Source organism: Symphalangus syndactylus, chromosome 24, assembly GCF_028878055.3.
Source record: "Symphalangus syndactylus isolate Jambi chromosome 24, NHGRI_mSymSyn1-v2.1_pri, whole genome shotgun sequence".
Lineage (NCBI taxonomy): Eukaryota > Metazoa > Chordata > Mammalia > Primates > Hylobatidae > Symphalangus > Symphalangus syndactylus.
In genome coordinates this window covers 35003245-35064192 of record NC_072446.2, presented here as the reverse complement: position 1 = coordinate 35064192, position 60948 = coordinate 35003245, and the positions used below count along the sequence as shown (strand labels likewise).

Sequence of the window (60948 nt, the reverse complement as noted above, 5' to 3'; positions counted from 1 at the left end):
TTATAGAAGCCAATTAAGTGCCTTCTGTGCCTGAGCTGGTTTGAGTTGAGCTTCTTTCACTGGCAAAGAAAAAAAACTTAACTAAATGAAAGTGATCACACCTGTCTCCCTGCTTAAGAACAGCCACGGCCGGGCATGGTGGCTCACGCCTGTGATCCCAGCGCTTTGAGAGGCCACGACGGGCAGATCACCTGAGGTCAGGAGTTTGGGACCATCCTGGCCAACATGGTGAAATCCTGTCTGTACTAAAAATATAAAAATTAACTGGGCTTGGTGGCACATGCCTGTAATCCCATCTACTCGGGAGGCTGAGGCAGAAGAATCGCTGACCTGGGAGGCAGACATTGCAGTGAGCCGAGATCACGCCACTGCACTCCAGCCTGGGCAACAGAGTGAGACTCTGTCCATTAGAAAACAAAACAAAACAAAAACAGCCACTGGTTCCTCATTACCCTTGGATAGAAGCTCACTTCTTGTCATGACACAGCAGCACTGCAGGTGCAGCCAGCCTGATCTGTCACCGCTCTCCCTCCTGCCACACCCATGCCCCCAATCCTGTGTGTCTCAAATCGGCTGGACTCCCTGCAGTTCCCTTAAGAACCCAGGAAGGTTGCTGGCCCTCCAGGATCAGGTGAGGTGAGATCCACCCATAGCTTGCTCCTCATCCCCAGCTGTAACGCCCCTTGAATCCATCTAGGATTTCACCCGGGCAGTCTCACCAGCTGTGGGCCTTTCCTTTTCTGGAGTCAAAACTTAACTTCTCTTATGTGTCAGCTCCTAAGAACATTTGACATCTTAGAAAATTGCAAAGTGTCCAAATGTACCCAGAGGCAACCACTGTTCACATCTTGACACGCTTTTTATCAGAATTGTTTGTTTATAGGGACAGTGCCTGGTTCTGTTGACCAGGCTGGAATGCAGTGGCTATTCACAGGCACAATCATAGTGCACTGCAGCCTTGAGCTCCTGGGCTCAAGCGATCCTCCTGCCTCAGCCTCCCAGGTAGGTGGGAATACAGGTGCACGATGTGCCTGGCTTATCAGAATTTTTTTTTTTTAATCCAAGAGAATAGAAGGGCTTTTGATGAAGAGCAGCAAGTTCGGGATGGACCCTATCCCAACCCCAAACTCTTACCCGAGAGTGTGTGATCTCTGCTCCTGGAGGTTGCCTCCTAGCTGTAAGTTCTCAGCTTGTATTAGGAAGAATGCTTTCACCAGAACACAATATATCACCTAAAAGTGGCTAAACAACAAGAACATTTATTTCAAGTAATGAAAAGTTCAAAAGTCAGTGGTTCCAGGTATCTGAGATCTGAGTGAACAGAGAACCACAAGTCTCCTGGCCTTCCCCTCCTGGTCAGAAGATAGATAGCTGTCAGGGCTCCAAGCATTATGTTTTCACTCAACAGCACCTAGGCCGAAAGAAAGGGGGTAGCCAAGAAACCTCTCCAAGTGCATCCCTCTTTTTCTTTTTTTCTTTTTTCGAGACACGGTCTCACTCTGCCACCCAGGCTGGAGTAGAATGGCATGGTAGTAGCTCACTGAAGCCTCAAACTCCCAAGCTGAAGCAATCTCCTCACCTCAGCCTCTTGAGCAGCTGGGACCACAGGTGCATGCCACCACGCCTGGTTCACTTTTGTATTTTTCGTAGAGATGGGGCTTCACAATGTTGCCCAGGCTAGTCTCGAACTCCTAAGCTCAAGCAGTCTGCCCGCCTCAACTTCCCAAAGTGCTGGGACTACAGGCGAGAGCCACTGTGACTGGCCCCACATGCATCTCTTTAATTAGGGAGGAAAGTGTTTCCCTGAAGCTGCCTGAAGATATCCCCTTACAAGTCCCAAGTCAAAATTGGGTCATGGGAGCCCTCTAGACAGCATCTGCTACACCCCATTTCTAGTTCATAAGATCCACTGATGTCCCAGTGGATTAGGCATTGGGTCACTTGGAAACCACTCCCTTCTATCCCTACTTCTCCCAACGCAGTCTTTAAGTACCTCTGTTGGTTATCTTTTTAATTTTAGGAAACCTACTTGCCCCTTCCTTCCTCATTCTACCACATGTCCACAGAAGCTCTTGCCCCCCCACTATTGTCCCTGTCAGCCTTCCTACCCTTTTCCCTTCACTGCTACCTCCCAACTTTTATATTTTTACTTTCACATTGTGACAGATGATAATGTTGACATTCTATTCTGCAACCATAATAAAATTCAGGTCAATACAGAAGTTGAATATTAATGAAAACTAGAAAGATAACATTTTCATTATTTGAGATAAGTATACCATATATTTCCTCTGGGTATCTATATATGTAAGTTTTTAGAAATGTCTAGAAAAGTACACATTAAGCCCATTACTGTGGTTACCTCTGGAGAGGAGGAAGGGAATAGGGTGGCAGTGGGTGGCCAAAAGGGACTCTAGCTTCATCTGCAATGTTCTCTTTTTAAAAAAAAGGGAACGTATTCATGTTTTGCTTGTGTCATTCGACTTCAATTTTTAAAAAAATTACTATTCATTTTCAGCCAATTATGTGGGCTCCGTGTGTTTGGATGTGCTTGCGTGTTTGTGCCCAGGGAGGGGAATATTTACTTTGTGTGTGCCTGTGAATGAAGTAGAGTGATTAGTAAGTAGATGAAAAAGAAATGTAGGAAGCAAAAGCAAAACAAAAAAGGGGGCTGGAGAGAACTAATTCACAACAATAATAAAAACTATAGGAATAAACCCATTAGGAAATGGAAAAGTTCTTTATGGGGAGAACAATAGTGCATGAGTGAAGGACACACAAGATAATAAGAATAAACGTAGAGCTCTACTGTATTCATGAATTCAAAGGCTCGGTATTGTATTGATGTCAATTTCTCCAACTTGACAAGCCGGCTTTACAATTCATGTGGAGGAGTTAGTGTGCGGTACTAGTTAGCTAAGAGAGCTGAGAAGGAAGCACAACGAAACATGACATTTGACTTCACAGATACCAAAAGGTGGGACAGTAAAGAAAATAGTCTTGTACTGAAAGGAATAAATGGATTGTTGGGAAAAACAGGGGCTTCAGACCCACCTGACTCAGAATATCAGGGAGTTTTACTTCAGGTCAGAGGAGAAAGGAAGAACTAGTCAACCCCTCATACTGCAATAATTGGCTGCCCGTTTGGAGAAAGGTTAGATCATACATCAATATGATAATCCAAATATATTCCAGATGCATTAAAGAACCAAATAAAAACAAAATTATGGAATTATTAGAAAAGAACAAATAACATATTTAAATCTTAGGAGTAGGGAAGGACTAAACATGGTATCTGTATAAAAAACGATCAAAGGAAAAGATTGATAAATTGGATTATGTCAAAACTGATAACTTCTAACAAAAGATTCTACAAAGATTTAAAGGCAATGACAAGCTGGAAGAAAATATTTGTCACATATCTACAAAAGATCAATATCCAGATTATATTACAAAACTCCACAAGCCAGTGAGATAAAGACAACCTAATGCTTAAAATGAGAAAAAATAACAGGCAATTCAGAAAAGAGAAAATACAAATGCTCAATATACATATGAAAATCTCACAAGCAAACAGGAAAATACAAATTTTAAAAAGGATTCAATTTTTCACCCATGAGACTGGCAAATATTTAAAACAACCGCCTATGGGTGTGGGGATTACAGCTCTCTCATACCCTCTGGGTGGAAGCTTAAATGGTACAGAAATCATGGAGGGCACTGGTAGTATCTGCTAAAACTAAAACTGTGGACATCTTGAGATCCAAGATTCCATTTACCAATCACTCCCAGAGATATCCCACCAGAGAGGAACATGCAATGTAGTTTCCGCAGCACTGCTCATGATGGAGGAAAGAAAAAGAAGCAATTAAATATCCATGGAGCTTACAGAAGATAAAATGTGGTACATTCATGGAAATGAATACAACATAGCTATTAAAGGCGAAAGCAAGCTATGTGTAGCAATAGGAGTATATTGTAAAAATGTAACACTGAGTAAAAAAACCTGCAGCTTAGAGTAAAATCGCTATAATGTGGTATGACTCATTGAAAATACATCAGGACTATGTGTTACTATGGATGGAGACACATAAAACTGTGGAGGGGGTGGGAAATGAGGACTCCAGAGGGTGGCCAAAGGGGACTACAGTTATATTGTCCTACTTTTAAAAAGGAGAATGTATGCACACTTTACCTGTTTAATTAAAGTATAATTTGAAAAGATTCTAATTTGTTTTCAGCCAATTATGCTGCCTCTGTGCGTCTGGCTGTGCTCAAATGTTTGCGCCCAGGGAGGGAGAACGTTTACTTTGTGTGTGTCTGTGAATCAAGTGCAGTGATTAGTAAACAGGTTGAAATGGGATATGAAAAAACAAGGGCCAAACAAATAAGAGCAGAGGGCAACCTATTCACAGTTAATAGCAAAACCTATAATATACCTAGGAATGAATTCAGCAAGAAATATGTCAGACTTTAACCAGAGAAAACCATAAAACTGACCTGAAAGATGTAAAAGATGACCTGAATTGAGAGTAGAGCAATGTGCCGTGGTAGGAAGACTCTATATGATAAAGATGTCAGTTTTCCTTAAATTTATCCATAAGCTCAGGCCAGGTGCAGTGGCTCACGCCTGTAATCCCAGCACTTTGGGAGGCCGAGGCGAGTGAATCACGAGGTCAGGAGTTCAAGACCAGCCTGGCTAGCATGGTGAAACCCTGTCTCTACTAAGAATACAAAAATTAGCCAGGCATGGTGGCGCACGCCTGTAGTCCCAGCTACTTGGGAGGCTGAGGCAGGAGAATCGCTTGAACTGGGGAAGTGGAGGTCTCAATAAGCTGAGATAATGCCACTGCACTCCAGCCTGGGGAACAGAGCGTGACTCCATCTAAAAACAAACAAACAAAAAAAATTTTCCATAAACTCAATGTAACCCCAATAAAATCCCAGCAGAAATTTTCCCGAAACTTGAAAGGCTTATTTTAAAATTCATGTGGTAGGACTAATATGCAAGAATGACCAAGGTAATTTTGTAAAAACAACAAAGAGGGTGAGATTTGTCCTGCCAGTTAGCAAAGCATATTATCAAGCTCAGGAGCAGACAAATAGATCAGTGGACCAGATATCCTACTGGGATTTAGTATTGGACAAAGGTAGCAATTTTAAATTAGTGGGGAAATGATATAGAATTCCACAAGTAGTATTGGGACAATTATTTAACCATTGTTGGGGGATGAGGGGGAACTAAAGTTAGATCCTAAGATTCATGCATGCATATGGAATTTATTTTTTGCATGTGGTAAAAAGGCATATATATGTATATATGTATATATATATATACACACACACACACACACACATATGTAAATGATAAATGTTAGAGAAGAAATACAGGAAAAATGCTTATGACCTCAATACAGGAAAGGCTTTCTTAAATAAAATTGCAAAAAAGACATAAAATTAAAATAGATCAATTTGACTGTATCAAAATTTAAGATTTCTCAAGAGACACAATACAAGAATCACAATACAGAAAATATCTGCAATACACATAAAGTATACAAAATACATAAAGAACTTCTAAAAAATCAATAAGGAAAAGACAACATACCCTAAAAAAAAGAAATGGGCAAAAGATTTGGACAAGTAATGCAGAGAAGGAAATAGAAATGGATAGGAAACACACACAGACTTCAGCCATCCTGGTAATTCAGAAAAATGCAAACTAAAACAAGATATTATTTTTCACCCACCGGATTGGTTAAAATGTAAAACTTGGAGATGGTCTGGAGAAATGGACACACATACTGCTGGCATGAAATTAAATCAGAAAAGTACTTTGAAGAACATTTCAGCAGTTACTATTAGAATTTAAGATGTGTAGACTCTATGACCCATCAATTCCGTTTCTAAGTATCTGCCCCAGAAAAACACTTGTACATGAGCAAAAGTGGCATATACAAGGATGCTGTTTCAGGTTTGCCTTATTGAAACAAGACTGGAAGCCTTTTAATAGTCAATCAATAAGCAGCAATTAAATAAATCATAACACAATCAGTTCTGGTTGCCAGCAGCCAGCTGAAAGGGGCAGTGGAGCCAGCTGCGGCAGGTGACACGCGACATGAGGAGAGTCCTGTAAGGCGCCCTGAGCTCAGGAGCAACACCTCCAGTGTGTACACCACCACATCTACGCAAGCAAACAAAAACAACAATAGAACACAGGACGTGTTTCAATGCGCATAGGAAAACATTTTGGATCAACAGCAAATGCCTAACAGCAGCTACCTCTAAAGTGGGGAAGGGGCCTGAGGTCAGGTTGGGGAGGCCAGTAGAGACTTCTTTACCTGAAATGCTCTAATTTTATTTAAAGGAAAATGTATTCATGTATTACTTGTATAATTAAAATTTAATTCAAAAATTCTAATTCATTTTCAGCCAATTAGCTCTGATTTACATGTGTGCTGTGTTTTCATTTGTGTGCCCAGGGACAAAGCACATTTGCTGTGTGTGTGTCTCTGAATGAAGCACAGTGATTAGTAAACTGATTAAAATTTGGAAAGCAAAATGAAAAAAGGGACAGTTTTTCCACTCACAAAAGCAACAAAACTAATAAGGTACTCAGGAATAAACCTATTAAGAACTGTGAAAAATCTTTATGACAAAAGCAACCAACCTTTATTAAAAGGCATTAAAAACAAAACAAAACAAAACAAATACAATTCTGATTAAAAGGAGACAGACACCATGTCCACAGATGGGAAGAACTGATATTCTAAAGATGTCAATTTCCCCTTCAATGCAATTCTTCTCAAACTTCCAACAGGTATTTTGTTCACAGAACTTTGACAAGCTGATTATAAAATGTACCTGAAAAAGTAAATGTGCAATATGACCAAGACAATTTTATTTTATTTTATTTTTTTCAATTAATAATCAACGTAAAATTTATTGAGAGATCGTATTTTTTTTTGTACTAAGTTTTCAAAATCTGGTATACTTAAAACACATCTGAATTTGGGTGCTACATTTTCTTTTTTTTTTATTATTATTATACTTTAGGTTTTAGGGTACATGTGCACAATGTGCAGGTTTGTTACATATGTATCCATGTGCCATGTTGATTTCCTGTACCCATTAACTCGTCATTTAGCATTAGGTATATCTATTAATGCTGTCCCTCCCCCCTCCCCCAACCCCACAACAGTCCCCGGAGTGTGATGTTCCCCTTCCTGTGTCCATGAGTTCTCATTGTTCAATTCCCACCTATGAGTGAGAACATGCGGTGTTGACCAAGACAATTTAAAAAAAGAATAAGGGGCTGGGCACAGCGGCTCATGCCTATAATTCCAGCACCTTAGGAGGCCAAGATGGGTGGATCACTTGAGGTCAGGAGTTCGAGACTAGCCTGGCCAACATGGTGAAACCATATCTCTACCAAAAAATACAAAAATTAGCCGGGCATGGTGGCATGTGCCTGTAGTCCCAGCTACTCAGGAGGCTGAGGCAGGAGAATCACTTGAACCTGGGAGGCGGAGGTTGCAGTGAGCGGAGACTGCACCACCGAACCCCAGCCTGGGTGGCAGAGCAAGACTCCGTCTCAAAAAGAAAAAAAAGAATAAAGGCCTTGGGGAAAGGGTGGAGTGCTTATCTTATCAAGCGATAAGACACTTTATTAAGCTTTCCTCATTAATATGTACTATTGGCTCAGAAATAGACAAATAGATCAACAGAACTGGAGTCTAGACAGGGAACTGAGAGAAAAGATGGTGTTGGAACTATAAATGGTGCTTAGCAAACTGGATATTTGGAAAAAGAGCAAATTAGAGCTCTGTGTCACACCACACATGAAAATACATCTCAGATGGGTTAAAGATTTAAGCATTTCAAACAACTATAGACATTTTAGATGCAAACACACTATGTATATACGCTGTGGTGGGGACCTGCTTTCATCAGCAGTGTGGCAGGACAGTTTAGCATCCAGTAGGGTTCCAGGCCGACCTCACCTCCCACCTTTGGAAAGGGCCTGCCAAGCATCTCCATCTGGACCTCACAGACTCCTCTTCCTCTTTCTCTCCAGCTCCACCTGGTCCTGGGAAGAGGGACTGCCACACCGGATGGACTGAGGTCTGAAGCTAGCTCCTGCCACTTGTGCTCTGTGTCAATAAGGCATCTCCCTCTCTGGCTTCCAGTTCCTCCTCTATGAGTAGGTAATGGGGTAATGCTCCATTTCTTGTGGGGAAATGTGAAACTTGTATGAGATAATGAATGTGAGCATGGATAAATGGCATGGAGCTTACAAGGACGAGGGGAGCAGATACCTCTACTTTGTCTTGATCCACTCCCCATAACCCCTGCTACGCAAGACTTAACATCCAATTCTTCTTCTTTGCATTGTAACTTCTGAATAATTGTCGTAGAATCTTTTTGGTCAAAAGAAGTTTGAGTGTTGACTTCTGACATTTGATTCCAAGGCAGAAAATACTGATTCAGCACCCAAGGAGCTTACTACCTGTTGCTAGGTGCTGAGAAACACACAAAATAATAAGACATAATCCCAGCCAAAAGACAGGATAAAACTGGTGCTAATTAGAACTATAGTCGGTACACAGGTCAGATAAAAGCTCCCAAAAGAACAAGGAGATCAAGTTACTCTCTAAAAGGTACATAATTTAATTTTGCCCCATTCAGTCAAATATACATTATTGCCCCAAACTAATTTATCCACCTCCACAGTTGATCCCAACCCCTTTGGGAGCTCATCTCACTAATTGTCTCCATCACTAATCGCTCAATTACTCAGGCTCCTTATCCTCAGAATGCTCATCGGCCAGCATTGCTCTCTCTTTTAAGATTAAAAGTCCTGGATCTTGCTTCTTCTTCTTTCCTTGATTGACTTCCACCCATACTGCTCTGGCAGAGATTCTCAGAGGTCCTCCAATGGCCCCTTGGGGTGCTCATCAGCAGGGCCACCATGCTACCCAATTCTAGAGGCACCACGGAGGTTGTGCAGGTGCGCACTGGAGGAGTTCAGGGATCGCCCTGGTCCTCCTGACCTCTCTGCACACACCCACTGCTGACCACCCCGTCTTTCTGCTGAGAAACCTCCCGGCTCTTTCTTTTCAGTGCTCTCAGAGGATTCTTCTTCTCTTTTCTCATCTCCAAGTGTTGGTGCTCCTTGGGCTTGATTTCTTTGTCCTCAGCCATCCCCTGGCCTAAAAATGCCCCAGAAGCCTGTCAACATCTGGATCCATATTTCCATTTGGGAGCCCCCTGGAGCCCTGGACTGGTCTCCATAATTTCTCACCTTGTGCTCTGGAGCTGTGCCTTCAGCTGTTTCTTCTCCATCTGCATTGGGACGTCTCAGCTGTTACCACTGGACTTGGGGTCTACCTTACAGACCTGGCCCCTTTCCAGGGCTCCCCAGCTCTGAAAATGGCATTGCCATCTCACCAGTAAGGCAAACCAGAAGCTCCGGGGTCATCCTGAACGCTGCCCTCTTCCAGCCCCTCTTCATTCCATCCAGCACCAAGACTAACCAGAATATGCAGATCGTGTCCAAATCCTGTCCACTACAACAAAGCTTCCGAACTTGCCTCCTTGTCTACCTATGCTGCTCTAATGATTTCTCCACAGAACAGCCAGAGTCTCAGGCAGATTACAGCAACATACCAGGGCAGGTCACATCCCCTGCTTCCCTCGCTCTCAGGATGTTGGCAGGAGCTCAGCCTTGGTCTCCAAAGCTCTGCATAGCCAGAACTGCTTGCCTCTCTGGTCTCACCTCTCCTTCCTCCCTAGTCAGGCCCTTTGCTCAGAATGCTTTCCAATTTGCTCTGTCGTTAACTTTGTTCTCTTCTTCCTACTTTGGTTTGGAGGATCACCTCCTCAGGGAAGCCTCCAAGAGTCAGATGAGGGCAGGTCCCCTGGTGGTACACCCTTCAGTACTCAGTACCTTTCCTTCAGAGTTCCTATCAGTGTTGGAAATTGTACATTTACATATGTGATTATCTGACTATGTCTTTCTCCCCTACTACCATGCATGCTCCATGAGAACAAGGATTCTGACTATTTTAATTCATTCACCCAAGTATCCACAGTGCTAGGCACACTGCTGGGCTGGGCACACAATTAGGTGCTAAAAGAGAATTATGTGGAATGTATCAACTTTCGTATTAAACAATGGATGCTTAACACTTTGGGAGCTGAGCCTATACACCTGCTCATCTTTCCTAGCCTCAGCCTCCCAGCCCCTACCCTTCACATCTCCAAATCTCCCTTCTGGACTCCTTAGAGGACTCAGTAACAGATCATGTCCTCTCACATCTCACCATTATTCCAGCCTAGGCCATCACTCCCTCAACATGCTCATATTAAGGCCATCAAAACTTACTAATCATGAAATCCAAAGGAAAAATTCTCTATCTTATTGGAATTCTCTGCTGCATTTGACAGTGTTGATTACTTTCTCCTTGAAACTCTTCCCTACCTTGGTTGTCATGGCAACCCCCTCTCCTGATTGTTTGTTGCATCTCTCAGGCCCTTCCTTCTCTTTCTCCTTTTTCGCCTGCCCATACCTGGCTCCTCAAATGTCACTATGACTCATGATTCTGCCCTGAGCCCTCTCCCATTTTTTCTCTACACACTCTCCCTGGTGATCTCACTTATGCTTAGGGTCCCTATTACTCTTGAGTAGTGACAGCCCTGGGCTAGTGCTTCCAGCTAAATCTCCTCCTGAGCCCTGGACACCAGGATCCAAGTGTCTGCTGGGCCCCACTTGGCTGTGTCTGAGTCCACTATCCTGTCCCTCAAACTGGCTCTCCATGCTGTGTTCCCCACCCCAGGGGCCTCCCCACCATCCACCTAGGACTCCACTCAAGATACATGGGGCTGGGCACGGTGGCTCATGCCTGTAATCGCAGCACTTTGGGAGGTCAAAGTGGGAAGATTGCTTGAGCCCTGGAGATGGAGACCAGCCTGGGCAACATGGTGAGCCCCTGTCTCTATGAACAAACAAACAAACAAAACCAAGACACATGGGAATTACCTTTGGCTTGACCTTCTCTCTCACTCTCACAGATAAGCACTCACTAATTATTTCTGGTTTTTATCTACCACAAGTTCTGATCTCTCTCCATACCCACTAGTCTAGTTCAGGCCTTTCCCTCTCTTACCTGGAAGTCTCCTGCCTCTAAGCTGGCTACTTCTTCTAACGGATATCTGGGAGTTTTGGTTTTTTAGCATGCCTTATTCCTCCCTGAAGCCCCTTACTACTTTTAGGGAAATCTTCCATCTTATGTGGCTGTGGTGGGACCTGGGCCGTTCTCTCACATGGAAGCCATGGAAGCACCTCCTCCAGGTCCTGCCTCTTACCACCCAGGTCCTATCGGGGGTGGCACAAGGCCCAAACTCAGCCAGTTAAACCAAGCCTCTCTCTGGACTTTGACTTCTGTCCAAATGGGGAAGAAACAGAATTCTTTGATGTCTAGGCAATACCAACAAACAGACTGCTACTGAGACCCTGAATGTCCCATTCAAGCCTGTGACTTGGGCCTTACCTACTTCATTGCTCCCTGGATATTGTCATGAAGTCTTTTTGATCCAAAGAAAAATTTCTGAATCTCAATTTCAGACACTGGATTTCAAGCAGAAAATAATTATTCTGCCCCTACCTAGCTGGCTGCCCGTTGCTAGGTGCCGAAAGGTACAAGAAAATGAGAAAGACATGGCCCCACCCACGAGGCAGACAAACCCGTGCTAATTAGAGCTGGAGTCAGTACCCAGAGGGCAGAGAAAAGGCCTCCCAAAGAACATGGAGATCAGGTTACTTGCTAAAATGTACATAATTTACTTTTGTACCTTTTCACCAACACGGCTAATCCCTTCATCTCTACACTTAATCCCGGAGCTCCAGGGCCCCTCTCACTGCCCCACTCTGCTCTCAACTGGGCTTGCACTGCTTCCTCCCTCCCATGTCTCCTGGAAGAATCAGCTCCTTCCTGGACCTACTGCCTGCTCCAACTCCCCCTCCCTCCTTTCTCAGCCAGACCCAGTTCATTCCCCCCACATCAAGAGGAGCTTCTGCCCCTTGCCCCAAAGTTGCTGTGACAAAAGTCCCCAAAGGCCAGGTCTAGGAGATGCCTGAGCCTCCACTGACCTCTGTGCATGTGGCCCACCAATGGCCACTCTGTCCTTTTGGAAACTCTCCTCTGGCTTCTAGGAACCCCATGTTTTTGGTCTTCTCCTCTGGCCCCTCCTTCTCAGTCTCTTCAGCAGGACTCTCTTCCTGTACCCATTTCTAAAATGTCACCAACTCGTTTCTGGCCTTGTCCTTCTTCTTTTAAGTGCATCTCTGGTTCTTCATCTATCCCCGTTGAGATGCCCACACTTCTTTGGTGAGCTCCCAACTGGCACAGGTACATATACTTTCCTACTTGATGCCAGCTATGCACATTTTCCTTCCTTGCCCACCCTCGCCCTTTGCTCCTGCCTCTGACTCAGACAGGCGGGAGGACTCTAGGTGATAGCCTTCTGGACTGCTCCTATCACATCTATCCTTATGTCATCTCAGTCCAGAGCCAGCTCAGAAATTGTCCCCTGGCCCAAACTGTTACTCTAGCAGCTTTCCCTGAGAGGTGGCCATGCTGCCTGCTTTCTTTGCCCTTTCATTTTCCTCTGCCCCATCTCTCACAGGAAACTGCTCTTGATGAGGGTCTAGTGGCCCCTAATTACTACATCCAGCGGGCTCTCGGTCCCTCTCTAACTGGCCTTTCTCTTTTGTCTGTTGGCTCTCTTTTGGAAGTGCTCCACATCCCCAGGTTTCCATGCCAACATAGGCTGCAGGTGCTTTTTCTATGTCTCTCTGACTTCTTTTTCACCTTTGTGGGCTCCCCTCTCTCTGCCCACCCCTTAAATGGGGGCAAGGCTCTTGTTCCTGGACCCCTCTTTTCTCAGCTGACACGTTCTGCTAGAGCCAGTTCACCAAAGCCCATGGCTACAAGCACCATAGTCTCAATCCAAATCTCTTGTTTAAATCTCCTGCTAGGATCTAGAACCTCTATCTAGCTCCTTGCAGGCCACCTCCTCCTGGATGCCCACCTCTGACTCAACCTGTCCAAAATTGAGCTCAATAATTTTCTCTCAGCCCCCAAACATGCTCTTTCTCCTGGGTGTTCTTTCATTCACCCAGTCACTCACGACAGAAAACAGGAAAGGTATCCTTTACTCTCTTTAACACCAGCAACCAACCAGTCAGCAGATTCTCCCAATTTCACCTCCTGGATCTGACCACTTCCTTCCATCCTCTTGGCCCCTACCCTTATCCCTCCTGGACCCTACCTGGACCAAGGCAATCATCTCCTCTCTGGCCCACACGCCTCCAAATTTCTCCAAGCAACCAGAGTAATCACCCCAAAAGAGAAATCCTACCATGGCACCTACTTGCACAAAATGCTTCACGGGCTCCCTGTTGCAATTGAAGACCCAAGTCTTAAATTAGACATACTAGCACTATGTGATCTGGTTCTGCTTTCTCCACCCCAGCCTCTCATTTCAAGCTTCAGCAATCTCCAGCTGTCTATGAGTTCATCCATGATGCCTCTCACCTCTGCCTCTGCCTTCTACTTGAGTAATTCCTACCCATCCAGTCACCTCTTCTAGGAACCTCCTTGGATAGTCCCATGAAATTTCACACCTGCACCACCAACCCCAGCTGCCCATGCTTCCATGTCCCAGGCATCTCTCTGGCCTTCTCCTTCCTATGTATCATTTTAGTGTCTGTCTGTGTGTTTTTCTTAACTCTTTGAACTCCCAAGGGCAAGGATCATATTTATCTTCGTGTGTGTGTGTGTGTGTGTGTGTACTTTTATAGATACAGGGTCATGCTATGTTGCTCAGGCTGGTCTTGAACTTCTGAGCTCAAGCAATCCTCCTGCCTTGGCCTCCTAAACTGCTGAGATTACAAGCATGAGCCACTGTGCCTGGCCAATATTTAAAAACCTATCATCATGCCTGACACAAAGTAGATACTCAATAAATGTTGAGTAAAGTTACAGGCCACTTACTCTCTCTGAAAACTTCTCTCTTCTTCCGACTTTCCAAGAAGTGTACACCAATTCATATTCCCCCCAGTAGTGTGAAACTGTGCCTATTCCACTATCCTCATCAACATTGGGTATTCTTAAATTTCTTCCCCTAATTTGTTAGGGAAAATTTGTATTTCCTTGTTGTTTTTATTGTTGATCTTTGGTTATTAGTGAAGTTGAATGTTTTTTCAAAAAGTCTTTCAGTCAATTCCATTTCTTTTCCTGTAAACTCAATTTAGGTGACTTACACACACTTACTTGTTTTGGTTTTACTATTAAAGTTTTGGGTGTGTTCTTTTATACATTAAGAATCTGCAATCACTCTGCTTTTTGGTTGTTTGTGATATTACTTGACTTTGAAAATATTTAGTTTTAATGTAGTCAAATTGGTTGGCCTTTGCCTTCTTGATGTCATTTTGTTGCTTTTTGGCTTAAATGGGCTCCCCCATTCAGTCACTTGTTAAATATTCCTTTTCCCTCTGGTTTTAATGGGCTCATTTTTCCTTTTGACCTTTGAAAATAATTTTTGAATTTGGGCGTGTGCTCTGAGGTGAAGTTGGAATGGACTTTTTCTCTTTTTAGTGAATCAACAGTTCATGCCTCAATTTTGGGTAACCCTTTCCTTCTTGGCTCTGGCTCTGAGCTTAGCTATTCTTGGCTGATTACAGCATTTATGGTCACAGCTTTCTCAGAGCACATACCACCTGAACAAGAACTGGAAGGCTACAGGAAGGTATGATTCCAGGCACAGTGACAGTGAAACACAGGGAGGTGTTTAAGGGTTGGGAGCAGAAAGCCTTTCTGGAAGCCCTAACAGAACAGTGTGTGGAAAGATGGATCACCTACTTTGCCAATGTGAATGGCTAAATTTAGCTGGCATCCACCTGTCCTGGAGGCTTCCAATTCTGCAAGGAAACATTATTCGGGGTCACAAGAGACAAAGTGTCCACTCCACTCCTCACCTGCACCAACCTACCTGTATAGACTCTGCCAGCACATTTCACCGTCAGCAGAAAAATCATCTCAGCCAGCTCCTGCCAAGTTCATCTTCTGGGGGCTGCAGCCATCATCACGATTCCTCCATGCTGCAAGATGAGTTCTTGACCCAGAACCTGGGGTCACCATGCTCCTTGTTCAATTACTGCTCTAGGCACCAGGGTATCTGAAGGTAATGCTAGAGCTGGAAGGGAACTGTGGAATTATCTAATCCAACTACCTCATTTCACAGATGGGGAAACCAAGGCCCAGTGAGGGGAGGTGACCCACAGCCATCCAGCAAGTGAGTGGAAAGCATCCTTGCTGGGAAAACTCAGTGTGAGGACTTTGCCTGTCAAATCTTGACCATAAAAATATTTGGACCCTGGGTTCTAAAATAATTACATGGTGAACTTGTATATTGTTCAGGAAAGTGGCATGGTGCATAAAGAAGACAGTGAAATCAGAGGAATACAGGCCTATTTTTGCCAGTTCTTTCTGGAAGACCTGAAGTTTGTTCTCTCCTCTAAAAAATAGGGATAATCAAGAATCCAGGATGATAGAAGCAAACTCACCCAACAGACTGAGGGTAAGTCTACATAGGGTCCTCAAACCTCAAGACCTTAAATGGGGAATACCATGAGTATGTGAGACCCCCCCAACAAAAAGAAAGAAAGAAAGAAAAACCCTTGCAAACTGTATAGAACTGTGCCCATAGGAGAGGCTGGTCATTCTAGTACTGACCACCATGTAGGTGTCAATTCTCAATAATCCAGGCAGCCCGACTTAACTAGCCAACAGTGGTTCCTGGCCTTCTTCTATCATCTTTTTTTTTTTTTTTTTTTTTTTTGAGACAGGGTCTCGCTCTGCCACTGAGGCTGGAGTGCAGCAGCATGATCTCGGCTCACTGCAGCTCCACCTCCTGGGTTTAAGTGATTCTTATGCCTCAATCACCCGAGTAGCTGGGGTTACAGGTGCATGCCACCATGCCCAGCTAATTTTTTGTATTTTTAGTACAGATGGGGTTTTGCCATGTTGGCCAGGCTAGTCTCGAACTCCTGGCCTCAGGTGATCCACCCGCCTTGGCCTCCCAAAGTGCGGGGATTATAGGCATGAGCCACGGCACCTGGTCGCTTCTTCTATCATCAATAGCTTAACGCTGGTATTTTTCCTCTTTGATCTAATTTCCCATTTCAGTTATTTCACCCCAGCAAATATTTATTGAGCAACTCCCAGTGATGGCTTGAGAACAGATGAGGTCACCTGCCGAGTGCTAAGCCTCCCAGGTTTGGGTGGGTGGATCGTTGCATGCTTGCTATCCAAGGCTAAGCCTCTACCTGTCCATCTAGTGCCGTCCACTCCAGGCCACTTGGGACACAGGCCATCACTTATCCCTGTTCGCTGGTGGCCTTTGTCTTCTTGATGTCATGTCATTGCTTTTCAGCTTAGAGAGGTCCTCCACTCAGATACTTGTTAAACATTTTATTCCTTTCCTCCTGGTTTTTAATGGGCTCATATCTCCTATTTGGCTATTAAAAATAGCCTCTCTCTTCCCTGGCCCCTTCCCCCTCTGAACAGTGATGTGTCCCAGACTTCCAGTCCTATCTGAGAACCGGCAGCCTCCCTGGTGCCTTTGCCCCAGCTCCCTAACTGCAGGCAGCCCTCCACCTCCTTCTTCCCCTCATGACTACAGGGAAGACAAGGACAGTGGTGAAAGTGAGGCTCTGAAGGGCAACAGAATGGGACACAAATCCCAGCTCTGCCCCCCATCTTGGGCAAGTGCCCTCATCTTTTGAAGCTCTTCTGTATAGTGGGCAAAACCATGTCAACCCTAGGATGTTCTCTTAAGGTTTCAGGGAGGTATTGTTGACAAAATGCTCATCAGGGCCTGATCCAGAAAAGCACAGGCCAAATATTAGCTAAATAAAAAAAGAACAGTCCAAATGGGTCACTTCCACTCATCTACCTCTTTCCCTTTATAGTTGGAAGAGGTGACCTGTTCCTCTCATCTCCACTTCTTCCTCTTATTCTCTTCTCTTCCCATGGTGATGTGATGTCTGTCTCTATTGCTCTGCCAACCCCAAGATGGATGACAAGACCTCCTAACTGACCAACCCAACTGTCTCTTCTTGGTCGTCTTGCTGGTGCTGCTTACCACTGGAGGCTTCATATTCCTTCTCAAAACCCCTCCCTCCACACCTTCTCCCTGGGCAATCTCCTGGAATCCCAAGTGAAAGGGGCCATCTCTTCCGGGAGGACAGGTGGGCTCCTCTGGCTGGGCACCTGCAGAAGCAGAGCAGGAACACCTAGGGGTAGGGAACCAGACTGTGAAGTGCTCTGCTCTATTAACAGAGAGAATGCCACCCTTTAGGCAATAGGGAAGGACAAAGTTAAGCCAAGAGCCACAGAACATGACCTAAGCTGGTAAAGATGGCCAATGGTAGCCATTTGGTTGGTGGGTTGAAAGAGACAAGATTGAAAGCAGAGAGACATCTGGTGCAACTGTTCAGCAAGAGATGATCTGAATTAAAAGAAGGAGATGGATATAGGAAAAATCAAGGGACCAGAGAGACAGGACTAGAGGTGCAGTGGTGTCATCACGACCAGGGATCGGGAGGCCCAATCTAATCTTGCTGGTTCTGGACATCACTCATACTGCACACCCAGACTGTTAGGAGGGCACAGCTGCCAGGGCTATTAGTCACAGTAGCTGTGGTGTGTGCTATGTGCCTGTGGTCCCCAGTTCCTGTCAGTACAAAATGGAACCATATGGTGTTCATAAAAATGGCTCTGAGGGTGGAAAGAAGAACTGGATCCTATTTGGCCAGTAAGTAAAAACAAACAAAACCCAAAGCCAACCACCAAAAAGCAGCCCCCCAAATGGCCCACCCCATCTGTGAATAGTAGTCTAACCCCCACAGTATTGTAGCTGGAGTCTGGGGGTTGGACTGAGGTCAGTTTTTCCCCGGAATGGTCTGAGGGAATAGGACGAAAGGACTTAAATCCCGGTGATGGGCTCATATGGGTGTGTGTGGCAGTGGGGCCCGGCTGCAGGGAGTTCTCAGACTGTTACCCTAAAGAGGACACTCATGATCTAGGAGGGAAGGAGGAGATGGAAATGGGAAAATGAGCAAGGCAGAGGACCATCTAAGATGTGATCAGAGTTCAGGAATCAAGGGCCAGCCTGGTCTAGCTGTGAACTCTTGGGCAAGTCAAGAAACCTCTCAGCAGAGCTTCGGTCAACTCTCTGTGAAACAGTGGTTCATGATCTGCACTCCTGCAAGCTCACCTGCCTGCCAGCCTATGGGGAGGAACTCATAAAAGCAGGAAAGCTGGGGAAGTCCCATATGCAGGGTTAGGGTGTGGGAAAGGTAGAGGGAGGGAAGAAGAGGGAATCCCCTTGGCTTATAAGTGACCCAGGAGTCCACCTACATTCAGATCTTACAGGGTGTCTACCACCTGGTGGGGCTACTCCTTAACCACATGTGGGCTGTTGCCACAGTGAGGATGCCAGGCTGGGCAGTTTTTTTTTTTTTTTTTTTTTTTTGAGACGGAGTCTCGCTCTGTCGCCCAGGCTGGAGTGCAGTGGCGCAATCTCGGCTCATTGCAAGCTCCGCCTCCGGGGTTCACACCATTCTCCTGCCTCAGCCTCTCTGAGTAGCTGGGACCACAGGCGCCCGCCACCACGCCCGGCTAATTTTTTGTATTTTTAGTAGAGTCGGGGTTTCACCGTGGTCTCGATCTCCTGACCTCGTGATCCACCCGCCTCGGCCTCCCAAAGTGCTGGGATTACAAGCGTGAGCAACCGCGCCCGGCCCTGGGCAGTCTTTTATAAGGTTCTTCTCACATATCTTTGTTCAAAATACTACTCTGCAGGCTGGAAAATAATCTCTGTAACTTCAGAGTTGCCAAGAGATTTGGGAGGCGAACGGAGTTCCTTTCCTTCTAGGAAAGACTGGGCCACCCAATTACTTAGGGATTCTTAGCAATTGATTGAACCACCTATTCATCTAGCCACCAGGTCAGCCAACCAGCAGGTACTATGCCGGGCCTGGTCAGGTAGGTTCTGTGCTTGGTCAAGGAACAAAGACTAAGCCCCTTATCTTTAAGGGTTGTGCAGGGTCTTGATGACCAAGCCAAGGGATTGGGTCCATAAACAATACGGAATTACTGAAGGGCTTTTTCTCTGCCTCATAGACACTTCCATGTCTTCTTTGGCTCTCAGCTAAGATCCTTGACAGTTCTGCACTCAAGAGACTTCAAGTTTATTTTTTAATGCAAAAGATCCTTTGATTAAACACTTGATTGTCTTAATACACTTTCTTTCTACCACTAATCTCTAAGATTAAAATGACAAGGAGATAAATGTCACTGATGTTTCACAGAAGACAGCTTTGGAAATGTTAAAGACATCTTGGTCCAGCCCCCTCCTTGACTTATAAATGGGGAAACAGAGGCCTAGCGAAGAGTAAGGAGAGCAAAGCCACATGGAAAGTGGATGGGAATCAGCCCCAGGGCCTTAGCACCTGCCTGCCTGCCCCTTCCTTGGAGGGTCACCACTACCAGTGTGGGGCAGGAGGCTGGCAGAGGGTTTGGCTTTGGAAAAGGTGTTGAGCTGTCCAAGTACAGGCTCCACACAAGCTGCTCAGGAAAAGCAGTGAGAGGCCAGAACCACCCAGAAGATTAGTCTTTGGAGAAGACTCGTATCTAACCCTTTGGGATATTTGACAAAGCGCTCTCAAACATATGCCTCCTCTGGTTCCTCATGGGGAGGAGGCTGGACAGACAGGGGTTACCCTCCAAGAGAGGGAAATCCATGGAGGGTTGCTGGGTAAACTGGTGGCTAAGTAGGGGCTCAAACTGAGGACTTTGGTCTCCCAGAAATAAGGCTATACCTTGGTGTTTTCCTTTTCAGGATACTGCCTTTGCAGAGAAGGTAAAAAATAATTAATGGACTTCACACAGAGGTCCTGAGATATGGTCTCCCAAATAATCTCTACCTAACTCCACTAAAGCCATAATAACATGGTATTATCTACCCACAAGAATGACTCTGCCCTCCCTCCTGCTGATCTGAGCTCCACAAGGAGGGCATAGTCATTCTGCACCAGCTTCTCAGAGCTTGGAAAAGAGCCTGGCAAATGCTCCTCAAATGAATGAATGAGAGGGAGAGCTGGGGGATCAGATCACATCCCTAACAGGCTGGAGCTTAGTAAGGGCCAGTGGCAGAGAGCCATAAAACAGAGGAAATAACATTTATGGAGACTGTGCCTTGGGGCAGATGCTGTGGTGGTGGTGTGTTCTCTATGTGACAGGTGAGGTATAGTCACAAAGGCAGGGAGTAAGCACTGGGACTCCCTCAAGCCTTGCATCAAGGTTCTTCAGTCCTTCAAGTCTATCTCTGCCCAGCCTCTGAGTCCCTTTTCCAGGATCCCAAAGGGAGACCCAGGGCTTCTGTCTGAAGCCTTCAGTTGCTGCTTAGCCAGCTTTTCTTCTTTACCTCAAGCCTGCCTAACAATAGAAGTTTTTCTCAACATACTTCATTCTCCCCCTGAAGCTTGGCAAATCAAACTGTGTTCTTCCTGGGACTTTCAGGAAGATACTGGGGAGGGAGAGTTGCTGGGCTGAGACAGGCCAAGCTCTCTAGGCAGGACCATCTTCCATCAAGGAGAGCACTTCTTCAGTCATTCCTCTTTTCAGAACAGTGGCCCTTTCATACATTTTGGTACATTGGGGAGTGAGTTTTGCATTCGATGCTAGGAGACAGGGTTCTGGCTCTACCCATCAAATGGACACAGGTGACAGCCCTTCTCTGGCCTCCTTTCCTGCAGCTATTCAATAGAAGTTGGCTTTCCTTCTATCATCTTTCACTGCTTCCTTCTCCCCAGCCTACCCTTTCTCCTGTGTCCCTGCCTCATCCACACTCACTCCTTATGTCTACTTCTCCCCACTCCCAGTGATCTAGAGAAGCCAGTAGCCTTCTCCATGGCCCTGCTACTTTCACCACTCAAATGCCGTCCTGTTTCTTGCTGACAGAATCCCATCTCAAAGGCTGTTCTGACTGGGTTACTCCCCAACTCCCATCAGATCCTCATTTGTGATGGTTCCCAGTTGGATGGAAATGAAGAGTTCTCAGGACTGAGTTTTGGGGCCTGCCAATAGCATTTCAGCTTTAGATTCCCTTAGTATCTCCCAACAATTTGCTAGCTTTAGATAGACTGACCTCTTTATCCCAAAAAGCCTTTTTGGGTTCTGATTCTAGGGCAGCCAGATAGTGGTGGTCCTTCATTTTACTTTCATCCCAGTCTCTTTATCTGTAAGCAGAGATGCTTGATTAGATGGTAAAATAATAATAATAACATCTCATTTATTACTTCACTGCTCAAACCTTTATATTTGTTCTTCAGGCCTCCACCTGAAAGTCAGTCCTTCCAGGCCTACATTGGGTCCCCTCTTAGACCTTCTCTTCTAGTAGCTGACACAGTCCATGTCTGTGTATCGCTGACATTATCTACTCAATGTCGTGCCCTTTCCCACTGGCCTGGAGGGCTCCCTAATGGCAGGAACTGTCCACCCTGTAGTCCCAAGGCCTATTCCTGTGTGGGATTCTGCCAAATACCAGCCAAATGACTGACAATGCAGGCCCCCTTGGGAGACATGAGGAGCCCTCATGGGCCATGGCCTCTAGGAACTCAGTCACTACAGAAGGGGAAGTCTGCCTAACACTAGCAGTAGCACTCAACAGAAGGCTGTTCCAGTCAAGTAGATCTCCAGGGAGAAGAAATCCAGGGAAGCTTCCTGACAGAGGAAGTACCTGGGCTCACATGGTACACTGACTAAAGCATAAAGCCCATGCTATCCTGAAAGTGCACTGCCACCTACTCAGAGCCCAGCTAACATCCTCAAATGGGTCCAGGAAGACCCTAGATTTTGGGAGAAAGAACTCCCAGGATATTAGGACTAGAAAAACTGTCTGCTCCAAAGACCACATTTTACCTATCTGGAAACGGGCCCATAGCAGGGCAAGGACCAGTTCCTAAAGAAGCCCAGACCTAGGCCTCATGGGGTCTTGTGGTCACTAGGTACCATGTGGGCAACCATTTCATACTGAGCCACAGTGACCAATGGAATTGTGTGTTTTTCTAAGGCCTGCTGCCCCTACTCTTTTCCAGAAAAGGTATCTACTTTTCATTTTCCTAAAAGGCAGTTCAGGAAGAGGGGGCAGTTGCCTGGCAAGGTAGGAAGCATTGTGGGGTGACAGAACGCTGATTTGGCAGTCACTTTGGGAAGGGGTGGGCTGCAGGCTCCCTGCTGGAAAGGGCCACAAATCTTTCAGAGGGAGGCCTGTTTGTGACTCTTAAGCGGGCTTGACCTAAAACAGAAAGCTGCTTTCCGAGGGAGAGCAAAATAAGCAGTAATCTTGGCTTCATTTATCATCCAGGTGTCGCCACAGGAGAGTAGGGACACAAAAGCCTTTTATTGTTTGTTTTGTTTTTGGAATTTGCAATTGTCTATTTTGTTAAGTCTTCCCACTAGGCTACAATCATGAGCTCCTGAAGAGTCAGGCCTGAGTCTTGCCCCTGAAATCCCCAGCAAGCCTAGTACAGGGTCTCAATGTTTGTTGAACAAACCATCCTTTCCAGGTATGAGTCTTCAGCTTGTCAAGACTTTGCAGAACCACGAAATCTATCCAGAAACACAGAAAAGAAGAATTCAGAGATAAAAGCAGAAAAGAATCAGATAAGGAAATTACCCAGCAGATATGATCAATAAAAGTTTGGTTCTTTGAAAATACCTCTAAAATAGACAAATCTTTGGCAAGTTTTGAATGAAAAAAGGAATAAAGTGACAATGGGGAGACTTAAGTGAACAGGAGAAAACCATACTCAATTTTATAGCAACAAATTTAAAGCCTAGGTAGAACAGGTGATCTTCTATGAAATTACCAAAGCCCTTCACGACTGTGACTCAATAAAACCTCATGACAGCCCTGTGCCTTGGACAGGCAGTATTCCTACTATGCTTTCTAGAAGGAGATTCAGAGGTGAATACCCAGCACAGGACCTGACAAACTAGCCTACACTGTCTCAAAGGTCATGGCCATGGGAGCACGTGCATATCTATAACATGGAACCACACCACTCTCGGCACTTCTAGCCATCACCTTACATCCGGCTGGTTGGACAGCCAGTCTTATTTATTTTTCCACTTGGAATGCCATAAGGGGTTTCACTATTTTTACTTCAAAAGCAGCACCATAAAAATCCTTGATGATTAGAGCTCCAGCTGTCTTAAGTTGTTTGTCAAAGGATCGGTTACTCAAATCTCCTATGGAGGGAAACAATTTCAGGCGAGAAGCCATGGGAGCTGAGAAACGCAAATGTCTCATCTCTGAAAACTTTCAGACTCCCTCCTGTTCACCGCCTGTCCTGCCCCCTGCTCCCCCTCCCCCATCCCCACCATCTGCTCTCCAGAAAGCAGATCAAATTTTCAGGCTAAGGTACTCTGGCGCCAAAGACTCAGCCCCTCCATGCTTCCCCCTGCCCCCCACCAACTCCGAAATCCAACACCACGACCCAAATGGACTGCAGCCACATAAAACCACAAAGTAAAGTTTATAAAGCTTTATTAAACATTTCAAACAGCTGTGCAACGAACACACCAAATAAAAGCTCTAGAATAGCAGTCCAAACGTTTCACAAGTATGGCCTCACAGTCCCATTCCCTAGATGGACTGCCTCCAGTTCTGTTCTCTGCCTGGCCCATCTCTCTTTCCCCTTAGGCAAGAGAGAGATGGATGGATCAGAATGAAAGGACAGGCATGCTGATCTCCAGTAGGCAGGGGCCAGGAGAAAGTCTCGTTTGCCAACACTTGTTACTGAAGCGCAGAAAAAGCAGCAAGTGACAGTCACAAAGTCTTCCTGGGTATTCTTCATAATGTACAGTCTATATGCGCAGGAACGAAGAAGCTCCTGGCAGGAGGATGATGGCCACTGCTCCCCTCTGTCTTGTCTGAACCACCTCGGAGTCCAGTGTGCTGGTCACTCTGCAATCCCCATGCTAAATAAAAACTGTAGCGGCACCTACCATATATAGCTAGCTATTGCTAAACCTCAAAATCAGAACACGTTTGATAAAGCTTCTTTAAAAGGAATATACACATGTATTTGTACACACACACGCACAGGGCACACCAAAAAATATCCAAACATCTATCAAGGGGATCATGGCTGTTATGAAACACACAGGTACTCTTCCACTCACTCAGCTGGGGACTGCTAGAACTACGTGAACACACCATACTTCAATGCTGCAGAGCATGCACGGGAGACACAATGAGGCCCCCTCCTTGGGACAGTTGAGAAAGGCAGGAGGAAGGGCAAAGGAAGTGAGGCTGGGCGGGAAAGCATGAGCCCAGACACCCAGGTGAAAGAGCAACATCTATCTGTTGCTTTCTTTCTTAAAAATGAAGTGGAGAAAATACTGAAGATTTGTGGACAACTAACAGTCAAGACATGTTTCTGTCTAGCCTGCTGAACAAGGAAAGAAGGATGAAAAAGCGAGGCTCTCGGGCGTCAGCAATCTCTTCAAATTCGAGATAAGTGCAAAAATGAGCCCTGTCTTAGACAGGTACTCCCCAAAAAAGGAAAAGGGTAGAAGAGAAATAAAGGGAAACCAGAAGAGGGACTGAGGAGTCAGTAACATTCTGGGAAGGAAGGAGACCCTGACAAGGAGGGGTCACAGAGGTGACAATGAGACTGGCATTTTATCTGCCCCAGGTCACATTGGGGCGGTTGACCAGGATGGACCCAGACTCCTCGCAGTAATGAGGCGAGGCGGGTGGTCATGCGGCCAGCCAGGACCTAGATGGGGACAGAACACACACAACCACAAGACCACCCACGACTATAGGACTTTACAATAAAAGCACCGGTCAGTGCCATTATTCACATTATAAGGATAAAACATCACAGGCCAAAAAGGCGCCGTCAGGAATGTGACACCCGCGAGGCTGCGGGATTTGAAACTCCAATGCTTTATGACCTATGTCAATGCCTCCCCTCCCGTCTTCTGCTTCCTTGGAAAGCTAACAGGGCAGGCCGTTAGGTGCCCACAACGCCGGGATCATGCGCCGATTCTGGAAGCGGGGAATCGGAGCAATGGTACAGGAAACAGTTTCCCCAGCAGCTATAGCAGATAAGGAACAAGGCTGCCAGGAAAACCAAGGCACAAATTGTGCAAGGCTTCCGTTCCAGGAGGAAGCTGAGCAGGTAGAAGCCCATGAACATGGAGTGGCTGAACCACAGGGCGGGGTTGAGGGGCTTGGGGATGAGGAGGACGGGCAGCAGCCACTGGAGGCAATACATGATCTCTGCCGGGCAGGGCCTTCACCAAGGCTGCCGGGCACCGCTGCAGGAACCGACCTAATGGGAGCCAGCGGGCGCAGGCGGCTGCCCTCCGCTTTCTTCAACCCTCACTCTCCAGGAGCTGAGCCGCTGTGCTCTCTGGCTGTCAGCCCGGGATCACCAAGGCAGCAGGGATCCTGAAGAGAAAAGTCAACACAACAGACAAACAGACAAAGAACAGACAGACAGACAAAAAAAAAAAAAAAAAGAAAACAACAACAAAAAAAACAGGAACAGAATGTATACTTATTTGGGAAAATGGATCATGGTTAACAACAGCAAATGTGAAATGCCCTTTCCTCCCTGCCCACCCGTGAAAGTTCTACTCCTCTCCAAGTCACTAATTCGGGAAGCTTCCTGGGATGTCTCCCCGGGGCTTCTCCTGGGGGATCGGGGAGAGGGCTCTTTGGCACGGTTTCACACAGTGGACTGGCTTTGCCTGGGCCCTGCCCAGCAGAGATCATGTATCGCCTCCTGGGGCTGCAGCCCGTCCTCAAGGGGCCCAGACCTCACAATACCGCCCAGTGGTTGCCAAAGGACGACCAAGGGCTCCCTGCTGTGCCCCCACATGGTAAGGACAGGGTTCTGTATCTAGCATCTCTCACAGCCATAGGTGCTCAGGCACTGAGTGCAGAGTTAAAGCTGTTAGCGGGGCACTGCCGGCCACCAGACCACAGGCAAAGGATCCTGAGGCAGCTACAGCCTCGAAATATTTTAAGATGGCAGCCTAGGCTAAGCTTGCCTTTTTCAAATAGCCCGGCGCCACTTTGCCAGAATCTGCCAACTTCTCCGAAAGTCAATGTAGAAAAAAAGTCACTATGCTACTTTGTCCAAACTGAAGTCGCTTGGATCATTACACCTCCATCTGCTGCTGGCACTATATAGAACCTGACCTCTGGGAGCTTTTAATGAAAATTAATTTTCTATCCACATAGGGGCAAATGCCAATTGGCTTCTGGGCCAGGCAGCTTGCTGGAAAGAGGTGCTTTCGGCTGGCCACCGGTGCGCGGGGACCACACTCACAAACCGCATTCCGGTCTTCCCGCCCGCAAAATCCGCGCTGTGCGAGGGACCCATAAGACTGGCGGTCTGAAAGGGACCCGCCTCACTTGGAAACGGGGCTGCGGTAGCCACAACCCTCCGGTAGCGGTAGCTTAACCCCGTTCGGTGATCCAGCCGCCCAGCGCAACGGGTACAAAGAACCCCACTGGCTAAGGCCGACCTACCAGGGCTTGGGGGAGGGGAGCGGAAGACAGAGGTCGAAACGACCTGTCCAGCAGAAAACTATCCCTGAGCATATTCCAATCACTTCTCCGTAGAGCTCCTTCCTTCCGCGCATACGAAGGGCGCCAATCCTTTCTGTATCCCTCCCACAGATAGCGGGTGACTACTGCTTTTGCGCCCAAAGCGCAGTGCCCTGGTTCAGCTCCCTACGGTAGCGACCTCCACCGCAGATTCTCATCTCCTCGCTACCGTAAGAGAGATGTAAAGAATCAGACGGGTTACGCGCTCAGGGACCCCCATGAAGCAGAGGACCTAGGCTTAAAACTCATTCAGTATTAGGAAAAGAGCGCCGAGCACGGGCCTATTATGCCAAAGCTTCTGAAAGGGGCACTACGTTTTTTGCTCTACGGGGCAAATGACCCCTCCCTAATTTCGGTTTTCCATCCATCCCCAAGGTAGGCTCTGGAGTGGCACCGGAGACTGAGCTCAAATTTGCAGGCCAGGGACTGGGAAGAAGGGCGCCACACTAAGAGACCTGCACCCCCATCCTCGCCCTGTACTCTACCCAGAGTCGTGGTACCCCTCCATTTTAAAGCAAAATCCAAAAGCAAGCACGGCGGAATCTTCTGGAAGGGGGCTAAGATGGAACTCAGGAGGCGGGGGTCGGTATGGAAAGAGCAGATGGATTATTTTTTTCCTCTCCTGGCGAATGAGGAGCGCCCCCAGCCACCCCTCCTCATAAACACCCCCCAAGGCGCGCATGCGCACTTAGGTGGCGGGCGGGTACTTAAGGCGCGGCCACCGCGGCTGCGGCAGTGCGCCCAACAGCGGACTCCGAGACCAGCGGATCTCGGCAAACCCTCTCTCTCGACCACCCACCTACCACTCTTGGAACCATGGCGGCAGTGGCGGCAGCCTCGGCTGAACTGCTCATCATCGGCTGGTACATCTTCCGCGTGCTGCTGCAGGTAAGTCTGCCGGGGTTTCGGGTGGGAGAGGGTTCCCAACTCGCGCCCCTAGAACCCGCAAGACCGCGTTGCGATTGCCGCTTCCCGGACCCGTCCTATTCCGATTGCCGCGATCCCTGCCTGCCCAAGTGCCGCTGCCGGCACCGCGCGCCCCCTGCCCATTCCCTGCGCCGTCCTCCTCGCGCTGACCCTCCCTAGTGCGCCCGCGCCTGTCCGGGAACAAAGACTCGGGGCGCGGCGGGCGACCGCTGCGGACGATCACCCAGGCATTTAGCGACCTACGCGGTAAGAAAAACCCGCTACACCCGGACTCGACCCCAGGAGGGAGGCGGGGCACTACTGTGTTGCAAGACTTTACAGCTCGCAGAGTGAAAATTTTCCACCTTAAAAAATTGCGCATTGCGGAGAAATTTTATTTAAAAAAACATATAGCGCTTGCGGGGGTGGAACAAAAAATAAGTTAGAAAAAGGCACTTCTCAGAAAAAAATAAAAATTACTTCGCAAAAAAAAAAACCCCTACAACGAATAAAAGTAGTTCACAGGAAAACAGAAAAACGCGCATTGCAGGAAAAATAAATTGGAGAAAAGCACTTGGCAGAAAAAAATGCATTAGATTAAAAACGCACTGCAGAAAAAAATTAGACAAGGGAGCTAACGGAAAAAAATGAATCGGACAAAAACGCTTTAAAGAAAAAAATCAGAGGAAAAAGCCCCTCGAGAGAAAAATAGAAGGGGAAAAAAAGCGCTTCCAAAAAAGGACAATTGCTTTACGAGAAAAAAAAATCAAAAAGAGGCAAAAGCGCTTTGTGTAAAAAGAGATAAATCAGAAGAAAGCGCTTTGCCCATAAAATCATTTACCCTAAAAGCTCCCTTTGCAGGAAGAATTCCCTGCTAAGGGAATCCTTTGCCAAAGGAATCGCATATTTCCTTCAAGGTGTTCCTGGAATGCTGCATTTACTGGGTAGGATTCGCTTTTCGAAATCCTCCAGGGACACAGCCCATTGCGAGAAGTGAGGTATACCTAAGTTGTGGGTCCAATCAGCTTGCCGCCATGCAGCTCTCAGCACAGTTGGAAAAGCTCCAGCTGCCCTGACTCGTGGACAAGCTGCGCCCGCGCCCGCCTCTCCAGCCTACGCTGGATGGGCGGGCGGGGCAGGGGGTGGGGCGGGGGTGGGCACGGCAGCACTACAGACATGCTGTGGGTGCTCTCCACTAAGGGTGGGTCTTGGGTTTCTCGCCACAGGTGTTCAGGTACTCCCTGCAGAAGCTGGCGTACACGGTGTCGCGGACCGGACGGCAGGTGTTGGGGGAGCGCAGGCAGCGAGCCCCCAACTGAGGCCCCAGCTCCCAGCCCTGGGCGGCCGTATCATCAGGTGCTCCTGTGCATCTCGGCCAGCACGGGAGCCAGTGCCGCACAGGAATGTGGGGTCCCCTGTGTTCCCTCGCCAGAGGAGCACTTGGCAAGGTCAGTGAGGGGCCAGTAGACTCCCGGAGAAGCAGTACCGACAATGACGAAGATACCAGATCCCTTCCCAACCCCTTTGCACCGGTCCCACTAAGGGGCAGGGTCGAGAGAGGAGGGGGGATAGGGGGAGCAGACCCCTGAGATCTGGGCATAGGCACCGCATTCTGATCTGGACAAAGTCGGGACAGCACCATCCCAGCCCCGAAGCCAGGGCCATGCCAGCAGGCCCCACCATGGAAATCAGAACACCATACCAGCCAGCAGAATGGACATTCTGACATCGCCAGCCGAAGCCCTGAATCTTGGTGCAGCACCAACCGCGTGCCTGTGTGGCGGGACTGGAGGGCACAGTTGAGGAGGGAGGGTGGTTAAGAAATACAGTGGGGCCCTCTCGCTGTCCCTTGCCCAGGGCACTTGCATTCCAGCCTTGCTGCATTTGCTCCCTCGATTCCCCTTTCCTCCTCACTGCCTCCCAAGCTCACCCTACTCCAAAATAATGTGTCACTTGATTTGGAACTATTCAAGCAGTAAAAGTAAATGAATCTCACCTTTACTAAAACAATTTCTCTGAACCCCCCTTGCCCCTCACTGATCTTGCTTTTCCCTGGTCTCACGCAGTTGTGGTCAATATTGTGGTAATCGCTAATTGTACTGATTGTTTAAGTGTGCATTAGTTGTGTCTCCCCAGCTAGATTGTAAGCTCCTGGAGGACAGGGACCACCTCTACAAAAAATAAAAAAAGTACCTCCCCTGTCTCGCACAGTGTCCCAGGACCCTGCGGTGCAGTGGAGGCGCACCAAAACTTTGTCTCTTGTGATTTCTTTAGCGGCATCAACATACACTTCTAAGACTCAGCTGATGTGCCCATTGTGGAATAGGCACACTGCTTGGGGGAGGGAGGAAAAGGAGGGCCATCAAAATTGCAATAAGCTGGGCCCCTCACACACGCAACCCCATCTCAATGCTGTCCTGTGATAAAGGACCATTTCCCCCTCTCCCCAAAGAGAAAGGCTGACATCTTCACTTGTGGTCCTGGAATAAGGGACCACTTCCCCCTCCCCAAAGGGATAGGTGCTTTACTTGTGGTCTTAGGATAAGGGGCCAAAGCAGGTAATCACTTTGGGAAAGATGAGAGGAGGGGAAAAAGGTGGGAGTAGCCCTCCAAAGAGGTACTAGGGACCAAGGGGGTGATTTCAGAACACAAAGCCTTACTTCAGGTCTCCATCCAGGAGCCCCAAGGAAATGAGTACTGGGCAGGGTGGACAGTGGCTTAGACAATGAGTATGGGATAAGAGGTGCAGCGTGGTGCCTTCTCCACCCAGCTTAATGCTGCAGGCCCCATATCCACCAGGACCACTACAAAGACAATCTGCCTGGCCTTGCTACTCTGCAGGGTCTCCTGGCCCCACCTCACCCCAGAAACCTCTCTCCCCAATACTGGGTTTCTGCTTTTCCCAGCACCAGCCTCCTTATTCTTAGGGATGCTTACCAGGTCCCTGGCCCTGGGCTCTCCCCTGCCATCACGTCAGGGTGGGCAGTGCTCGGCCTCGGACTTGTCTTCCTCTCCCACTCCCCAGTGAGTCAGGGCTCTTTCTAAAAGGGGTCAGCTGACTGTCTCACCAAATGGCCCTGCCGCCTGTTCAGCCTTGTCTCTGGCTTTATGTGTCCCTGTCACTACACACCTGTTGCTGGGTCAACACCAACGGAGGGAGTTGGAGGGCCATAAATCTCTCTTCTTGCCACTTCTTCGAATCCCTTAGTCACAGCTGTCACAAATACTTCTGGAGCACAAACTACCTTGCCCTCTTAAGCCTGATCATGTTTCCCTCCCCAAAGCAAGCCCTTATGTTTCTTAGCCCAATCACCAGCACCTCTAAAGGCATCTAAAACTTCATTAGGTATCAGAGAATTATAGGGGTGGGGAGGTGCAGATCCCGGTTCTGGTCTTGGCTTTGCCACCAATCAGCCTAGGGAACCTGGACATGTCACCTTATACCCTTCATCTTCAGTTTCCCTCTCGAAGAGGGCCTCTGAGATGCCAGTGAACCCTAACATGCTAGAAACTGCTGTCGCAGTGGCAATCAGGACTCATCAGGACTCGGAGAGGATGTGCAATCTGAGACTTCATCTTTCTTAGGCTGGGTGGCTATAGCTGCTACCATAGCCTGAAGGTGAGGCAGGTCTCCTCTCGCCCCAGTGTGACTCATCAGCAGGCAATGCCCACACCTCCTCCCTTCTGAACCCCGTATCTTGGCAGGCCTCAAAACTGGGAGTTTCTGTGGTTTTCCACACGAATCCCACAGAATCATGAACATACCGACATGTGTTCTCCATGAAGGCTGACCCTCCCTTCAGAGCTTTTGAGGGGTATGCCCATAGCCCCACTGCCCCTGATGCTCTAACCTCAGCCCAAGTGACAAGGTAGCAGATCTCAGGGAGGTGGGCCAAAGGAGCATGGTAAGAGCTGGCTGCTCTGGACACAGCACCTCCTGTGCCCCCACTTAGAAGACAGGAGGCTACTGGTAGCCCCAGAGCTTTCCATATCATCTTGGCAAAGCCCTTTTCCTCCATCCATCCATCAGCAGGGCTGTGAGTGTGGCAAGGTGAGATGACAGATTTCCAGGCAAGGTCTGCCCTGGTGGCCTGCACCTGCATGTGTGGGCTTCAATGTGCAATGTCCACTCCCCATTTGCATCCTCCACCCACAACACCTCATGTTCTGGCAGCAAACTTAACCCAACAGAGAAGACAGTGCATTCACTTTCCATCCAGTGCAATGCCATGCAATGCCTAGATGGTCCAAACACACCTTGTTTATAAAATTTTTTCCACAAACTATACCATTAAACATTTTATTCTGATAGAGAGCAATGCGAAGAATTGAAAATGACTAGTGTTTTACTGCACAGCCCTTAGTCACAGTGCTGAATGTCCCCTTTGCCTAAACCATCATTGCTCCCAGAAGACTTTGCCCCCACAAGGCCAAGGACAGAGCAGATCTGTTGGGAAGGAATTGGGAATGGCTCTGTGGGACTCCATCAACAGGTGAGAGACCCTTGAGACTAATGCTCCAGAATGTTAGTTTCTTAGCCTAACCAGCTGAAGTTAAGTCCAGAGGTGTTTAGGTACCATAACTTTTAGGGATGCAGGGTGCCATGTGACACTGTTACCTTTATCTGTGGAATATTTGAATTGTTACTGAAGGAAGGGATGTCTGCTGCCAGGGAAGGGCAGGGGCAAGTTCCTTGAGCTTGGGCAACAGATTACTGTTGGATCGGGGAGCAGGTTTGCTGTGAGCCATTTACTAGATATCTATTTTGAAATGTGTATCTCCTCAGGAGCCAACACCCCAAAGGGAGATTCTGAATTTGCAGTTAACTTCCCCCCCCGCCCCCACCCCCCAGAGATTTAAACGTGTGCACTCATGCACATACACAAAACACTAGTCAAACAACAATCTCTTTTCCCCCGTTGACCTCTGACTTCCTCTATATGCCCCAGAGACACGTTGTCACCATCTTCCCTGGGAGTGATCCTGTTTATCCTCCCCTCCGCGACTTGCCCTCCCACAGGGCCCATGCCCCAGCAGGATCCAGATTCCTGAGCATTTGCAGAGCAGGAAGTCAAGAGAGGCAGGCAACGCGTGGTTCTTGGTATATCGCACACGGACAGGCTTGAAATGGAATGCATGTGTTTCAAAGATAGGAGAACAACAACAAAAAAAGACAGCCTAACCCAGATTCCTCTTTGAAACAACATATTACAGATTAAAGGTTAAACTGTTTTTGGCAGCAACTCTAACAAGACTAATTTCAGATATGGAATTGACCTGGTCACTGGAAACCGACCAGGCTTCCCGTGATCAAATCTTTTAACAGATTTGCTTGACATTAACTAGTCTGATTTAAAACAAACAAGCAAACAAGATCTAACACTTGGCATTAGCACTTAAGCTGGAACTTTTTTTTGGTCCCAGCTTTGGTGTTGCCGTCCAGAAGGCTGACGGGATGACTGGACCATGTCAGGCAGGGCAGAGAAGCCATCCCCAACACACCAGTTCCCTGAAAGGGATAGACGATCCAAACCTATAAACAGAAAGGCTGTTTTTTTCCGAGGACAGACCCCAGTCTCCCAACATTTAGCGCTGAAATGGGACACAGAGGCCTGTAAGAAAACTAAAGGAGATTTGGAAAGGGGAAGGAAAAAACAACTGTCTCCCATCCCCCATGCTTCCTTTCCAGGCCATTAGTGCGCCAGGCATTCCATTCCTTCAGCTGCCCTTGAGGGCCACTCCCCACGTCTATAGAAGGAAAGGGAAGGGATGTCCACCCTTGATGTAAAGTTGGAGGGAGTAAGAAGCGCCCGCGACTCGTAGCAGAGCGTCAGCCTATCACCCCAGACACCGAAGCGGAGCCTCAGGAGACCCTCTCTCCCCTCACCCCTACGCTCCCCCCACCCCAAAAAAAACAACTAAAGGAACGCAACTACACTGATGGGGACAGAGTGACAGGCCTCTCACAAGCTGGGCACCCTGCCGTGGAACCCGGGGCCGCACAGATGGTGGGCGCGCTCCCCAGCCCCGTGTCCCCGGCTCTGCCTGTCTCAGCCTGCAAGGGCGCTGACCTTGGACAAGGCCAGAGCCAGCACCCAGGAGTACTATGACCCACCCCCGGGCTGGGAAGGGACCCCTAAGGCCCAGGCTAGGTCCAATCACGGCAATCACCTGAAGGCGGACAGGGGCGCCCTGCCTTCCCGGGGTATGCGGAAGGAAAACCCCAGTGACGGGGACCCGGCGACGCCTAAGGTGACCCAGAAGAGATAATATGGCGGCGCGGCCGCACGGAGGGCCTCTCATCCCGCCCCAAGCAGGTTGACGCCACGGTACCTGCAAGCCCTGCCATGGCGCCGCCGCCACTGTCGCCGTCTGCCGCAGCCTGACTCCACCTCAGCTCGCCACCGACGCCGCAGGAAGCCGGGGAGACGCCCCCTTAGTCTTCTAGTCTAGCCGGCCGAGGACCCATCCTGGGATCGGGCTGCCTACCGCAGACGCCTGATCACACGGCCCGAAGAGGGGGGCTCACCTTCGCCCCATTTCCCGTAAATATCCGCCACAGACCACCTTTGAGGACTTTGTACTCAATTTTACAAAACTCTGGGAGCGCCGAGGTCCTCAAGCCCGAATAATTTTTATCAGGCGCAGTGTGGACAGCCCCGAAGCGCGGCCGGGTCCCCTCATGCATATGCAGCAGATTGTGATCTTTACTCCGTGAGCGCCGGGCGGGACGGGTTGTGTTCCTGTTGGTGAGCCCGCGTCGTTCTTGCCCGCGTGGATGGTCCGTGAACTCGAGGAAAACCTTCTCGTGGCTCAAAGTCCACTCCTTCCCTAGCTTCTCATCATGCAGCCAAGGCTCAGGAGCTGAAAGGTCCGGGCTCAGAACTTGGGACTGCCTTGGGTCAGGCCCCGACTCCCCCACTTGCCCGGTACCTTGGGCCAGCGAGCCCCTCGCCCACCCCGACCCGGCTTCTGATGAAATGCCCACCTTAGGGCTTTTATGAGGCTTGAATGAGTCCGTGTAGTCATGTATTAGCTAATTAAGCATATTCCTTGGGCGCTTACTGTACCCAAGCGCCGTGCTAAAGGCAGGTAGAGTGGGTGACCTGGGTCTGTTTCTGACCTCAAGGCGCTGCCAGTCTAATGGCGGGTAGGCGGGGAGACAGTCGTATAATCACTGTATATCAGTGACTTTAATCAATACATAATTACACATCATGGGAAGTGCTGTGAGAAGAAGTAGAGAGTGTTAGGAGAAATTAATGGAATCCTAATGTAGGGAGAGGGTGGAACCTCCTTGGGAAGATGGCATTTAGGTTGAGAAACCAAGGACGATTAGGGCAAGAGTGAGAGGGGAAATGTTCTAGGCGGAAAGAACATTTGTTCCAGATGTGGAGCTGGGAAGGGGCAGAGGTAGGGTGAGGTGAGCACGGCAGAAAACAGGTCAGCTACATACTGAATTTGGCTTTTCTCTTGAGAGTCAGGGGAAGCCATTTTCATCAGGAAAAGGATAGCAAATTTGGATTTCTGAAAGGCCACCCAGGCCGCGTGGCTTGGAAAGCACTCAGGAGTGGGTGTAGGCAGACCAGTTAGGAGGTGGTTGCAGCTTTCCAGACAAAAGCTTATGCTGACTCAGACAGGGTGGTGGCTTGGGGAGGTGAAGGGTGGAAGATTGGACGTGGGTAGATGTGGAGGCATTGGCAATAACTCCTCGCTAGGTTTTAGCCTTGAGTAAATGAAAGGGTAAAAGAGTCCTTGGCCAAGACGAGAAAGCCTGAAAGAGGAACAGACTGAGGGGGAAGATCAAGTTCGGCTTTGAGAAGTTGTTTGAAATGTCTGGGCAACATGCAGGCAGAGAGGGTGAGTAGGCAGGTTTATGTGACACAGGAGCTGCGAACGGAGGCTGGGGCAGGAGATACATATTTGGGGGCCATCAACACAAAGGTCATGGTGCTGGGTGAGAACGCAAGTGAAAGAAGGTGGAGAGAAAAGTGGGCAGAAGAGGAGGATCCAGGAAAGGAGACTGAGAAGCAGTGGCCAGTGGGGTAGAAAGAGGACCAAGTGAGTGTGGGTCCTAGAGAGGAGGTTTCAGGAAGGAGGGAGTGCTCAGTGGGGCTGATGCTCTAGAGAACAGAAATGGAGCCGTTGGGGTTTGGGAATAAAGGTTGGTGGACTGTATCTTTTATGTTGCAAGTTAAACACACAACTACATCAATTGGATTAAAAAAAAAAGTAGCCTGCCACTCAGTGGCTAGGCAGTGTCATCAAGGACCGAGGTTCATTTTATCTTCTGTCCTTGTGCTGGTTTCATGCTCATGGCCACAAGATGGCTATCCAGTTCCTGGGGTCACACCCTAAGCAAGGAGATGTCCATTTCTCCTCCAGCTGAGACTCAAAACAGGCCTGAATGTGGCCTCACACCATCCTGCTGCTTACAGACTAAAGGATCAATGCATTCATGGCAGCCACACCCAGTATCCAACACTGAATGACAAGAGGAGTCTTGTAGTGAAAGCTCTTGTTTAGAAAAAGAGAGCCAGCTTTGCAGATGCCACTGGGATCCCCATACTGTCAGCCATGGTCAACCCCACCTTGTTCTTTGACATCACTGTCGACGACAAGCCCTTAGGCCCCTTTCCTTCGAGCTGTTTGCAGGCAAGATTCCAAAGACAGCAGAAAACTTTCGTGCTCTGAGCACTGGAGAGAAAGGATTTGGTTATAAGGTTTCGTGCTTTCACAGAATTATTCCAGGGTTTATATGTCAGGGTGGTGACTTCACACGCCATAATGGCACTGGTGGCAAGTCCATCTGTGGGGAGAAATCTGATGATGAGAACTTCATCCTAAAGCATACAGGTCCTAGCATCTTGTCCATGGTAAATGCTGGACCCAACACAAACGGTTCTCAGTTTGTCATCCGTACTGCCAAGACTGAGTGGTTGGATAGCAAGCATGTAGTCTTTGGCAAGGTGAAAGAAGGCATGAAGATTGTGGAGGCCATGGAGCTCTTTGGGTCCAGGAATGGCAAGACCAGCAAGAAGATCACCATTGCTGACTGTAGACAACTCCAATAAGTTTGACTTGTGTTTTATCTTCACCACCAGACCATTCCTTCTGTAGCTCAGGAGAGCACACTTCCACCCTATTTGCTTGCAGTATCCTAGAATCGTTGTGCTCTCGCTGCAGTTGCCTTTGGGTTTCATGTTTTCCTTTTTCCCTTCCATGCCTAGGTGGATTCCAGAGTTTATGATTATGAAATGAAAACTAACAAAAAAAGAAAAAGAGAGCTGAATGTTGAGAGGCTATGGAGCAACAAATTCTTGCAGTGCTGATGGCAGAGGAAATTGGTACAGCCACTTTGGAAAACTGATAGTATCTACAAAATCTAAACATACACCTATGCTGTGATCTAGAATTTCCACTCCTAGATATATACCCGAGAGAAATGAGTGCCTATGTCTACATGGAGACTTGTGCAAGAATGTTCATAGAAGACTTTTTCATAGCTCAAATTGGAAATAGTTCAATGTCCATCACCAGAGAATGGATAAATTGTGGCATGTTCATGCAATGGAATACTGTGTTTTATATATAAAAGAACAAACTACTGTTACATGTAATAGTACCAATTAATCTCACATACAGTATGTGGACTAAAAGAAGCCAGATACAGAATAGTACATACCACATGAATCCATTCATATGAAGCTCAAGTAATCTATAGGGTTAGAAATCAAAATGGTAGTTACCTGGGTCAGGTCAGGAGTAGAGATGGGAAAGGAGCAAGAGGAGCTTTTCTGGGGTGCTGGAAGGATTATATCTTCTTCTGGCTGGTGATTATATAAGTGAAAATGCATCAAGTAAAAATTCACCATAAGACTAGGGGACTTCGGGAGGCAGAGGCTGCAGTGAGCCAAGATCGTGCCACTGCTCTCCAGTCTGGGCGACAGAAGGAGACCCTGTCTCAGGGGAAGAAAAAGAAAGAAAAAAGACTGGGGGCTTTATGTGCTTTACGTATGTTATACCTCAAGAAAAATAGAAGGAAGGGGCTGGGCATGGTGGCTCACGCCTGTAATCCCAACATTTTGGGAGGCCAAGGCAGGCGGATCATGAGGTCAGGAATTTGAGACCAGCCTGGCCAACATGGTGAAACCCTGTCTCTACTAAAAATATAAAAATTAGCTGGGTGTGGTGGTACCCGCCTGTAATCCCAGCTACCCGGGAGGCTGAGGCAGGAGAATCGCTTGAGCCAGGGAGGCGGAGGTTGCAGTGAGCCAAGATCGCACCACTGCACTCCAGCCTGGGCGACAGAGCGAGATTCCATCTCAAAAACAAAAACAAGAAAAATAGAAGAAAGGAAGGGGTCCTGCCATCCCATGGAATGTGACATGCTGCTAAACAAGGATCAGGTCTGTTTTGTGGGGACACCACCTTCCAGTAACCAGGCTGAGTGTTAGCATGTACAAGGCCTCAGTGGCCAGCCCTTTCTCCCTGGGGCCCAGAAAACTGGGGAAGCTGAGGCAGGGCTTCTAATGCACATGGAACTCGCTCCCGCTCAGCTGGACCCTTTCCCCTCTATCCTCAAGATTGCTCCACCTTCCCAGCTCAGTTCCAGGCTGTGGAAACACCACCAACACCGGCTCTGACTTGAGAGACCTGGAAGGTCATTCTGCCCTAAAATTTTGCTGAGCCGAATTCAACTTCCTACCAAGGCTTCCCCAACTTGCTCCCACCCACCAGACACCTGGAGTCACCTGTGACTCCTGCTCCCTCTTGCTCCATACTCCTCAACTCTTGCCCATTGCTCCTAAATTTCCTTTAGACCTTTTCTGTCCCCACTGCCAAAGTTTGGTCCAGGCCACCATCCCTTCTCCCCTGAACCCTGCAGCAACCTCCTCACTGGCCTCTCTGCTGCCTGTCTCACCCAGAACCTTCATCTTCCACCCGGAAAGATCTTTTTTTTTTTTTTTTGAGACGGAGTCTTACTCTGTTGCCGAGGCTGGAGTGCAGTGGTGCCATCTCAGCTCACTGTGACCTCCGCCTCCCAGGTTCAAGTGATCCTCCCACCTCAGCTTCCCCAAGTAGCTGGGAGTTCAGGTGCGCACCACCAAGCTCAGCTAATTTTTGTATTTTTAGTAGAGATGGGTTTCACCTTGTTGGACAGGCTGGTCTCAAACTCCCGACCTCAGGTGATCTGCCTGCCTGGCCTCCCAAAGTGCTGGGATTACAGGAATGAGCCACCATGCCTGGCCCAGGATGATCTTTGTAAAATGACCTTGTCACTCTTCTTGAGGTGGTGTCCCCTGTCCCCTGTCCTCATCTGTCAAGATCTTCCCCAGTCTTTAAAGGCCCAGATCAAATGCCACCTCCTCCATGAAGCCTTTGCATTCATTCATCAAATATTTTTTGGTTACCTAAAATGTGCCAGGCACTGTGCTAGGCATGGAAGATAGAAAAGAGAATAAGAGCTGGGCACAGTGGCTCGTGCCTGTAATCCCAACACTTTGGGAGGCCAAGGCAGGTGAATCACTTGAGCTCAGGAGTTTGAGGCCAGGCTGGGCGACATGGTGAAACCTTGTCTCTGCAAAAAATAAAAATAAAAAAATTAGCTGGGCGTGGTGGTGCATGCCTGTGGTCCTAGCTGCTTGGGAGGCTGAAGTGGGAGGATTACTTGAGTCTGGGAAGTTGAGGCTGCAAGTGAGCCGTGATCATGCCACTGCACTCTGGGTGCAGTGCCTGGTGACAATGCCTGGGTGACAGAACGAGACCCTATCTCAAAAAAAAAAAAAAAAAGAATATAGATGTTTTCTAAAAAGACACTACAGACAGTCTGGAGAGATGGGCAATTATGCAATGCCAATGCATGTGCATTTTCTGTCTGTTAACACCCATGAGACCGTGAGCTCTTGGAGGGCAGGGCTCATTTTGGGTCTGGTAGGAAGGATGAGGCGGTAACTGTTGAATGAATAAGTGAATGATTGAAAGACTAGACCGAGGTCCTCCCTTTGTCATGTATCCTCCAAGTCTCTGATTCAGCTGGTAACCAGGTCTATGGAATTCAGTTGGGACTGGATGGCAAATTTGGGGCTAAATGATAAAGAATCAGGAAATGGTTATGTTATGAATAGAACAATGATTTGTGAAATCAGAATACTTACTTTCCTATACATCACTCTGATTGACAATTACTTTAAAAAAAATCAACGTTATCTCCTTACCAATACTTATATATTCAGTAAATTCAACCTCTAATGGAACAATAGTTAAATGTTAAAGCACTAAGGAAGCTATGTGATATCAAAAGATTTTAAAAGGGATAAAAAACATTATTACCAAGGTGACCAGAGAATGGACTAAGCTCCAGGATGGTGCAGACTGCAGCCAGAATGCAAGGGTTCATTTCCATTCTACATTTACCGGCTGTATGTCATTGAGCAAGTTAATAAACCTCTCTGTCCCTCAGTTTCTCCATCTGTGAAATGGGGACACATTTGACTCTACCTCATGTGATCATTTGTGGGAATTCAATGAGTTTGTATTATAAAATGCTTAGAATAACACTGGTCGGCTGGGCGCAGTGGCTCACACCTATAATCCCAGCACTTTGGGAGGCCAGAGCGGGTGGATTACCTAAGGTCAGGAGTTCGAGACCAGGCTGGCCAACATGGTGAAACCCCATCTCTACTAAAAATACAAAAATTAGCCGGGTGTGGTGATGCATGCCTGTAATCCCAGCTACTAGGGAGGCTGAGGCAGGAGGATCACTTGAATCCAGGAGGCAGAGGTTGCAGTGAACAGAGATCGCGCCATTGCATTCCAGCCTGGGCAACAAGAACAAAACTCCATCTCAAAAAATAAAAGACTAGCACGGGTTACATAGTTAGTACCCTTAATTACCTATTATTACAAATATGTAAAATTATCCCGGGGACTGGAGGCACTGTGGGAGCCCTGGCAGGGAGGGCCTCTCCCCACTATGGCTTTTAAGGTGTCAGGACAACTGGGTTTAAATCCCTGACCTACTTTCCTGACCTTGGGAAATGTTCCCAACTTTAAGGCCCTTTTGTTCCACACTTCCCAGGGCTTTCTCATCTGGGAAGCAAGTGTGCTATTTTAGCCAGGTCTGTGGTGACACCTAATGGTAAAATGGGGAACTGCCTGATCTTACTAAACTTTCATCAACCTATTAATAATAGTACAAGCAATAACTATATATCACACTCTTACCATGTGCCAGACACGGAAAGCTGTGTGAACTGCCTTAGTTCACAGCTTAGACTGATTGATTTAACCAATCAGCAAGTCCTGACAGCCCTTCCTCCAAAGTAAGTCACAACCTAGCCCATCTTCTTATATCACCACTGCCTCCATGCTTGACCAAGCCACCATCACCCAGACACTAGCCTCCATCACCCCACCATCTCTTCCCACTTCTTCTCTTCCTCTCCAGTCCATCTAAATCTTCCTAAAGAAATGGGAGGGTCAGTGGGAGGTTTTAAAGAGGAAAGTGATCTGATCTGACTTGCTTTTTTTTTTTTTTTTGAGACTGAGTCACGCTCTCGTTGCCCAGGCTAGAGTGCAATGGTGCAATCTCGGCTCACTGCAACCTCCACCTCCCGGGTTCAAGCGATTCTACTGCCTCAACCTCCTGAGTAGCTGGGATTATAGGTGCCTGCCACCATGCCCAGCTAATTTTTTGTATTTTTTTAGTAGAGACAGGATTTCACCATGTTGGCCAGACTCCAGGCTGGTCTCAAACTCCTGACCTCAGGGGATCCACCCGCCTCGGCCTCCCAAAGTGCTGGGATCACAGATGTGAGCCACCGCTCCCGGCCATGACTTGCATTTTTAAAAGATCACTGTAGCTGATGTAAATGGATTGGAGAGCAAGAGAGGAAGTGGGGAGGTGGTCAGGAGGTGGAGGCAGGTCTGGGTGGTGGTAGCCTAGTTAAGCATGGAGGCAGTGGTGATATAGGAAAGTAGGCTAGTTTGTGACTTTCTTTGGAGGCAGGGCTATCAGGACTTGCTGATGGGTTAAATTGTTCAGTAGGTAGTTAGTCAGACATGGTCAGGGCAGGAGAGATCTTCCCCCTGCCTCCCCACTCACCAGGATTCTCAGGCGACCATCAGGTGATGGTCAGGTGGTTGTTAAAACTGTCTCTCTAAAATAATAATTGGTTGCAGCTGGCGTCAGAAAAGGTGGCAGACTGAAACACCTGAAACTGGTGATCAGCAGCTTCCTGATAAGATCACAGGAGTTGGGTGAGTGGGCTCAAGAATGCGCACTATGAGGCAAAATGGTGGGGTTTAAGTGGTATGTGGCCTTCTAGGAACACTCGAATGGTAAGGGAAGAACGCCTCAAGTGAGCATGTGTACAACTGCAGTAAACACACTGCGCATGCAGCCCCTCCCAAGCGCGGGCAGGCCCCTGTGCATGCAGACAGCCCACCCCAAGGGAAGAATCGGGATAAGTAACGCAACCCCAGAAGCATGCCAACGTATAATACCCCAAGTCAAAGGTCAAACCACACACTTGACTCTCTCAAGTTGCCAGCTTGGCCCCCTTCCAAGTGTACTTTACTTCCTTTCATTCATGCTCTAAAGCTTTTTAATAAACTGAAACCACCTTTGCAAAATTATGACTGAGACAGTGAAAGAGATCCAACTTAACAGACTCTTGCTTCGAACCTCCAAGCTGTCCTTGTTCATTCCTGGGCGTAGGCCGAACTAACTTTGGGAGAAACTTAGTTTATGGTTTATAGTTTAAACAAAGACGGTACCAGCCCTTTCCCAAAGCAGACTTCCTTCTTGCCTGGAGACTAGATTGCCTTTGTAGGACTAACATTAGCCACAAGATTAGAAATTATGGTTTAGGAGTCATGCAGCTGGAGGCTCAAGATTCTGAACTCTTGAGATCAATGCTTGAGATATTTTGCAGACCCTGCACTTGATGGACCAGCTGGCCCCATTCAAATCAATAAACTGGGCCGGGCGCAGTGGCTCACGCTTGTAATCCCAGCACTTTGGGAGGCCAAGGCGGGCGGATCGCGAGGGCAGGAGATCGAGACCACGGTGAAACCCCGTCTCTACTAAAAATACAAAAAAATTAGCCGGGCGTGGTGGCGGGCGCCTGTAGTCCCAGCTACTTGGAGAGGCTGAGGCAGGAGAATGGCGTGAACCCGGGAGGCAGAGCTTGCAGTGAGCCGAGATTGCGCCACTGCACTCCAGCCTGGGTGACAGAGCGAGACTCCGTCTCAAAAAAAAAAAAAAAAAAAAAAAAAATCAATAAACTGGCTCATCTGATCTTGTGGCCCCCACCCAGGAACTGACTGAACGCAAGAAGACAGCTCCGACTCCCCATGATTTCATCTCTGACCAATCAGCACTCTTGGCTCACTGGCTTCCCCCCACCCATCAAGCTATCCTTAAAAACTCTGCTCCCACTAAATGCCCACAAGAGAAAGCAGGAAAGATCCAAAATTGACACCCTAGCATCACAATTAAAAGAACTAGAAAAGCAAGAGCAAACACATTCAAAAGCTAGCAGAAGGCAAGAAATAACTAAAATCAGAGCAGAACTGAAGGAAATAGAGACACAAAAAGCCCTTCAAAAAATTAATGAACCCAGGAGCTGGTTTTTTGAAAACCAGTCAAGCTTCCTGTTAAGCCTGTGGAATTGTGAGTCAATTAAACCTGTTTGCTTCATAAATTACCCAGTCTCAGGTAGTTCTTTATAGCAGTGTGAAAACGGACTAATACAGACATTAAGAACATAGGCTTTGGAATCAGAAAGACCTGGGTTCAAATCCTGCCTCTTTGTGACAATGAAACATCAGCATAATGATAGTAACACATTATTACACACTGAATAAAATAAGAATCCATGAGTCTATGCTGTTAATAAAGAAATAAATAGGAGCAAAGGAGAGCTCTTCCTTACAAGTTGAATGCCAAGCAGCTTATTAATTACAAAGGGAAAAAAAATGACAATATAGTGGAGAAACCTGACAGGCTGCACGTTAACTGAGTGATCAATGTTAACATCACCAATAACAGGACAAACTACGCTTCTCTGGTATTCCTGCCAAAAGTACATAATCTAGTCATGAGAAAACAATTAGACAAACTGAAGTTTGGGGACAGTCTACAAAATAACTGGCCTGTCTCTTTAAAAATGCCTTTTTCTAAGATAGAAAAAGAAAGGAGCTGTTCCAGTTTAAAGGAGACAAAAGATATATAATAACTAAATGAAACATGTAATTCTGAACTGAATACTGCACTGGAAAAGATTCGCTACAAAGGACATTATTGGGAAAGTTGGCAAAACTTGAACGTGGATGATAAACTTCATAATAGTGTATGATTTATTGTTAAATTTCTTTTTTTTTTTTTTTTTTTTGAGACGGAGTCTTGCTCTGTCACCCAGGCTGGAGTGCAGTGGCGCAATCTCGGCTCACCGCAAGCTCCGCCTCCTGGGTTCACGCCATTCTCCTGCCTCAGCCTCTCCGAGTAGCTGGGACTACAGGCGCCCGCCACCACGCCTGGCTAATTTTTTGTATTTTTAGTAGAGATGGGGTTTCACCGTGGTCTCGATCTCCTGACCTCATGATCCGCCCGCCTCGGCCTCCCAAAGTGCTGGGATTACAAGCGTGAGCCACCATGCCCAGCCTTATTTTTTTTTTTAATTTTTTTTTTATATTTTTAAATTTTGTTTATTTATTTTTTTGAGACAGAGTCTCGCTCTCTCATCCAGGCTGCAGTGCGGTGGCGGGATCTCTGCTCACTGTAAGCTCTGCCTCCCGGGTTCACGCCATTCTCCTGCCTCAGCCTCCCGAGTAGCTGGGACTACAGGCACCTGCCACCACGCCTGGCTAATTTTTTGTATTTTTAGTAGAGATGGGGTTTCACCGTGGTCTCGATCTCCTGACCTCATGATCCGCCCGCCTCGGCCTCCCAAAGTGCTGGGATTACAAGCGTGAGCCACCATGCCCAGCCTTATTTTTTTTTTTAATTTTTTTTTTATATTTTTAAATTTTGTTTATTTATTTATTTTTTTGAGACAGAGTCTCGCTCTCTCATCCAGGCTGCAGTGCGGTGGCGGGATCTCTGCTCACTGTAAGCTCTGCCTCCCGGGTTCACGCCATTCTCCTGCCTCAGCCTCCCGAGTAGCTGGGACTACAGGCACCTGCCACCATGCCTGGCTAATTTTTTGTATTTTTAGTAGAGATGGGGTTTCACCGTGTTAGCCAGGTTGGTCTTGATCTCGTGACCTCGTGATCCACCCTCCTTGTCCTCCCAAAGTGCTGGGATTATAGGCGTGAGCCACTGCGCCTGGCTTATTGTTAAATTTCTTGATTTTAATAATTATACTGTGGTTACAAAAGACTAGATCCTTGTTCATCTGAAATCTTTGGAAAAATAGAGGCATGATGTCTGCAACTTACTTTCAAATGATTCAGATTGATCTATCTATCTGTCTATCTATCTATCTATCTATCTATCAATCAATCATGGATGAAAAGAGTCACACTGTAAAATATTTGAAGAAATTTATTGTGAGCCAAATATGAGTAACCATGGCCTGTGACACAGCCCTCAGGGGGTGCTGAGAACATGTGACCCAGGTGGTCGGGGTGCAGCTTGGTTTCATACATTTTAGGGAGGCACGAGACTTCAATTAAATACATTTAAGAAATACATTTTTTTAAATTTTACAAAATAACAATAAAAAATTACTGCATAAAGACAACAAGAAGACAATGAAAATCACCGAAAATATCATAAGCTGGATATGTTCATGGTTAAAAAAAAAAAGAAAAAGAAATACATTGGTTTGGTCCAGAAAGACAGGACAACTTGAAGCAGAGGTTGGGGGAGGGGGGTGTTCCAGCTTATAGGTGGATTTAAAATTCGTCTGGTTGGCAATTGGTTGAGTTTATCTAAAGACCTGGGATCAATAGAAATGAATGTCTGGGTTAAGATATTGCGGAGACCAAAGTTCTTCTTTGCAGAGGAAGCCTTCAGGAAGCAGGCTTCAGAGAGAACAGGTTGTAAAATGTTTCTTATCAGACTTAAAGTCTGTGTTGATGTTAATGCCGGGGAGGTATAAGGAGGCATGTTCGACTCCCACTTCCCATCACGTCCCAAAACAGTCTCTTAAGTTAAATTTGAAGAGCCCTGGCTGAGGGGTAAGTCCATTCAGATGGTTGGGGGCGGGGGACTTAGAATTTTACTTCTCGTTTACACTATCTATTTATCTGAGAGAGAGAATTTTAAAATAGACGTGGCAAAATGTTAGCAATATGTGATTCGAGGTAAAGGGTATATGGGAAATCTTTGTGCTATTCTCATAACTGTTTTTGTTAAGTTGGAAATTATCTCAGAATAAAAGTTAAAAACTTACAAAACAACACATTTAAAAATCATGGTTTCTGTCAGTTTGGATTCACAAGAAATTAAAATAAAAAGAAAAAAAGAAAAAAATCATGCCTTCTCTAGTCTATATTTCATCAAAATTCCAATTTTAGCAATGTGAAAAAAACTGTCAGAACTGAATACACATGGCCAGGCGCAGTGGCTCAGGCCTGTAATCCCAGCACTTTGGGAGGCGGAGGTGGGTGGATCACCCGAGGTTAGGAGTTTGAGACCAGCCTGGCCCATGTGGCGAAACCCCATCTCTATTAAAAAAAAAACAATATTAGCCATGTGTGGTGGTTCACGCCTATAGTCCCAGCTACTCAGGAGGCTGAGGTAGGAGAGCTTGAACCCAGGAGGCAGAGGTTGCAGAGAGCTGAGATTGTGCTACTGCACTCTAGCCTGGATGACAGAGCAAGACTCTGTCTCAAAAAAAAAAAAAAAAAAAAAAAAGAAAGAAAAGAAAAGAACTGAGTACACATGAAAGGGTGTGATCAGAAAGTGAGGCAAATCATTTCATTTCACCTCCCTATGCCTCGGTTTTCTCATCTGTATAATGGGGCTGATAATTCTTAGTGTGGGCTATGAGTACAAATCACAAAATGGATGAAAAATCTTTAGCATTAAGCTGACACATAGTAAATGCTTTAAAAATGCTAGCTAAAAAACTAGTAGAAAACTTTTGGGGTAATGAATACATTAATTATCATGATTGTGGTGACAATTTCACAGGTATATGTATGCACATGTCAAAACTTACCAAACTCTGTTTTTTAAATATGTACAGTTCCTTGTATGTCAATTATACTTCCACAAAGAGATAAAAACAAACAAACTACTATAAGTGCCTTTAAACCAGCTTCTACTTACCCTGTGCTCTCCAGTCCTCTGTAAAACACAGCAACAGGAACCGTGCCCTTCTGAGCACCTGGTGCACTGTGGCATGTGCAGGAGCCCCTGCCCCACCCAGACAACTCCAAGTTCACCAAGAGTCAGCTGTGCTTATTTGCAAACCTGTTTATAGCCGTTGATCGAATCATTGTAACCACCCAATTTAATTTAATACGCAGGCTGGGCATGGTGCTCACGCCTATAATCCCAGCACTTTCGGAGGCCAAGGTGAGCAGATCACCTGAGGTCAGGAGTTTGGGACCAGCCTGGCCAACATGGTGAAAACCCATCTCTACTAAAAATACGAACATTAGCCAGGCATCATGGTGCGTGCCTGTAATCCCAGCTACTCGGGAGGCTGAGGCAGGAGAATTGCTTGAACCTGGGAAGGCCAAGGTTGTAGTGAGCCAAGATTGCACCACTGTACTCCAGCCTGGGCAATAGAGTAAGACTCTGTCTCAAAAAAAAAAAAAAATTAATATGCAAACTGACAAAATATAAGAGACCACAAAATTATAGATTATAGATGAATCTTAGAAACATTTATGTTGAGTGAAAGAAGCTAGACAGAAAAGAGTCCATGCCATCTGATTCCATTCATATGAAGTTTTAGAACAGGCAAAACTAATCCATGGTGGAACATCAGAACGATGGTTTTGGGGTCAGGGACTGCTGGGAAGGGGCATGAGGGAACTTTCTGGATTGATGGCCTTGTTTTACATCTTCATTGTTCCTCTGTGAGCAGGAAGGACAAGGGAGATGAGAGACCCAAGAAACAGGCAGACAAATCTAGTTTCTCGGAAACATTTAATAGGGACTTACAAGCAAAAGCAATATCTTGGGCAGCCTCAGGATGGTGGCTCCCTGCACCTTCCTTCCTGAAAATATCCTTTTTATAGCAAGCTTTCAGAGTAAAGCTTGTGCAGCTGGTCACGTCTCAGACTTTCTTTTGAAACTCGTGACCACTGTGGAGGTTAGATAAACATCTTTATGAGGGGTGACCTGTGCTATAGGCATTGTGTGTTTATGAGGGATTGTCTATGCTACAGGAACACGTTGGTATGCAGGAGTCAAACATCGGTCATCATGGTTTCACTTCAAGATGGCGTCACTCTTGCCGTGCAACAGGTATTTTTCTACATTTGTATACATTTGGGTTACACAGGTGTGTGAATTTGCCAAAGCTCAGAATGATCCGCTTAAGATTTGTGCATTCCACCACATGTAACTTTTACATAAGCAAATATTGAACTCTGGTTAATGATACAGATGTTGAGGCCGGGTGTGGTGTCTCATGCATGTAATCCCAGGACTTTGGGAGTCCAAGGCAGACAGATCACTGGAGGTCAGGATTTTGAGACCATCCTGGCCAAGATGGTGAAACCCCGTCTTTACTAAAAATATAAAAATTAGCCGGGCATGGTGGCGCAAGCCTGTAATCGCAGCTACTCAGGAGGCTGAGACAGGAGAATTGCTTGAACCCAGGAGGCAGAGGTTGCAGTGAGCCAAGATCGTGCCACTGCACTCCAGCATGGGCAACAGAGCAAGACTCTGCCTCAAAAAAAAAAAAAAAATAATAATATATACAGATGTTGAAGGGTTTAGAAAGCAGCATACTGATATTTGCAACTTACTTTGAAATGCATCAAAAAGTAAGATGGCCGGGCATGGAGGCTCATGCCTGTAATCCTAGTACTTTGGGAGGCAGAAGCAGGAGCCCAGGCGGTCAAGTTCGAGGCCAGTCCAGGCAACACAGTGAGACTGCCCCCGCTACAAAAAAAAATTAAAAATTAGCCAGGTGTCAGCGCATGCCAGTAGTCCTAGCTATTTAGGAGGCAGAGATAGGAGAGTTGCTTGAGCCCAGGAGGTTGAGGCTGCAGTGAGCTGAGATTGTGCCACTGCACTTCAGCTTGGGCAACACAGTGAGAACCTGTCTAAATAATAATAATAATAAGATGAATGGATGGACAGAGAGGTCAACATTTGATAAAGCAAATATAACAAAATGTTACGTGTAGAATCTAGGTGGGATATACGAGGGTATTAACTGTGAAATTATTTAATATTTTCTGTAAGTTTGAAATGTTTCATTTAAAATGTTGGAGAAAAAAACAAGCAAAAGACCCAATATTGGCAAATTGTTAGAATACTGCTCTCTAGTAAGACATGAGCAGGGCAACTGTGAGAGAGAAATTTTCAAGAAGTCTGCAGCAGGTCACTTTACAAGTCTTGAGTTCTTATTCCATTTTAAAGACGCAAAAATTGGAAATCATAGATGTAGTAATGAACTGGAATTCTGATCAGTGGACTCCTCAAAGAAAAGCCTTAGCCCCATTTCAAAAGATTGGAGAGTGAATACACGTTTATATGTTTTAAGTTAAAATAAAACACTGAGGCTTTGTATCTAGCCTTTTAAGACTTTTAAAAAAATTCACTGACTGCCAGCCCATGTAGCGTGTTTGTGTGAATCAGAAACAGTCACTCCCTCTTCTGGCTGGATACAGTTTCACAGGGAGGGAACAAAGCTAGATTTTTGTCCTTCCTTGGCTGAATGTGCTTGTGCAATATACATCGCACTCAACTGCCTATGTCATGCTAGACACTAATTTCCAGGCCCAAACACAAATAGGTAAGACAACTGTGGCTGGTTGTATCACCTAGCCCCCAAGTCTGAGGGGCACCTCACACTCAACAGAAAGGTCCTTATCAGAATACCACCCTCCCTGCCACCACTCCCCACTGCCAGCGTTCCTGGGCCTCACTCCAATTTCATGAGCACCTTGACCTCCTCCTTCCCTGTCTGTCCATCTCCTAGGAATGGGGCTGGTGGTGATGAGAGGAGGACGGAGGGGGATCTCAAGGATTATCAGGGTGATAATCAGGGAGAAACTGATTTTTCAGAAAAAGTGATTAATAACCCTGTCCTGCCCTCAACACCCTACCTGTTTTTAAAACGTGGAGATGTGGGGGCATTCTAGGTGGTGCAAGAAAGGAGGTCTGAAAAGAAGGGGAAATGACAGCAGGGGCTCTGAGGGACTCTTTTTGATCCTTAGTGCCTTCCCACGCACACCTAGCAGTGGTTGTCCTGTCCTCACGGCCCCTCCGTGGGGACTACAGACTAGCAGGGACATGTATCTTGAGGCCAGGCCCAGGAGGCCAGAATGGCTCCAGGTCCTACAGGGCTGGGTGGCCCAGCCCTCAGCCAAGGCTCAGGAGGGAAGCTAGAGCCTCCAATACCCCTGACCCTGAATCAGCCCCCACTGCACTAAGCCAGCAGAGCTTAGCAGCTTGGATTCAAGGACACCTCTGTGGTCCCTCAGAGTATTTCAGTCCTGTGTGACCTTGGGCAAGTCACTTTAACTCGTGGAGCATCAGATTCCTCAGCTGTACGGGTCTAATCATAGCACTCTTCTCCTGGGATGGTTGTGATGTTCAATGTGTTTATGCAGATGCAGTGCTTGGCACAGGACATGGCATACAGAGAACACCCAGGAAGCAGCAGCTGCCCTTGCAACCCCTGGGATTTCATGCAACCCTCTGGGTCCTGTGAAGGAGATCTCTATTCCCACACACTTGTCAACCATAAGACAAATGCTGAAAACCTTTTTGTGGTCTCAACGATCAGGTTATAAACTCAGCTGAAGAACTTGGTGAAAGTATTTTGAACACGATGAAGAGACATTTAAATGATTGAATTAAAAGATCTTCGTAAGTATTTTCCCAAGCTGGAAAGCAGTTGTGAGTAGATAAGAACCCTTCTTCCATCGTTTTGTGGACATCAGTGAATAACTTGACACACTGTATGGAAGGACAGATTCTGGAGATTGCTTCAGATGGCTTCCAGAAACAAAAGCTTGTTGTACAAAAGTCATTACATCATTTTGATAAGGAATGAATTATCAGTGTCCACCTCTATCGGAGAAGGGAGTTAATATCATTCTTCTGGATTCCAAGTTTGTATGTTCAACTGTCTACTGGTTACCTTCACTTGGATGTCTAACAGGCATCTCAAATCCAACATGTCCGAAACAGAAATCTTGACCCTTGTTTCTCGATCCCCAACTGCTCTACCTGTGGTCCTGTCTCATTGATGGCAATGCTGTCCTTCCATTTTCTCAGGTGAAACACCTTCAAATCATCCTTCACTCTTCTTTCTCTACATCTAGTCAATCTCTGTGACTCTATCTTTGAAATATCTCCAGAATCCAACTACATCTCACCATTTCTATGACTAATACCCTGGTCCAAAGTATGATCATCTTTCACCTGGATTATTGCAGATGCCTCCTTCCTGCCCTTCGTGTTTCTAGTCTTGCTCTGCTATAGTCAAGACAAGCAGCCAGAGTAATTTTGTTAAAAATAAATTAGATTATGTCAATACTAGACAGGTGTGGTGGCACGCACCTGTAGTCCCAGCTAGTTGGGAGGCCAAGGTGGGAGGATCACTTGAGCCAGGATCAACCTACTGCACTCTAGCCAGGGGGATAGAGTGAGACCTTGTCTCAAAGCAAAAACAAAACCAAAAACCAGATTATGTCAATACTGTACTCAAAATCCTCGCTGTCCCTCTATCTCTTCCAGAATTAAATCCTAAATCCTGTAAGACTCTCTGCGAATTGACTCTCTGCTATCCCTCTGACCTCATTTTCACACCACTCCAGCCTCATTGTCATTCCTTGAAGATTGCAGACATGCTCCCCACTTACAAACTTGCACTGGCCGTTCCCTCTGCTGGAATGCTCTTCCCAGATATTTTCATGGCTCACTCCTTCACGTCCTGTAAGGTTTTTTTTTTTTTTTTTTTTTTTTTTAGTTGAGACGGAGTCTTGCACTGTTGACCGGTCTGGAGTGCAGTGGTGTGATCTCGGCTCACTGCAACCTCCGCCTCCCAGATTCAAGTGATTCTCCTGCCTCAGCCTCCTGAGTAGCTGGGATTACAGGCACCCATTACCACGCCCAGCTAGTTTTTTGTATTTGTAGTAGAGACGGGGTTTCACCATGTTGGCCAGGCTGGTCTCGAACCCCTGACCTCGTGATTTGCCCACCTCGGCCTCCCAAAGTGCTGGGATTACAGGCATGAGCCACTGTGCCCAGCCCACGTCCTGTAAGTCTTTATTTAAGTATGTCCTATAAAGAGGCTGACCCTGACCATCCTTTCTGAAACTGCAACCTACCCCCACCCTCGAATCCCTCTCTCCCTGCTCTATGTTTTTCCCCATAGCACTGATGGCCTGGTAAGATATTACATAATTTTTATTTAGTATGCTTATTGCTTTGTTTGTTTGTTTGTTTTTGTTTTGAGACAGGACTTGGCTCTGTCACCTAGGCTGGAGTGCAGTGCCATGATCGCGGCTCACTGCAGCCTATGCCTCCTGGGCTTAAGCGATTCTCCCACCTCAACCTCCTGAGTAGCTGGGACCACAGGCCCACACCACCACACCCAGCTAATTTTTGTATTTTTGTTAAGAGACTGGGTTTCACCAGTTGCCTAGGCTGGTCTTAAACTCCTGACCTCAAGTTATCTGCCCGCCTCGGCCTCCCAAAGTGCTAGGATTACAGGTGTAAGCCACTGCTCCCAGCTATGGTTAGTGTTTATTACCTGTCTCCTCCTCTGCAATGAAAGCTCCATGTGGGCAGGGATATTTGCCTGTTGCATTCACTGATGTAACTCTTTCTTTATAGCATAGTGCCTGGTGAAATAGTATAGGTGCTCAGTGAATATTTGTTGAATGAATCTGAGTACTTTCTGAATGGATACACATTTGAGGAGGGATTCTTACTGCTGGATTTTTAAAAAACCTAAAAACTAAAATCATCCAATTACTTTGGCTTAGAACTTTATCTTCATCCAAAACTAAGCAGCACTGGCAGGCTTGTTCTGACTGATCATAAACATTGCTTTCTCCTTACTGAGAAGCTTATGCACTCACATGCTATACTCTTAAATTAAAAAAATTCTATAAAAGATACATGAATAAATGAATAAATTCCTATCTACTAGGAGCAAATAATTGGAAATGAATTTTTTAAACTTTCATTTACACTAGCATCAAAAAATAAAATATTTAGGAATGAATTTCACAAAAGATATCCAAGACGTTTTTTGTGTAGGGAAAACTCTCTCTAACCGCGTTTTTCCTCTGCTCTCACACTACAGCAATCATCAGCGCAGAAGACTTCTGTGACCAAATGTGTGGGGTTCTGTCCCCACACACCAAGCAGCAGACACCAGCTGGGTGTCCTCTAATTCAGTTCCGACACTGTCTACATAGAGACAGTGCCAGATCAAACAAATTGAGGGCTCCGTCCCCAAGACTGCCACCTGTGCCCATCCACCCGTGCCCACCAGTCCGGGCCTCCAGAACTTCTGACTGGTCAGCTTCAAGTTGAGCTTCCCACGACCCTCTCTTTGGATTCGATTAGTTTGCTGGAGCAGCTCACAGGACTCAGGGAAACACTTATGTTTACTGATTTATTATAAAGGATATTTCATAGGATACAGATGAAGACAGTGAAGGGTGAGATTTGGGGGAAGAGGTGAGGCACTTCCATACCTTCCCCAGGGCACCACCCTCCAGGAACCTCCCAGTGTTCAGCTATTTAGAAGCTCACCGACCCCTATCCTCTGGGGTTTTTCTGGAAGCTTCATGACATCAGCATTCCTTCCCCTAAGCAGGAACCTCTCATGGAAGGGTCTTAAGACCCCACATCAGAAAAGAAAGTGAACATTAGAATCCTGCCTTGGGGCAGGAGCAAGAAGGGCAAGAGAAGGCCAGAAAGAAGCCCACCTGAGGCCTGACATAAACATGATCGCAAAAGATTGTAACAAGGGCTGTGGGAGTTAGGAGCCAAGAACAGTGGGCGAAAACCGAAATATATACAACACCACACCTCGACACGAAAAAGCCTTGCTGAGAGAAATTTCAAAAGACTGAAATAAATGGAGAGACATGATGTGTTCATGGGCCTTATGACTTGATATTAAGAAATCATTTCTTACCAAATTCATCTACAAATTAAACACAATCCCAAGGAAAATTCCAAAAGACTTTTGTAAAAGTTGATGAGATAATTCTAAACTTTATATAGAAATGGAAAGGACCTAAAATAACCAGAGTAATTAAAAAAAAAAAAAAGTCGGCCGGGCATGGTGGCTCACACCTGTAATCTCAGCTCTTTATTACTTCCTCTTCTTGAAGAACTTCCTTTATTATTTCTTGTAGTGAAGGTCTACTGCAAATGAAATATCTCTGCTTCTATTTGTCTGAAAAGTCTTTTTTGGGGATACCTAATAGTTGTACATATTTATAGAATACATGTGACATTTTGATACATGTATACAATGGATAATGATCAAGTGAGGGTAATTAGGCACCTCAAACATTTATAATTTCCTTGTGTTGGGGATATTCCAAATCTTCTCTTTTAGCTATTTTGAAATATATAACAAATTCTTGTTAACTGTAGTCACCCTACTGTGCTGTCGAACACTAGAACTTATTCCTTTTGTCTAATTGTATTTTTGTACCCAGTAACCAAACTCTCTCTATCCACCCTTCCCTCTACCCTTCCCAGCCTCTGGTAACCAACATTCTACTCACTATATCCATCAAGTCTATTTTTTTAGCTCCCACATATGAATGAGAACATGTGATATTTGTCTTTCTGTGCCTGGATTATTTTACTTAACATAATGACCTCCAGTTCCATCCATGTTGCTGCAAATGACAGAATTTCATTGTTTTTATGGCTGAATAATATTTCATTGTGTGTATATACCGCATTTTCCTTATCCATTCATCTGTTGATGGACACTTAGGTTGATTCCATATCTCAGCTATTGTGAATAGTGCTGTAATAAACATGAGAGTGCAGGTATCTCGTTGATACATTGATTTCCTTTCCTTTGGATAGCTACCCAATAGTGGGACTGCTGAATGATATGGTAGTTCTATTTTTAGTGTTTTTTTTTTTGAAATGGAATCTTGCTCTGTCACCAGGCTGGAGTGCAGTGGCTCAATCTCGACTCACTGCAACCTCCGCCTGCCGGGTTCAAACAATTCTCCTGTCTCAGCCTCCTGAGTAGCTGGGACTAAAGGTGCATGCTACCATGACCGGCTAATTGCTAATTTTTTTTTTTTTTTTTGTATTTTTAGTAAAGGCGGGGTTTCACCATGCTGGCCAGGCTGGTCTTGAACTCTTGATCTCATGATCCACCCTCCTCGGCCTCCCAAAGTGCTGGGATTACAGGCGTGAGCCACTACACCCAGCCTATTTTTATTTTTTTTTAAGAAGCCTCCATACTGTTTTCCATAGTGTCTGTACTAATTTTCATTCCCACTAACAGTGTATGAGCATTCCCCTTTCTCCGCCTCCTTGCCAGCATCTGTTATTCTGTCATTTTGATAATAGCCATTTTTAATGGGGTGAGATGATATCTCATTGTGGTTGTGATTTGGATTTCCCTGATGATTAGTGCTGTTGAGGATTTTTTCATATACCTGTTAGCCATTCGTATGTCTTCTTTTGAAGACATAGAAATGCCTATTCAGGTATTTTGCCCATTTTTGAAACTGATAATTTGATTTTTTTTTTTCTGTTAAGTTGTTTGAATACCTTTTATTTCTGGTTATTAGTCCCTTGTTGGATGGATAGCTTGCAAATATTTTCTCTCATTCTGTATGTTTTCTCTTCACTTTGTTGATTCTTTGTTCATTTGCTGTGCAGAAGATTTTTAGCTTGATGCAATCCCACTTGTCTACTTTTACTTTTGTTGCCTGTGCTTTTGAAGTCTTACTTAAAAAATATTTGCCCAGACCAATGTCCTGAAGAATTTCCCCAATGTTTTCTTCTAGTAGTTTCATAGTTTCAGGTCTTTTATTTAAGACTTTACTCTATTTCGATTTGATTTTTATATATGGTAAAATATATAAAGTTGTCTAGTTTTATTCTTCAGCATATGAATATTAGTTTTCCCAGCACTATTTAATGAAGAAACTATTATTAATATTTCTCCCATGTATGCTTTTGGTGCCTTTGTCAAAAATGAGTTGGCTGTAAAGGCATGGATTTATTTCTGGGTTCTCTATTCTGCTCCATTGGTCTAAGTGTCTGTTTTTATGCCAGTACCACGCTGTTTTGGTTAACTTTGTAGTATATTTTGAAGTCAGGTAGTGTGATACTACCGACTGGTTTTTTTGCTCAGGATTTCTTTGGTTATTTGGGGTCTTTTGTGGTTCCTTATACTTTTTTTTTTTTTTAAGATGGAGTTTTGCTCTTGTTGCCCAGGCTGGAGGGCAATGGTGTGATCTTGGGTCACTGCAACCTCTGCCTCCTGGGTTCAGGTGATTCTCCTGCCTTAGCCTCCCTAGTAGCTGGGATTACAGGCATGCACCACCACACCCAGGTAATTTTCTATTTTTAGTAGAGATGGGGTTTCTCCATGTTGGTCAGACTGGTCTTGAACTCCTGACCTCAGGTGATCTGCCCACCTTGGTCTCCCAAAGTGCTGGGATTACGGGCATAAGCCACCATGCTTAGCCCCTTTACACATTTTAGTATTGTTTTCTCTTATATCTGTGAAAAATGTCATTGGAATTTTGATGGGGATTATATTGAATCTGTAGATTGCTTTGGGTAGTATGAATATTTTAACAATATTAATTCTTCCAATCCATGAACATGTGATAACCTTTCCTTTTGTGTGTGTGTGTGTACTCTTCAACTATTTTCTTTTTTCTTTCTTTCTTTCTTTCTTTTTTTCTTTCTTCTTTCTCTGTCTCTCTCTCTTTCTTTTTTTTTGAGACAGGGTCTCACTCTGTTGCTTAGGCTGAAGTGCAGTGGTGGCATGATCATGGCTCACTGCAGCTTCAACCTCCCAGGCTCCAGAGATCCTCCTACCTCAGCTTCATGAGTAGCTGGGACTGCAGGCATGTGCCACCATGCCCAGCTAATTTATGTGTTTATTTTTTGTAGAGATGGTGTCTCCCTATGTTGCCCAGGTTGACCTTGATCTCCTGGGCTCCAGTGATCCTCCTGCCTTGGCTTCCCAAAATGCTGGGATTACAGGCACTGTAGCCAGCCCCTCCTCTTCAATTTCTTTCATCAGTGTTTTATAGTTTTCATTGTAAAAATCTTTTACTTCTTTGGTTAAATTTATTCCTAGGTATTTTTTGTGGCTATTATAAATAGAATCACTTTCTTAATTTTTTTTTCAGATTGTTTGTTGTTGGCATATATAAATGCTACTGATTCTTGTATGTTGATTTTGTATCCTGCAACTTTACTGAATTTCCTTCTCAGTTCTAAAAATATTTGGTATCTTTACATTTTTCTAAATATAAGATTGTGTTGTCTGCAAACAAGGAAAATTTGACTTCTTTCTTTCCAGTTTGGATGCCCTTAATTTATTTCTCTTGCCTAACTGCTCTGGCTGAGACCTAAAGTGAGAATCTCTGCCTTGTTCCAAATCTTAGGGGAAATACTTTCACATTTTCCCTGTTCAGTATAATGTTAGCTTTGAGTTTGTCACACGTAGCCTTTATTGTTTTGAGGTATGTTCCTTCTACAAAAACTGTTGAGTTTTTGTTATAAAGGGATGCTGAATTTTATCAAATGCTTTTTCAGCATCTATTAAAATAATCACATGGCTTTTGTTCTTGAATCTGTTAATGTGATGTGTCATGTCTTTTGATTTGCATATGTTGACTCATCCTTGTGTCTCTGGAATGAAACCCACTTGATCATGGTGAGTGATGTTTTTAATGTGTTGGTGGATTTGATTGCTAGTATTTCATTGAGGATTTTTGCATCTGCGTTCATAGAGATATTAGATGTGGTTTTATTTTCTTGTTTTGTCCTTGTCTGGTTTTGGTATCAAGGTAATTATGGACTCACAGAATAAGTTTAGAAGTATTCCCTCTTCAATTTTTTGGAATAGTTTGAGTAGAAGTGGTATTCTTTAAATGTTTTGTGGAATTTCAGCAGTGAAGCCAATCAGTTCCTAGGCTTTTGTTTGATGGGAGACTTTTTGTTACTGATTTGATCTTGCTATTCGTTATTGTTCTGTTCAGGTTTTGTATTGCTTCATGGTTCAACATTGGTAGATTGTACGCGTCCAGGAATTTGTCCATTTCTTCTAAGTGTTCCAATTTGTTGGTATACCATTGTTCATCATACTCTCTAATGAGCCTTTGAATTTCTGTGGTATCGGTTGTAGGCCTCCTTTTTCATCTCTGCTTTTATTTAGGTGGGTCTTCTCTCTTTTTTGTTAGTTAGTGCTCCTGAACAACCAATGTGTCAATAAAAAAATTAAGAAGAACATTTTAAATTGTTTTGAAACAAATGAAAATAGAAACACAACATACCCAAACCTATGGGAAACAGCAAAATAGTGTATAAAAATGGAGGTTTATAGCAATAAGCACCCATATCCAAAAAAGTAGAAAGGGCCAGGTGCACTGTCTCACACCTATAATCCCAGTACTTTGGGAGGCCAAGGCAGGAGGATCACTTGAGCCCAGGAGTTTGAGACCAGCCTGGGCAACATAGTGAGACCTTGTCTCTACAAAAAATAAAAAATAAATCAGCTGGGTATGGTGGCCCACGCCTGTGGTCCCAGTTACTTGCGAGGCTGAGGTGGGAGTGTTTCTTGAGCCCGGGAAGTTGGGGTTGCAGTGATCTGTGATTGTGCTACTGTACTCCAGCCTCGGTGACAAAGCAAGATCCAGTCTCAAAAAAAAAAAAAAAAAGACAGACTTTAAATAAACAACCTAATGATGTACCTTAAAGAACTAGAAAAACAAGAACAAACCAAACCCAATATTACTAGAAGGAAAGAAATAATAGTGATAAAAACAGAAATAAATGAAGTTGAAATGAAAAAAATACAAAAGATCAATGAAACAAAAAGTTGGTTTTTTGAAAATATAAACAAAATTAACAGACCTTTATCTAGACTAACGAATAAAAAAAAGAGAAGACCTACATAAATAAAATCAGAGATGAAAAGGGAGTCCTTACAACTGATAGCACAGAAATTCAAAGGATCATTAGAGAGTATTATGAACAGCTGTATACCAACAAATTGGAAAACCTAGAAGAAATGGACAAATTCCTGGACATGTTGTTTAATTTCCATGTATTTGGACAATTTCAAAAGCTCCTCGTTATTTATTTATAGTGTCATTCTATTATGGTCAGAAAAGGTGTTTGGTATAATTTAAATTTTTAAAAATTGGTTAAGACTTGTTTTGTGGTCTAAAATGTGGCCTATCCTGGAGAATGTTCCACGTGCAGATGAGTAGAATGTATATTCATCAGCAGTTGGATGAAACGTTTTGGGCTTGGGCTATGAGTCTCCACCTGCCTTGGGTAGCTCTCCTGAGCCTTGGAGGACCAGCTCATCATGAATCCTTGGCTTTAACTGTTCTTTGCTGCTATCTGTAAGTAATAAATCTTCATGTAACTTGTGTGTGTGAGCATTCTGCCTCAATAGACTTGAGCAAACAACAAAGCGCAGACTAAGATGCAGGGGGCTGAGGTGGTAACCAGTGCACAGTGAACCTACTTTACAGCATGTCCTGTCTCTTCCTCAAGGAGATTATTACTCTTTAGAACTCAATTCATTTGGTCACCTTGTTGTCATAGTAGGTAAGTAGGTGCCACTCATACACGAGCAGGGCAGGAGAGGCCCCCCAAACCCAGGAATGTCAGGCAACCATCAGGTGATGGTCAGACAGCTGTTAAAACTGTCTCTTTAAAATAATAATTGGTTGCAGCCGGCGCCAGGGAAAGGCAGTCTCCCAATAGATAAAAACATCTGAAATGGGTGATCAGCTTACCGATAAGATCTCAGGAGTTGGGCAAATGGGCTCAAGCATGCGCACTAAAAGGCAAAATGGTGGAGTTTAAGTGGTATGTGGCCTTCTAGGAACACTCGAATGGTAAGGGAAGAACGCCTCAAGTGAGCATGTGTACAACTGCAGTAAACACACTGCGCATGCGGCCCCTCCCAAATGCGGGCAGGCCCCTGTGCATGCAGACAGCCCACCCCAAGGGAAGAATCAGGGGAGAAGTAACGCAACCTCAGAAGCATGCCAACGTATAAGACCCCAAGTCAAAGGTCAAACCACACACTTCACTCTCTCAAGTCGTCAGCTTGGCCCTCTTCCAAGTGTACTTTACTTCCTTTCATTCCTGCTCTAAAACTTTTTAATAAACGTTTACTTCTGCTCTAAAACTTGCCTTGGTCTCCCGCTCTGTCTTTCGGCCCTCAGTTGAATTCTTTCCTCTGAGGAGGCAAGAATTGAGGTTGCTGCAGACCCATACAGATTTACCACTGCTCACATTGTGATCTCAGTTCTCTGATGAGCTCAAGAAAAGTTATGATTTTATGAATAAATTATCTTTTTGTCTTTTTTAGGATGAGTGCACCATTCTCTTGCAGACCCTTTTTTTTTTTTTTTTGAGATAGTGTCTCGCTCTGTTGCCTAGGCTGGAGTGCAGTGGTGCGATCTCGGCTCACTGCAACCTCTGCCTTCTGTGTTCAAGCGATTCTCCTGCCTCAGCCTCCTGACTAGCTGGGACTACAGGCGCGCACCACCATGCCTGGCTAATTTTTGTATATTTAGTAGAGATGGGGTTTTGCCACGTTGGCCAGGCTGGTCTCGAGCTCTCGATCTCGAGTGATCCGCCCACCTCGGCCTCCCAAAGTGCTTGGATTATAGGCGTGAGCCACTGTGGCTGGCCTTCTCTTGCAGCTTTCTATATCCTAAGCAGAAATGGAATCCCATATTACAATTTTTCTAAGATCAGGTAACTTTGTTTTGTTTCTATATACTAACAACAAACACGTGAAAGCCCCAAATTACAATAGTACCATTTAAAGTATCTTCGAAGAAAATGAAATACTAAGGTACAAACTTACAAAACACATACAGGATCTGTATGCTGAAAGTTACAAAATGCTGATG

The 60948-nt window shown here is 45.9% G+C and overlaps 2 protein-coding genes and 1 pseudogene across 11 annotated transcripts; 2 read left to right on the top strand and 1 right to left on the bottom strand.

The window, feature by feature from the left end:
* Nucleotides 1-342: 342 nt before the first annotated feature.
* On the bottom strand, nucleotides 343-34355 carry BLCAP (BLCAP apoptosis inducing factor). Of its 8 annotated transcripts, none has more exons than XR_010119395.1 (4): nucleotides 34003-34355; nucleotides 15055-22739; nucleotides 4501-4885; nucleotides 343-1242 (listed from the first exon to the last, which is right to left on the bottom strand). XR_010119395.1 is itself a non-coding variant. In XM_055265402.2 (2 exons), the coding sequence occupies exon 2, from the start codon at nucleotides 25418-25420 to the stop codon at nucleotides 25157-25159; it is 264 nt and encodes an 87-aa protein (XP_055121377.1). In that variant the 5' UTR covers nucleotides 25421-25596; nucleotides 34003-34122; the 3' UTR covers nucleotides 23663-25156. The 8 variants fall into 8 exon arrangements, 1 of the variants encoding a protein (XP_055121377.1); XR_010119399.1 differs by lacking the exons at nucleotides 343-1242; nucleotides 4501-4885 and having other exon boundaries at nucleotides 5814-17359; nucleotides 21277-21367; nucleotides 22685-22739; XR_010119394.1 differs by having other exon boundaries at nucleotides 1229-4885.
* On the top strand, nucleotides 27425-29919 carry NNAT (neuronatin). 3 transcript variants are annotated; one of them, XM_055265403.2, is made up of 3 exons: nucleotides 27425-27651; nucleotides 28587-28667; nucleotides 28896-29919. In XM_055265403.2, exons 1-3 carry the CDS (start codon nucleotides 27580-27582, stop codon nucleotides 28986-28988), a joined length of 246 nt encoding a protein of 81 aa, XP_055121378.1. In that variant the 5' UTR covers nucleotides 27425-27579; the 3' UTR covers nucleotides 28989-29919. The 3 variants fall into 3 exon arrangements, with proteins under 3 accessions (XP_055121378.1, XP_063489641.1, XP_055121379.1); XM_063633571.1 differs by having other exon boundaries at nucleotides 27442-27651; nucleotides 28587-28662; XM_055265404.2 differs by lacking the exon at nucleotides 28587-28667 and having other exon boundaries at nucleotides 27451-27651.
* A 38-nt stretch (nucleotides 34356-34393) lies between the features above and the next one.
* LOC129474260 (peptidyl-prolyl cis-trans isomerase A-like) lies at nucleotides 34394-36893 on the top strand (annotated as a pseudogene).
* Nucleotides 36894-60948: the final 24055 nt, after the last annotated feature.

What these genes read in the sequence shown, in the direction of transcription:
- BLCAP (XM_055265402.2), bottom strand. Translation starts at nt 25,420, where the DNA reads ATGTATTGCCTCCAGTGGCTGCTGCCCGTCCTCCTCATCCCCAAGCCC.
- NNAT (XM_063633571.1), top strand. Translation starts at nt 27,580, where the DNA reads ATGGCGGCAGTGGCGGCAGCCTCGGCTGAACTGCTCATCATCGGCTGG. An exon ending in TCTTCCGCGTGCTGCTGCAG is followed by an intron (nt 27,652 to 28,586) that starts GTAAGTCTGCCG and finishes ATTTCCTTCAAG; the next exon opens with GTGTTCCTGGAATGCTGCAT. An exon ending in GACACAGCCCATTGCGAGAA is followed by an intron (nt 28,663 to 28,895) that starts GTGAGGTATACC and finishes TTCTCGCCACAG; the next exon opens with GTGTTCAGGTACTCCCTGCA.